At 38.2% G+C, this 70,045-nt stretch overlaps 2 protein-coding genes across 3 annotated transcripts; one reads left to right on the forward strand and one right to left on the reverse strand.

The window, feature by feature from the left end:
• Positions 1-7,901: 7,901 nt before the first annotated feature.
• On the reverse strand, positions 7,902-33,692 carry LOC100890880 (ras association domain-containing protein 10). 2 transcript variants are annotated; one of them, XM_030989652.1, is made up of 2 exons: positions 33,672-33,692; positions 7,902-9,820 (listed from the first exon to the last, which is right to left on the reverse strand). In XM_030989652.1, the coding sequence occupies exon 2, from the start codon at positions 9,764-9,766 to the stop codon at positions 8,123-8,125; it is 1,644 nt and encodes a 547-aa protein (XP_030845512.1). In that variant the 5' UTR covers positions 9,767-9,820; positions 33,672-33,692; the 3' UTR covers positions 7,902-8,122. The 2 variants fall into 2 exon arrangements, with proteins under 2 accessions (XP_030845512.1, XP_003724063.1); XM_003724015.3 differs by lacking the exon at positions 33,672-33,692 and adding an exon at positions 20,455-20,860.
• LOC588327 (calmodulin-alpha) lies at positions 10,336-16,104 on the forward strand. The gene is made up of 6 exons (XM_788017.5): positions 10,336-10,408; positions 11,348-11,378; positions 12,290-12,433; positions 13,030-13,156; positions 14,134-14,249; positions 14,541-16,104. The coding sequence occupies exons 1-6, from the start codon at positions 10,406-10,408 to the stop codon at positions 14,567-14,569; spliced, it is 450 nt and encodes a 149-aa protein (XP_793110.3). The 5' UTR covers positions 10,336-10,405; the 3' UTR covers positions 14,570-16,104.
• Positions 33,693-70,045: the final 36,353 nt, after the last annotated feature.

Raw genomic sequence — 70,045 nt, forward strand, 5'->3', positions numbered from 1 at the left:
CTATTGTCCTCTTTCATTATATGAGGGTGGCATCTTTAAGACGCAGTCTCGTGTAGATATCTTCTGCATCCATCACTAAAGTTGTAGCCTAGTTTTCAGAAAAAAATATAACCCAAGTCTGTTGAATGGAAAAATGAAATAAGATATAAAAAATCAACAATGACTAATAACATACACCCTGATACCTGCTCAGAAAAAGGAAGGACTGAAATTCACTTGGGGTTCTAGTGGGCAAACCTAAACTATTTTTTGTACAAGACTAGTTTAAATACTGACCGCATCTTAAATTATTACTGATGATCCCATTAAGACGATAGGCCTGCTGGAGCTCGGATCAGACAAGGTATGAAATAAGTAATACAATGTAATACAACTCGTGCTCATACCGGTAATTGAATAATACTCGGTTAAGTATGGGACATAAAATGACCAAACAACTTTGACCAGCGAATGTACTGGAAATAATGCTACTGAAACATACGTAATGTAGACTTATATTTCATCTATATTGACATTTAATTTTTAATCTAAATTACAATTGTGATATTAAGTCAATTATTCTTTTACAAGTCAACTGACAATGAAAAATATCTGTTTCAGATCTATAATTTTCTCCATGACATTTGTTCCACAACAATTTATTGGGGGTACCTTCATGTATATTAGCACACTTGCTCGTATGAAGTGTAGTAGGCCCGCATCTCTAGATATGATCCCGTCAACATCTGTTCTTTGTTCCTCTCCTGAGTTTGCAAACCAGAATGCCTTCATCATCCACTGTAGAGAGGCATCATCCTACATGAGAGAAAACAAAGTAGGTACATGTACTTCAATTAAAACTGATACTGATGGATACATATCAACCATAATACATCCTATAAACAGACTTTTATCAATCTTATTTTGTGTTCTTCTTCATCTTCATTGCTCAAGAAGTGAAAGTACCCCTTACAAAAAAAAAAAAAAAAAATGAGGGGTCCTGTGTATACCCTACATGTAGTGCTTACAATGTGCATTTGATATGGCTCTTCTAAACACAGGACCTCCTGTAAATAAGGACAAATTTTCCTTTGTAAACATAGAAAGAAAAGACATCAATATTTGTATACTAGGTGCAGAACTAGAATAAAATATACCCTCCACTATATATGCTTGCAATGTCAACTTAGTTCCATTTCCTTTTGAGTGAATTAATAGGTGGTCGTTTAATATGTGTGTGCTAAATAACCTGATAACTGTACATGCATGGGACTTTTTTTTACATAGGAAAGTGCCCCTTTTACTCTGACAAGTGCCCCTATTAAGTTTTTAAAGTGCCCCTTCCCCTTTTAATAACTACCCCTTTTAACTTGGATAAGCGCACCTTATATCTTCACATGTGCTCCCTTTCATTTTTAATAAGTGCCCCTTTTTCTTATAAGTGCCCCCATTTAAAAATAGGCCCTTTCCCTTCTCATAAATGCCCCTTTTCATCTATGAAAATAGTTCCTTTTCATTCTCTTAAGTGCCCCTTTTCATCTCTTGTAAATGACCCTATTCACTTCTGAGAGATACTTGTTTTACTTTGACAAGCACCCCTTCCCCTCCTAGTCAGTACTCTTTTCATCTCTTATAAATGCCCCTTTTATTTTGACACGTCCTCCTTTTCCCTCCTATATAATGCCTTTTTTCCTTATAAGCACCCTTACCCCTTATCATAATTACCGGTATTACTTTTCGTTTTTGATAAGTGCCCCGTTTATTTAAACATGTGCCACTTTTTCTTTTTAATAAGAGCCACTTCCCCTTCTCATTACCCTTTTAACAATGATATGTACCCTATTTCCTTTCTTATAAAGAACCTATCCCTTTTTCATAAATGCCCCTTTTCACTGCTTATAAATGCCCCCTATCAAAATCTGATGGGTGCCTCTTTTCCGTCGACAAATGCCCATGTTCTTATCATCCCTGGTGCATGCCTCTTTGTTTAGGTGTAAGAAGTGCCCCATTTTCACCTCTGATAATTAGCCTTTGTACTTTGACACATGCTTCTTTTCTTTTCTGATAAGTGTCTTAACCCTTTCGATAAGTGTCCCCTTTTCCTCTCATCATTAAACGTGTCCCTAATTTCAAGCGACTAAAAGCAATTTCCCACAAAGCTCGCTCGCTACGCTTGCCCATAGTTATAGACGTTATAATTATGTAACTTATCACAGATCTATTCAGTCTTCCGTTATGAGATTGTGCTTATATAACCCCATCAGGATTGATACTTAAGCAATATCTTAAATGCTGTATTAAGAGAAACAAATATTGAAATCATCCCTGATAATGTAATCACAAAATAGGGGTATATACCAATGTCAAAAAAATGGTATATTTTCCCTCTGAAGGTGCCCTTTTCTCAAGAAAGTGCCCTTTTTGTTGGGCCCCCCCAACTTTGGAAGTTGCTCCGCCCAAAGGCTCCGCCGCCTCTGCGTATAAGTAAACATAATTGTCGACTACCCTAGGGGTCTTCTCTTATACAACGTCCAACAAAAAATAGATGTATCAAATGAACTGCACACTTTGGAGAAGAAAAAAATCTTTAATATAGGTCTAGATCTAGAAAAGTTATGACAACTTGACAAGCACACTGGACACACACAACATCTGAACATTAAATAAATGAATCCTAGGTCTAATTTGTTTGTTTTTGAATATTTTTATTAATAAGTTCCAGGTTTACGTCTAAATGAAATATGGTTTGGAGCTGTTTGATTATCCATGGTCACAAACAATTTTGGTCTAAAAGTTGACACGCACCAATGATGCAACTGAGCGAACGGATAGCACTTAGTCTTAGTAATACTAGTATAGCCAACAGAGTCGACATCTACTAAAGATATAAACAAGAATTAACCCTCTTGGATTATTAAAGAAATCATACTTCATAGATTATTTTAAGGTGTAAGGTTAAATCTAGATTTAAATTCAATAGATGATTGGTGAATTAGATTCACGATGACGATCAAATTTGGAATAAAACCTGATCAGAAAGTTTTATCTTGATGCAGATGAGCACCGAAATTCCCCAACGTAGGCCTGCCGGAACCCCGGGGCTCTAAAGGGTGACATGAAGGCAAACCGCAGTCAAACTACTTCACGACGATGAAAATCAAAGTGCAATTTCAAGAGAAATATTTTCCTAGCCTTTTCCCCACAAATCTGTTGAGAACAGTCTCAAAATGTAAAGAAATTACAGTAGATCACGAATTACAGCTTTTTCAAATTAATTACTAAATTCTCTTAATCTACTGATATTTCAATCAATTACTCACCCATATGCATTCTCCGTGAACTAAATCTTCTCACTTTGTGCGAGTATAGCGCGCGTCGTGCATTCCCACCTCGATATGAATATTTAAGAGAATCGAGACTTTCCCCAACCCTGCCTAATGAATATTCATGATAAAACAGGAATCCGGCCTCGCCGTGGTACGAAAAAATAAGACGCAGCCTGGCGTCCTAATGTAATGGTCACGCCATCATCGGCTGGTAACAAGTAAGTAGGGAGAGGTATAGACTATAGCGTTGGTGTGGTGGTGGAGATCAAAATTAAATAGGCCAGAATCTGGACTATACGGTAGTCGGAGCTAAAGCCGGTGTAATGATATTCAATGTCCTTTGGAAGCGCATTGAGACGTTTTATTTTCATGTGATAATTGCTAAACAAGAACGGACAATAAGTATTCGTAGAGATTAATCAAACCTTGATTCGATGGTACGATGATGAACATTTACTCTAAAATATGATGTGAAATCGAATAGGAAAATTGCCAAGAGTATATTATCCTGGATAATCTTCATAATGTTTCCAATCATCTTCTTATTTTCTATTTCAAAATGGAGATATATTATAACCATTGATTTTAGGTCGGGTTTGTTTATATTGATTTAAGAATCGCATTTTACGAATATATATATATATATATATATATATATATATATATACACTGTTGGTCATAATGGTGGAATAATTATTTTTACCCCAGTTTAGGGAAGGATTTTAAAAAATTATTTATTTTTAATAGATCTAGATAATGGCATACATTCTCAGACTTTATTGAATATTAATTTGCGAGTGTTTGTTTTGCGTGACTGCTAAATCATAGGTGTGCTACTATGCTAATCAGCTAGGGAACCTACGTCTTTAAATCATAATTGACAGTAATGAGGATTAATGCCTCACAAAAGGGCACTAATATAGCTGATCGACACGATTTTTATCCTGGGGCCTCACAGTAACGAGGCCATTGCTTAGCCCCTGAATCATGACTGTATGCAGTGTTTGCTAGGGTACGCGACCCCTTCCACAAATCCCCCAAAACGAAGAAAATACAACAAATTGTCAAAAATTCATTGCATTTTCCCCCGGCCCCCAACAGAAAAAATTCCTCTGTGTGGCCATGCCTTGAACCATAATGTATGGCCCTACAGAGGAATTTTTCCTGTTGGGGGCCGGGGGGAAATGCAATGAATTTTTGACAATTTATTGCATTTTCTTCGTTTTGGGGGATTTGTGGAAGGGGCCGCGTACCCTAGCAAACACTGCATACAGTCATGATTCAGGGGCTAAGCAATGGCCTCGTCACTGTGAGGCCCCAGGATAAAAATCGTGTCGATCAGCTATATATTAGTGCCCTTTTGCGAGGCATTAATCCTCATTACTGTCAATTATGACTTAAGGACGTAGGTCCCTTAGCTGATTAGCATAGTAGCACACATATAATTAAGCAGTCACGCAAAACAAACACTCGCAAATTAATATTCAATAAAATCTGAGAATGTATGCCATTATCTAGATCTATTAGAAATAAATAATGTTTAAAAATCCTTCCCTAAACTGGGGTAAAAATAAATATTCCACCATTATGACCAACAGTGTATATATATATAATAAGGGTGTTAGTGTGCCTCTTTTTTAATTCGGAGACAATATTATTAATGTACTGGGCTTACACACCATGTGTATGTATACTTTAATTAGATTGTAATATTCATATGCCTGCAATGCAATATGATGAAAAATACATCTATTATGAATTCACAAGCTGTCGTCTTTGTGTGATGTTTAAGTGGGATGTGTATGCATCTAGTTCTCCATTCTCTACCATGCTTCTCCAGAAGCTGAGATGTTTGAAAGTTATGATTAATATATTTTAAAATCAGAATAATCCCTCCCCCACCCCTTAAAAATAAAAAATAATTATATTAATAATTAATTAATTAAATTGTAAATAATAATTAAATAATAAATATATATATATTTTTTTTAATAAAAAGGAAGCAACGATAATAAGGTCTCCCATGAAATTCCATTAAGAGGTTTTGGATTTAAAAGTAGTACGCTGCTATTTTGATAACAGGCATAGAATTTTGTATACAATTATGAAAATTATTAACCGAATCGTCATTCTGTGATGATTCTTATTATGCATTTTCGTTGCCATGATGCTGAAGGTTTATGCCTCTCTCTTTTTGTCTCTCTCTCTCTCTCTCTCTCTCTCTCTTTCATTTATTATGTCTGCCTCCCTCTATATACCCCCCCCCCCCTCTCTCAACTAGGCGTTGTGGCGTGCGCCTGTAATCCAGCTAAAAAGTGGAAGTTACAAACTGATTCAGCCGAGGACACAGGTTCGAAACTGAATCACGTCTTTCGGATGGTGACGTTTAAAGGTCGGTCCCAGACGTAAATAATCATATCTGATTGATACACGTCTGTAAAAACCCAATACACACACACACACACACACTCTCTCTCATTCATTTATTATGTCTGCCTCCCTCTATATCCCCTCTCTATTTCTCTACTTCATTATGCATCTCTCTCTCTCTCTCTCTCTATATATATATATATAATATTACTTTCTCCATATATACGCCTCCCGCGCTCTGATTCAATGTTCATGTATGTCTCCCTCTATTCTATACTCCTCTCCCTCCCCCTCTGTCTCTCTCTCTCTAACTCAGTATGTATATCTGCCTCCCCCTCTCTCTCTCTCTCTCTCTCTATATATATATATAAACATGTATATACATCCCCCTTTCATTCACTCTGTCTCTCTCTCTCTCTAATACATTTGTATGTCTGTCTCCCTCTGTTCTGGGCCGCCTCCCCCCCCCCCTCTCTCTCTCTTTCTCTTTCTCTATCTCCCCTCCCTTTCCCTCTTTTTGTACAAATGACATTTATCTGCCCATGCGCAGATAATCTGCGAGGCGGATATTTCTTTTCATTATAATCATGCTTTTCATAACTTTTAAGGACCGATTTTTTTTTTTTCAAGACGTAATATAAAAGGGATTACTTCACAGAGAGAACAATTCAGCTAGAAAATATCAACTTGTAAATATGATATTTGATAAACTTTATTGGTCTAAATCTATGTACACAAATAAAAAGGGCTATATAGTTGGCCTTTACATAATAAACAAGGAAAAGATTAAACTTTTCATGGAAATCGGGCAAGAAAAATTGATCACCTCATAATAACATTCAACACAACAAAACCTGAACAGTTATAAACAGACATGGATATATCATCTGAATAACTTATAAATACACATTATAAAATGAAACAAGCACGACATTTTAAATTCGCAAATGTATTCATAGTTTGCGTCAAACAGGTAACTAACATATTTCATTAGTATCTAACAGTAAGTGCTACCACTCTGAGTCTACTTATATATTCTAAATTTTCTGACTGATTTCATAATATTCTTGACACATTCGAGTAATTCAATCATCAATTAATTCTCACTAGACTTCAAATTTCTCCTCTAGGATTCTTTCTACTTGTATTTCTTGTTTTTCTTTAGAGGGTATAAAGAACGTCAAATCGAAAGCTAATGGATCTACAATGACAAAAAACTAAAAAATGGAAGAGCAGAGTAAAATCAGAAGAGATAAGCAAGGTTGAATCTATAACGATTAATTACACGTTTAAAGAGATCCACTCATGAATTCCCAACCTGGAAACCGGTCTATTACCAATCTGGACCCTGTTTCATAAAACTTGATATCAATAACATGTTACAAGCTACTGTTATAAGCTACTGACATCAACTCATCTAATTGGCTGAGAGCAAATTTGTCATAGAACTTTAGCATTTGTTATCGATAAAAAGTTGTATGAAACGGGCCCCTGAAATATCTCTCGTTTGCAATTAAAAAATAATAATTAGAATAAGAGATTTACGTGTATATCAGGTACTCTAACAATTCATTGACAACAACAAAATTGATTAGTCCTTTAACACAATATTCAATTATTGCCATCGTCGGAGTTTAACAATCAACCCAAGACTAACAATGCAAAGAAAAACTTGCCCTTTGCAAACGAAATCCGCGAGAGCAAATTTGTGACCCGCTGATATTTATTCACGCAGAATCATTAGCATCCTAACTCTTGTCCAAATACATTTCAAAACATGAACATAAATTTCAGGTGCATAGACATCCCTGAAGCAAGAGTGGTGGAACAGAAGTTTTTATTCTTACAGGGGGCCGGGGGGGGGGGGGATATATTTGAATTTTAATCTCCTGAGCAAATCGGAAATGGTGTTAAAATATCGAGAGTGGTAAGACAGAGTAGCTAATGTCCATTGCACATGACACGTCATCTCCATTGAGCTATTACTTACGCTATTCAAGCACTTGAAAGCAATTAATGAATTCGCCAGTAATTCAATTCCATTCCAAAGCACAGTTTACATTATTCAATAAGCAATCACATTGGCCCGAATTCACAAATGAGGTTTACATTTAACCCATGGTTTAAACCCTCATTTACATAACCCATGGTTTAAAACAAGCGCAAAATAAGCGCGACACAAGTCAGAGGTCCAATATCAGACGCGCGCAAGGCAAGGTACGCTTATTTTGAACTAATTTTAAACCATGGGTTATGTACATGAGGGTTTAAACCATGGGTTAAATTTAAAACTCCTTTGTGAATTTGGGTCAAAGTGTCCGTCATTACTCTCACATGGCGCTGTCAAACGCCGCGCCAGTCACTGACGCAAGCCTACGTCAGACAAATGACGCCTCATGTGCAACAGATTAAGCGTAGCACCTTGGGTGACATTTGAATATGTTATTTTACACTAAGGTCTCTGCAATGTTGTACACCATTTGCTCGGATTCGTCTTGACTGTGCAATGAGCTCAGCCCTGTATCCGAGCTAGAGTCTGTGTCACATGACCGCGATGGCGATTTCCTATTGGTCATGTCGATGGGTGAGAAGTCATGACCGATCCCCTGATCGAGACTCGATTCCATGGAGCTATTCTTACTCCGCACGTTGTCCGGGGTCGATTGACTCTGCTCGACGCATTCGCGGATTTCGTCATCTTCAGTAGATTTGTCATGGACATCCCTCTCCAACTGCGCTAGTTCATTGGTAAGTTCGTTCAATCGGTCATATTTATCTTTAAACATATTCTCAGTGTCATGTAGCTTATCCTGCAAACTGTCAATCTCCTTGCGTTGTGCCATGCTGGTATCGGCCGACCGCTCTAACTGCGTTCGTGCAAAACCGATGTCCTTCGCTGCGCGATTGTGCATCAACTTCGTGCTACAAGCACCTCGTTTCTTTTCGTACCTTCTCGGTCTTGCGTTCGGTTTCACTTCGCCAGAATCGTCCTCCTGCTGTGACCTTTGCTGGGAAATTTCCTGGGCCAAATCAGAAACAACATCCTGAGTTTGTCTTAGTTGTTCGTCCGCGTGGAAGAGCCTGTCGCACAAGGCCGTGTATTCCTCGAAATCATGAATGGCAGCTTCGTGAGGTGTTGGTGGAACCCGCATGTTGAAATCAGGATTATGATCCTCCATGTTCATATGTTGAAAAGGGTTATCACAGTGACCTGAGCTATTACTGCCGTCAGCAACCCCATCATCATTACCCGAACCTGATAGATAGGCCTCTTGGACATAGTTCCTACCATCAACCTGCATTCTCAGGTTGTGTAACATTGTTTCATAGTTCTCAATGTCTGTGTCCACTGTGGATATTGTCTCTAGAAGATTATGCAGTTGGTGACTCTGCTTAAGAATCATCTGAATTAGAACCTCAGAGTCTTGTTCGTTTGACGGGAGTTTCGTCTTCCCTTCGACCTCCTCTGCGAGTGTTGTCGGACCTTCTGCGGTTACCTTACCGCTTGAGCTGGACGTCGACGCGCTAGAATCACAATCCAACGGCGGCGGGCACAAAATGCGGACGTCAGAGAAGCCAACGTCACTCTCATCCGCCCAACTTCGTCTCCGCTTTTCTTTCTTCTTACTCTCGCGACTACCACCACCATCACCTGGTCCACTACTAGTTTTTTTCTTCAGGTCAAAGGCCACAATACCTTTCTTGAGGTTGTACTGTCCTTGGCTGCTCACCTGCTTGGTCTTATCTCTGAGCTTAATCCCACCGCTGTCACCATCAACCTCACTGTCCAAGCTGTTGCGACGTTTGGAAATCGCGACGCTCTTCCTCAGCGTGAACTTGACGTTGTCGCGCTCCGCTCCCCACGCCTTCCACAGTTTATACATCCGCGTGCGTGGGCTGAGCTGACGCTCGCATCCTCGCCACTTCTCGAAGAGGGCGTAGCACTCGAGGTTCGCAGGGGAAAGTTCGCACTTGGAGAGTTTGTAACGGTCTTGGAGGAGAATGCCGATGACATCTTCGCATCTGGTGTGGCGGTTGAGACCTCCAACGATCTTCTCCTTTCCACCCACCCACACCGGCAATTCGTTCATCTTTTTAGCACTCTGGAGAGGACGAGTCAATACCGGTCAATACCATGAGGATACCTACAGGTGAAGAAAAAAAAGGAAAGAAAAGGAAAATTAAACATCAATGTTCATGAGGTGATTTGGATTGGGTAGATTGTGTCGGTTTATCAGATTCAAATCCCAGTCACATGAATGAACTCGACACCAGACCGATCAAGAAATGACATAGCCTCGAATGGCCAACAATCAGTCTATTTGGGGTCGACTTCGGGTCGGTTTGGCGGTGTAATTGAGGTCTGGAGTTAACCAATCTCAATTAGAGACCTAATTTTCACAAAATGAAATTTGAAGAAACCTGAAAATGACATCGTAAGTAATTCATTTTGTCTTGAAGGAGGAAAATGACTATGGAATGAAAAGATGACAGGCAACACACTACAACGTCACAATATTACTGAATAAATGTGGTGTAGCTACCAGATCCTGCATAGGTACACACACTGACCTTTACCTCAAAATATTTCCGCTTAAAGTAGCTAAACGCCGGAAACATGAGAGGAAATTTCTACCCTGTTCTAAACACCAGACACATACTTGTCTCTTGACTTGACGTCGATACTTATTTCACTTAATTGATTGGGAGTTCCAGAACTATCACACGCAATGGTAAGATGTACCTCTGTCTTGCTTGTATCAGTATATATAATTAATGTTATTCTAGTGTATGTATGACCTTTGATACGTGATATAACTTTTTGCTAAATATTCTGATTTCTTCTACCGATAAAACTATATGATTACTGTTTTCTTTGGTATACAAAGTACGTTATTTCGTTGAATACACTTTGTTTTCATGTGCTACGAAATACATGTGTAAGATTAAATGCTGATTGCTGAATTCTCAGAGAAAGGCATATGCAGTGATTCAGATTAAGTAAAAAAAAAAAAAAAAAAAACTGAAAATGCAGAATTAAGGCTCGTTCAGATATGAAGGTTAAGCAACGGTGTAAACAGGTCCTACGCGTATTCAATGAACTCTGTGATGTAAGATACAGATTTACGTGAAGCGTGTTACACTTACATCATAATTATACAGTTTATGGGTGGTATTCTCGAAAGCGGACTAACTTTAGTCCATGGTTTAATCCTCCGACTAAGTATGGAATGCCAAGTGTCCATATGAATATATTTTTGAATAATTTGATATGTCCCTAACTTACCATGATAACATAATTATTTCATAGTTATATTGTCGGTCGTTAATTATGTTATTACATTTTATTTTAATTTAGTGACAGATTAAATTATTTAAAAACATATTCATATGGACACTTGGTATTCCATACTTAGTCGGTGGATTGAACCATGGACTTAAGTTAGTCCGCTTTCGTGAATACCACCATAATTATGATTACGGCAGTTTACTACGTCATATCTAAGGGATATCTAGGGATAAAGGCCTAACCACCCAATCAATCACGTAAGAACATTCAAATTAAATCAAAGATTCGTCACTGGCAATCTTGAATTAAGCGTGACATTGTCTGCGTGACAGAATTCAGAAACGAAACTTAACACTGAGCGTGTAATGTTTCTTGTAAACAGGTGGATCAATTGACTGAAGAACAAATTGAAGGTAGGATCTTGATATTTTACATTTTCCAATATTTTCTTTCGTCCTTTCTAGAATGCATAATACATTAATATGATGCTTAAAGATAAAGAACCCATGTTGCAGTTTTAAGGTTCTAAAACTTTCCTATTCAAACAGATGAAAATAAGACACTAGTATAGAATGATTAACATGATCTAATATTCAATGATCTAGTCGGATATATATATGGTACTTATGAATGTACATGTAGCTATCATCGTCTAAATGAATTTCTATCAATGTGTTTTGATAGATGTTTCTTTAATAATAAGACAATTCTCCTTACATTTTGTAGTCCACAATTTGTGCGGTATCTCCGATTACAGACCTCCTACTATTAATTATGAGTGACTTGCAATACGCATGATTGACAAATGGTGCAAGAACTTTTGCACCAAAGTGAAGTTGACGCTAGTATATGTAATCCTTCATAATTAGGAAATGTTGATTCGTAGTCATTGAATGTTTTGACATCACTGAATGATTCTCGGACAACTAAACCCTGGTCAAATAGAGATCTCTGGCAAGGGTTGTGTTAATTTTATAAAGTGGGCATAAGCTATCTTACATGTCTCATTGTAGATTTCTTTAACATTTCTAACCTATTGGGTTGATTGGAGGGAGGGGGGGGGGCAGAATGCCCGGGACTAAATGTCCACCGTGATAGCTGTCCAGTGGTGTTAGTTGTCCGAGGCGCCATATGGTGTACGGTGTGCCCAAAGGCGACCGGGTGTAATTGTCCTAATTGTCCAAGGGGAGACAGAGGTCTATAGTGGATAGCTGTCCGTGTAAAGTTGTCCAGTGCGGAAAGTTGTCCGACCGTGTTAGTCCGGGAGTAGGTGTCCTGATACTGATTACATTTGAGTATCGTCAATCATTTTTTCAACCCACAGAATACAAAGAGGCGTTTGCCATCTTTGACAAGAACGGAGACGGTATCATTACGACGAAAGAACTGGGTGAAGTGATGACGTCATTTGGGGAATCCCCCAATGAGGGGGAGCTCCGAGATATGGTGAACGAGATCGATGTTGACGGTACTAATAATTATTTTATTTCCATTTTTTTAAATTAATCTTTCTAAAATCCACTGTCGGGAAAATGTATGCTCATACAAATGTCCTTTATTTAAAAAAAAATCAACAATTTGAGCATGATGAAAAGATAGCGGCCATTTTAAAGCCTTTAAAGCCTTTAAAGCGGAACTACACTATTTGTAGCTACTTGCGCCCTCTATACAGCTAACAATGCCTAAACGGAACCCGTTGATCCCCATGGTCCCCTTTTTCTTACGTTAATTAAGAGCTGATTTGTTGAGATAACCACCTGCCAGTGACCACGCAGGGAGGTATAATCCCTCCTGGCCATGCTAGTGTAGATAGGCTTTAAACTCAAGTTTTCATCTCCTATTCAAATGAATACGAATTCAGGAGAAATTAATGTCGTTCTTGGTGTTATGAAAGGACGTAGGAGAGATGACAGCCATTATTTCTCTGGCTGATATACTCCACCTAACATTTTACTCGGATGGACATTGAGAGATGCTCTCATTTCCATTTCACATAAAATAAATTCGAAAGAATTCGTACAAACAGAAAAACGTCTTATATTCTATTTTTTAATTTTGTGTCAGGAAATGGTGAGATCGATTTTGCTGACTTCCTGTCACTCATGGCTCGACCAATCACCGATGCGAACACGGAACAAGAAATCAAAGAAGCGTTTAGAGAATTCGATAAAGACGGCGACGGATTCATAAGGTAAACTAATCCATAGTCATGAATGTTCTCTAACCCAATTCTAACCCTACTCTACAGCACAATTGAAACGTTTGCTTAATTTACATACTATTCGCTTTTCAGTTCCCTACGACCACTATATGAATGATCTAAAATGCACGAGTTCCCTTATTTGTGTTAATTTGACTTGTACGTTGATCTCATGAATCATATTGTCTGCTCACCAACCATGCCAACACGTTGTATGAGCAGTTCTCTTTGCATGTGTGGAATACAGGAATACTAAATCCTTGGGTTTGATTCAAGGTATAAGAAATGGACAATTTTGTGATGTTTATTGAGTCCATTTCCGAAATTCCACATGAAATTCCTGAAAACACTGTAAGTCTCCATTACCATTCGGTCTTCAATTCAAATAGGCTATATAAACCATGTTCCGCAAGATGCTACATAATCACCTGCAATTAAGGCCCTCCTACTTTTAGCTGAAAAAATTGTCCGAACAATGATGATAATAATCTGAGTTTTATATACTACTTATCGACGATGTATCTTAGCACTTTACATATATATTATTACCCCGTTCACCAAAATTCAGGCTTGCCCGCATAAAATGAATGCACATTCTCCATTCCCGGGGCAGCATTTTACAGACGATCACAGTGTCCTACCGGGTTCCTAACTAACACCTGGATGGACAGTGGCAAATGTCGATGAACGTGATTAGTGTTTTGCCAAACTTCAAAAATGACGTTAGGTTGGGATTCGACCCCTCAACCCTTGGAATGAACCACCATACCACGGCATCTCCGACAACTTGACTTTAAAATGTCTCAATTACTAGAGAGTGAAGATGGAAATTGGATGACATGTAGACCTGGAAACTCGGCTGGAGATCTCTACATATGTACAGTATACATCCGGTATTACAAGGTAGTAAGGTGACCTATTTTTAACAAAGCTCACATATTGTCTTTGAATTTTGGTCTACACGTCAGTGTAACAGAGTTCCGTTATGCGATGTCGACGATCGCGGATACCCTCACCGAGGAGGAGCTTGAGGAGATGATCGAGGAGGCCGACGCTCACGGCGACGGTCAAATCAACTACGAAGGTTAGACTTTCTTCATTTTATTTCTCTCTATATAAATTACTGTTGCCTATCATAGTCGCTTCAATACCACATCTATATTTCAGATCATCATCATCATCTCATTCCCCCTCCGCTGTTTCGGAGATCAGCGATCCCATGGGCCGCAAGACAGTTAAACTGGTCACAGGAGCACAAGAGTGAAGCTAAAGAGTAACATCAAGGCAATGGACTGATAGCAGTCGATCCCGATAAGTATATTTGATAAACATAGAGCACCATCACAATTTCCTCTTCTTTTTTTTTTATTATCAGATTTCGCCAAAACGATAGCAGAAATGTGAAGGGCTTACACCATGTACGCAAACCAGCTGTGACGTCGTCACGTGACTAATGGAAGTGCCCCAGTCAGGAGCGCTGGTCGGCTGCTACTACATGGTTACCACAAGATCAATTCCAAGCGTTACGGAATTATATTTCCAGAGAATAGTCCATGTTGAATAAGGTATTTGTAGACACTTTAATGAAAGTCTACAAAATAAGTAATATACTATTTTAACTAATATGTCTTTCTTTTGCACTATTTCAGTTTCCTTTCCACATTCATCAAATTTATGGATGATGGTATTTTACATATTTTTTTTACAGAATGGCACGTAGGGTACTGTTGTGGTCTTTCTGTTACTATGAAGCTACTTTAAATGTAATACTATATAAATTTGATTAATGGTTCATGGGAAACCCAATATTAGCTTACATCATTAATTTGTAGATATGGTGATTTACATTTAAAAGTGTATAAATATTCATTATTCAAATTTCAGAATTCTCTGGAAAATGTCATTCCGTAACGCTTGGAGTTGGCCAAGTTACAAACATGACATATAATCTCTATATCAACTTGAAAGTAGCTTATTATTTTCACTTATCAAACTATTTACAACTTGTTTTCACATCAAGAGGGTAAATAACATTTTGACATGATTAATCTCTATCAAACTAAGGCGTTAATTATTGTTCTGTAAATGCAATTTAATAAGGTGACCATTTTCATCGTATAGAGGTGAACCATTGGAAAGCGTGATGTGCTCAATACAGTAATGCATTGATCCATGCGTAATGCCAGCAAACCAGATGCATGCAAACCTTCCACAATGTTCAGCTCCCCTGAATACAGCTGTCAGGTTTGTTTACATTGATATCATGACAATGAGAGACTGCCTTCTGATTAGAATGAGCCATTATGGTAAATACTTGTTAAGGTTTATTTGACCGAAATAAAACACATCCTAGAGAATGCCGTCTCCGTTGTCACACGCTTGGTGAAATTCGTGGTTCGGTTAACAATTTCAAAACGAATTTCGCGCTCGAATGCAACGCCAAGGTGTCGCCAAACAAGGGTGCATCAGAGTACCTGGTTGATATAGCACCGATAAAGAATGTGCAAGTTAGGGGTTGGTCGTGGAGCCAACACGAAAATCATTAAGGCGGGACTAAGACGCGTGTTTGAAATACCAAGGAAGCTTCAGCAATCAATAGGTTTCTTTCATCTTTACAAGGATGCCGCTGTAGAAAAGCGCAAGGCCTCTTTTGCCTCTTTCTGTCATTTCTGTAAGTCATCTAAACAATGTAATTTATTGAATTTCCGCAGACCAAAGCAGACGAAATCGGAAAAGTTTTTTTCGGGGAAGGATGATGTGTAAAGGGAGTGGGATGCCAGTGCAATCTTTATGTCATTTCAAAGAGGAAAATTGTATATATATATATATATATATATAAAACATGTATATGACAGTGTACGTAGTACTATACTTTCGTCAGTTCTACACGATCTATACTTGGTTGTTTCACAATAAATGGAATAAATATGAAAACCACACACCGTTTCCGTAATGGCTTATGAATACGAAGTTCGGGTAATCTAGATTATTATGGTGTTAAGGTAGAAAGTAATTTCGTGAGTGTCATTAATATTCATTCTATGCCCCTTTGAAAGAAAGTCATAATTTAAACGTCCCCTCAAATTATCATTTTTCAAATGCTCTTATAATTATATATTATGATTTTATGACAAGAAATAGCTGAATGGAATTTGTCTTGACTCATGCCACATGACTGTATGTATAGTGTGTATCCTGTATGTGCTTGTCATGAAAAGTTTTCATGATTCCAAAACGTCACCACTCACCAGTCATCATGATCATGATCATAGAAAGCAGGAAATTCCTAAGGACCACTTCCCAAATTACTTCCAGACAATTTCGTGCGATGTTTTAGCATGCCCAGAACTGACCTTTATCATTAAAACCTCAAAGTGTGTGTGTGTGCGTGCGTGTGTATTAACTTCCCCCACCCCCCACCCCCCCCCAAAAAAAAAAAAATCATGAGAGGTTTGGAAGGCTTTATTATGTATATGAATGACAGAGTTGCATGTACATGATGATAACACCGAAATCCACCCCCCTCCCCTCTCATACATTTTGAGAAAGTTTCATGTCGGGGAAAATATCTGGATCTGCAGTTACAAGCTGTGGTCAGCTTATAATTGAAGTCACGCGAGTGAGTGAGTCGCATGCGGCTTACGACTTTGTTGACTCTTTAGTGGTCGATACTGATCTATACCTTGAAGAAACCGCAACAATGTCAGGCTTGATACACCTGAGCGGAAGTCTGGAACAGTCTTTGTGATCAAGGTAACTTTACTTAAAAGGTATAACAAAGTTTTGGTATGGGGTCATGAATTTGGTTCAATTAACATATTGGAAGCATATGCGTTCCTACAATATACATTGATCGTTGTCGCGGTTGAAATCGAGTCTAAAGTTATGAAATTATAATTAATAAACTCTATATGTTGTATAGCTCCCTCCCAAGGTCAAATATTAATTTAGCTATGAAACAATGTTTCTTGACTAAAATCGACCGATTGGCTATTCCCGTTTGGAAATTATATAACCCAATTACATATTCTGAGATTGTCATGGTCGCAGCTACCATTGTATATGGCCATAGGCGCTATTTGAAATTTATCAAAATTTACCGGGAGCTGACATGAGGAACAATGGAGCTATGTTTCGGGAATAATCTCGTCGCAAAGATTACATCACTGCTAGGATATAGTATGCAAGCACATACTCCAGAGAATGACAGACAAAGGTCCGGCTCAAGAATTTATGGAATTGTCTTTAATTTAATAATTATTACTTTCAATAGTATTATTGCCATTTACTATTATCATCATCGTCAATATTATTACCATCTTCATCGTCAGTTTTCTCAGTTTTCCCCTATTAAAAAAAATACTGTAAACACCACAAAATTAATGAGATTTCTTTCTTTCTTTTACTTCTTCTTTAATAGCTATCTTTTCTTTGTTATATATATTCTTCTGCGTCGTGTCAACAATACTTGTAATTGTTTCAGGATTGTATCGAGAAGATTAAATGAAGAAGGCCTATCAAAAGACAACGCAAGGACAAACCATAAGAGGAGGAAATAATTATATCGTCAACATCTACATGTAGATGTTTCTTAACGAGTCACTGAATTGGTGCTAAGTACCTATTCAAGACACATTTGATGACGTTAATAGACAGGGATTATCCTAATCCGTCCTGATCCAAAGCGGATATGATCTGCTTGGTCGATGTCGCGTGTTGGAGGAAGCCTTGGTGTTTGATCGGAGAAACATTAACAGAAAACGAATTCATGAATGAAAAAGAGGATGTGATAATAATTTGAAACTAGATCGATAGAGAGAAGAAGAACCCAAAAAGTGATATAAATTGAGTGAAGCGGTAGAGAGAGAGACAGAAGAGGGATAGAGATGCGAAAAGTCAATACAGATGGACAGGAAGGGGGTGGGGCGAAAAGTGACGAGACAACACGAGAGAGGCATGGTATACCAATATAGCCATATTATGTGACAAATTGTGTCCATGAAATACACGTGAAAGGAAAGAGATGACAAATGAGAGAAAAAAAGAAGGAGAAGAGAGGGAGAGAGAGAGAGAGAACAAGGGAGAAAGAGAAAGAGAGAGAGACAGAGAGAGGGGAAAGAAGAAAATAAAGGGAGAGATGAGGGAGAGAGCGAGAGAGAGAGAGGGGGGGTGAGAAGAGATAGAGGGGGAAGGAGAGGGGGGAAATAAGAGAGAGAAAGAGACAGAACGAAAGAGAGAGAGAAGAGAGGGAGAGAGAGGGAGAGAGAGGAGGCGGCAGTGGTATCCGCAACAAGTGACTAATCACAGCATTTTACGCGATGGGTGAGACCATAGACGTAATACACGTTCATGTATAGCCTAAATATCATGTTCTAAAATGGCCATTAACAATGATTCGTCATACACACGACAACATGGAGTAATGGCGGTAAACCTTGATAATTAATGCTTTCCCTACATAAGGGTTGGACAACCATGGACTTCATGAACAATATGGAACTCCCTGCATGCGTCAATCTGAGTGTCAGGAGTGGGATTCGATCATGATAGAGTCAATGGTGGTGTTTGCAACATGGGAATACATTCTATTATTATGTCGGTGGTGACTGATTTGCCAGGTGCTTAATCAGGAATGAGTGGGGGATTTCCTTCGCAAAGTACCAACATTGATTACCACAGGTGTGCGTGATCGGGGCACGTTTCACAAGACCGTCATGAGTACCTGTCCGCCGACATCCCATTTATAATGTACGCGTTTTATTGGGATGTCGGTGAACTTGTATTTATGACGGTGCCCAAGACACGAAGTTACGAATACAAACGTATTATTGATTATTAATGAAATCGACTAGAAAAAATATGTGTGACAAGGGAGCTATTGATCATGGTTTAACTTCGAATTGAATATCAGGAAGATATAGAAACGCATCTTTAAAAAGTCGCAATAAGCACTAGCGAATCAACCTGGTTTTTTTAACCAGGGACCTCGAGGTTTCTAAGCCATCGCGCATCCTCTCAAATTCGGTTGCAAGCGTAACGACTGAAGAAGGCCATCGGAAAAAGATAGACAGAACACAATAGAAATATTGATCACTTGGATTGACTTTATGAATGAGAGACATTGTGTTCTTTAAAAGGGTATGACGTCAATTGAAATGTATCATCTCAAAAGACCATGTTTTACTACCAGAGTAACAAGACATCCCTAAAAATCAATTAGTATTAACAATATAATTATTCAATAAAACTTTAAAACATTAGTGGCCTATAATAATAATAAGGTGGGTCAAAATAGCACTTACTAACTCGGCTATGTCTCTAAGCGCTTTAAATATAAGTATGTTATTCCGGTCATCGGATTCAGGCTTGCCCTCACACAAAGTGTGCACATTCTCCACTCCATTCTCCACAGTGTTCAGCAAACTACAATGAAGTTCGCATCCTACATAGTACCTATTTAACACCTGGAAGGCAAACGCGGATTGACGTCTTGCCAAAAGACGTCAATCCGCGCTGGGATTCGAACGTTCAACCTTACCCTTGGATTGACGGTCAAGTGAATGAACCGCTATGCGAGGCACCTCTTGACAACTTAACTCTAAAATGTCTGTTTTATAAGCAAATGAAGATGGAAACTGGATGAGATACACCTGGAAACTCAGGTACAGATTTGTGCATTCTTTTTCGGTACATCCGAATATGGAGCGACTACTTTTTAACAGAGTGCATCATACTGAGTCACAATACAGAAATATGGAATTTTGTTTTGACATTAAGAAGGGACAATGAATAATCCGTTTGCATATAGCGCTTGACAAATTATGATAAAACATCCCGTTGCGCTTCCAAAGAACTTTGGAAATTATTACCCTAGCTTTAGCTCCGGCACCTGTTATCACCGCATATTGCATTTCAAGGAATAACCCTACCAGGTACCCGTTAACCTCACCTGGGTTGAGTGTGGCAAAATTGTAGAATGACGATTTGCCAAAGGTTTTTTTTTCACTCTCGTTTTATTAATTCTTTAATCATGATTTCGAAATTTTACAACATATATACCAAACATAAGTTCATAAAACCATACATGTCTTTTGTTGTTTTAAGTATGTTATTATTATGGATGTGAGTATTGTTGCAGGGATGCGAACCTCGTACCTTGTGGTTCACAGTCCGCAGACTAATTATCCACAGGACCACACTTCTACATACATAATGATGGATACAATACAGAAGACAGAAGACTGAACGGAGACAGAAATTTGGTAACTCCTAGATATAATAATACTCACTTTGAACCTCTCTTATCTTGTTATATCAAATATAAACAGTCTGACCCAAAGTCGAACATCCTTGATAAACTATTCATTTATTTTTCGTCTGAATCAAACCGAAAAACTAGTGCCAGTCCAGGTGAAATTTCTTTCTCTAAGCTATATTTCGCAGGTGCTAATATATCCGCGTAAAATAAATCCTCGGGAAGCACAAAACCAATGTAGTTCTTGAGGGCGAATGTACAACTTTTGCAGAATAGGTGGAGAGTGCTTGGAAATCGTAGTATGTCAATATCAGCGAAGTGGATTCTAAATTCTGAATCACTCCAACCAAGGACCTACGTAGAATGTATGCAATGTCACTACGCGACAAACCGGCTAGATTTCAGACTGTGGATTTACCGCGCTAGGCTTCTCCCAGGTCCTCCGAGCACGAAGTCATACAACACTAACACTTTATTATCAGCGGCGTGCGATATGTTAAAATGATACGACTGGGTGATTAAGGCTACGAAGTGTGACCTGTCAGAAGGTATGTAAGTCCCCCTTGTCACTGGTTGACTGGCTTTACGAACAATAGAAGGCAAATCGCCTAATCGATGAACGTCTATTCGGCAAGTGTGAACGTTCAAAAGGCTAGCTTCCAAGTTATGCCCCCTCGCTCGCTGGAAAGCTTTTGACGCCTTTTGCGAAATATAGCAAGAACCAGTTTACCCTATTGAGCTATAATCTTACGCAAAGAATAACCAACATCAGCTTCAGGTACGCCATTCTCGTTTAGGGGGTATTCTGTTTTTTGTTTAGTTCCACCTCCCACGAAATTGTACCTAATTGAGTAAGGAAAACAGGGATTGGCTTGAGTAGGGTGATGATTACATCTTTGAAGATCATTCACTCCTATCAGATATTGATTAATGATTTCTATCCGTGTAATCGGTACTTTTACAATGGGGAGCGGGAATGAAAGGAAGATATTCCAATAATATTATCAGCCATCATTTTAATAACCTAATTTCGCCTAAACTATAACGATCGTTTGCGAAAAAAAAGGTGTTCATATTATTTCAGTGTCATTAGCCAGGGTCCAGGGATTGCAAACACAGGGTCGGATATACCTAGGATTAGTATTGGCCTTCGAAGAATGTAGGCATACAACATGAATCAAATAAAAGAGACCTAAAGTCAACTGCAGTGACGTATCCAGCAAAAAGGGAAACCAAACAGAGGTTGAATATACCAGTTCGGCCAGAGGGGGTTTGAAATATACCTTGTACAATGTGTAAAAGGGAGCACACGCTAATAGAACGACGTAATGCTGGCTGGATCCACCAATCAAATATGATTCGGGTTACGATTAATTTAAAGTGTCTTAAACTGCGGTATTTCTGAATTCAATAATAAATTTACTTAATTATCATAATAACCATCCACCACTTCATCCCACAACACACACGCACACACGCCACGCACTGAAAGACCATCAGTGGATAAGACCATTACCACGGCATCAGTGAGCTCGGTAGACATTATATATCATCCAGGAAGATAAGCTCATCCCGTTTATAAAGCATCATCTAAAACAAACAATGATAGTAACAAACTAACTCATAAAAGCGCTTCAAACAAGTGAAAATAGCCCCCCCCCCCCACCCATGACCTAAACAGACAACAATTAAGAGCCCCGTATACTCCGCAAAAAGTACTTCAAACAAGTGAAAATATCCCCCCCCCCCCCTGACCAAAACAGACCACGATTAAGAGCCCCGTATACTTCCTAAAAAGTACTTCAAACAGGGGGAATAGCCACTTGACCATTGCCTATAAGCAATAAGCCTTCTTAAAGACTTGATACTTGAGTGGTCCATTGAGATTCAAAGACAAGTTACTGTAATCCTTGGTGTAGCGTGCGTCCATCCATTGAGAGGGCCTTTGTACGATGGAGGGGGCGGTCTTAATTACTCGGAAAATGGATTTCGACTTTACAAATGTATTTACAAGGCTGATTAAGGGGATGGTGCAAGGGGCGCTCCAGGGCCCTTTTTCAGAAAACTCGTTATCAAACACAAACGCTAAATGTCAAATTTGCTCTCAACCAATCAAATTCTACAATTTCAGTAACTTATAACAGTTACTATAACTTCTTATTGATACCAAGTTTCATGAAACAAGGCGAAGGTGTTTTCATTTTCAAGTCTCTTTTCCCGCATTTTCTTTCTTGTTTCCCTTTTTTGTGTATTTTGTATTTTCCCTTCTCATTACTCTATGAACTTATTTTAATTCTATCCCCTTGTGCCTCAGAATAGTTTACTCCACTCCCTGTAATACTTGTTTGGTTTGAAGATGGTGTATCCTTCTAAGGATTTCAAGAGTGGATTAGAAAGGGGGTTACATCACACCCTTGAGGTTCCTATCTAGGCTTAAATGAAGCCATTGTCTGGATGGTAGTACACTTGAACTTCATCTGAATCCAAATTGACGAAAGCTCCTCTGAACAATCGTTTTCTTCTAAAAAGCCAAAGAGCAAATTTGGATTCACTCGACTGCGTTCATATGTACTTGAAACTGATGTCTTAATTGCGATGTAAACACTGGTAAATAGAACACAAACTTGACATCGGAAGTGTAGACACGACTCAAGTGTAAATGCTCATCAAATACCCAACCAAAAGTTAAAGTAAGGGATTTTAAAAGATTGTAAAGGCCTTGCTATTTATCTTTGTAAGAGCAAGTTTATCTATCATTTTCTGCGGTCCTCTTTTTGTATATTTTATATTATATTTATTAATTCATCAGTATTATTATATTATTAATTTATTTTTCTTGGGAGGGGGATCTCGGGCATCTGATACATACAGTGTTTCTCACTATAACATTTCCATTGTGTCTGACCTAGTATGTTGTAGATACTGTTCAGTTGGCACTCGACGAATACAGTCTAAAGCACGTTTTAAAAACACAAAACATTTGATTTGTTATCTTCTTTTACAATATTCATCAGATTTTAACATTCGAATGAAAATAGATTTTGAAGAGGAGCGGAAATTCACTCAGATAACCAACCAAATGTTAAAGTAAAAGTAAAATGAATGAATCAGACTCTGATTTTGATATGTCAATCAACTTTCAACTCGTTGTCCTTTTTTCACAAAGTGACGCTTTCGCTTACTATACCTAAACTCGTGCATTTATTTATGAATGGACCTTAATTGAATCATGTCACCGTACAAAACAGGATGCCCGGTATAAGGAGCTGTATTCTTTCATTTTAATGCGTGCGATGGATGATGAGGAAAGAATACTTTACCATTCAACAGCTTTCAAGTTATACAATGGTTCTATTTTAGTCACTTAATCCTAATAGACACTGTTGACATGATTAAAGTTCTGTTTTTAAGAAACTCAAATCAGTTTGACAGATTTCCTTGAATAGTATCGAATATAGAGCAATTTACTTCAGTCATACATCAGTAAATTGCCCCGACTCCATTTTTCTCTCTCTCTCTCTCTCGACTTTGGATTAAGAAAGAAATGGAAGATGGGAAAATATGACGGGGAGAAACTGAGTTCTGTGATATTGATGGTTTACATGGACCAGACACTATTACAAAATATGTACTAATTGCAGGCTTGCATCTAACACGGATACAAATCATCTTTAGTCCCCCTTTCCTTTAATCAGTTAATTTAATTTATTTTGAAAGGTTAATGCGACCCTGCTCTCACGTCTAGGTCCATGGTTGATGTGAATATACCGGTTTACTAACATATTCAAATTGTATGCGCAATTTTTAAACAAAGGTTGTTTTTGACATCCTGAAGGCTTGCCCGACATAGCAACACATAACGTATGCAGACTGAATTCCAAATTGTAGTCCGTTCATCAATACAATTTATTGGAAAAACTCGATCGTCACTAGGGCCCTAGGAAATAAACGTTAATGAATTTGAATATGTAAACCGGTCTATTCGCAAAAAATAAAACCGGGGCTCAAGTTGTGTTTGGTTGGGGCCATTTTGGTTTCCCCTCTCAATACTAACATGATCAATAACACACTTAACCCGTTGACTACTGAATTCTCTAATTCCCATAGACTTAACACAGGGACCACCAGGTTCCAGTAAACAATGGGTTAATTGCCAAGTTAGGCAAAATTCTGACAAATCGAACAATGAGTATGAAGACCAGAATAAGAGTATTGAATTGTTACATCTACCCAGTACTTATGTGTGGTAGTGAAACATGGACTTTAGCCTCTGATAACTATAAAAAGCGTTTGGAAAGTTGCGAAATGTGGTTTTTAAGAAGAATGATGAAAATCCCCTGGACTGACAAAGTTAGTAATGGGGAAGTTCTTACACGAGCTGGAGTGTAAAGGAAAATGATACGTGAGATGTTGATTAGGCAGTTGAAGTTCATGGGTCACATTACACATAAAGAAGGCCTAGAGAATCTTGCTTTGACAGGGAAAATTGTGGGAAGAAGGAGTAGGGGAAGATGGAGGATACTTTGGATGGACAGTCTGCAGAAATTGTTGGAAGAGAGAGGAGTGAAAGAACTAGGAGTGGCACTAATACAGAAGGCTAGGAGCCGAGGGTTGTTGAACAGCATGATCGCCAAAGTCAAACGATGTGGCACTTAGAGAAAGAAAAGAATTGCCCCTGTGCCTGTTTTGTCAATGCTTTATATTACATTTCAGGACTCTAACAGTTTTCGTTTGCTCTCGCCAAAACACACTATAATAGAGCTTAAGAAGCCATCGCCTCGAAGGCTAAACAGGGGGTTTAAAACTCCTTGAATGGCTGAAGATAATAATAGGTTAATTAGACTGGTTTTCGAGGGTCGAGCATAAACACGCCATTTAAGAAGGAAAAGATGCTTCCGATTTAACAAATCCGTTCACTCAAAAGGCCGAGTTTTTGTCAGTCAAGATTATGTTAAGCCTCAATATAATTGTCTGATCTAAAAATGAAGAACAGACAATGAGGATGGAGATCGTGAAGGGCGCTTTCAAGATTTTGCAAGTAGCCCTTTTTAAGTTTTTATAAAATCAAGCCCCGAATTCGTAATTAATCTGACAGGGAATTTTGGAACATTGTTTCCATGTCGTAACGATGTATACCCATTAGATACTTCACAATACTGATAGAAAGATGTGTAACCTTTTTACGACATAAAGACATAACGATATAAGGAGTCCATGAAGAAAACTGGGGGTAGAGAGAGAGAGAGAGAAAGAGATAGAGAGAGGGAAAGAGGGGAATAGGTAGAGCTGGTATGAAAAGGCACTACAAATTATTCAATTCCACAATAATGATTAGGCAATTGTTATTTTTAAATGTTTTTTCCTTTTTTCTTTTTTTCTTAACAAAATTAAATTCATGAAAATGGATTTGCAACCAAATTACTTTCCACCAGCACACATTGCAGAGAATGTGCAGCGTGTGCATATCTGAACATAGTACATTTTGGGGGGGGGGGGGTGTTTCACAGGGACTAAGTTGGACTTAACTATGGCAGGCCGCAGTGGCGGATCCAGGGGGAGGCCCGAGGGACCCGCCCCCCCCCCAAAAGTATATTTTTACATTTTTAAACTTTAATTTTACCCTTTTTTTGGGAGATGCCCCCCCCCCCCCAAAGCGAATTTTCGGCCGGCGCGATTTCCAAATTTTTGGGATTAAAAAAAAAATCACAAGTGTAAATTCTGTCGATTTGTGACCACGATTTATTTGTCCCTTGAGAAACCAATGTCAGTAATGGTTAGAGGAACTAGTGGCATGTACGGCCGGCCATAGTTAAGTCCAACGTAAAGTCGATCTTAGTCTTTGTGAAACACCCCAGGTGTCTATTTCAATGTTTATCTAATATTAGTATGGATGTTCGTATTAACATGGGGATCATAATGTGTGTTGTCACTTCGATTTCACGTTGATGCAATGCATGCGTTAGAATCATTCTTGTTACGCATCAATCAATATCTATTTATCAGCATCTATACTTAGATCTCATACGGCCAAATACAATAGATAGAGATCTTTTAAGAACATCTATAAGGAATGTTGATCGATTTTTGTGTCTCGGAAGTGAATACAGGCACCTGTTTGTTATTCTTAACACTTTAGCTCGGAAGCGGGGGGGGGGGCAGAAAGAGAAAGTGAATTGAAGGGGAAAGAGCAGTCGAAACCGAGTTGAATTATTCTAGAATAGCGATGGCATCGGAGAGTAAAACTTGTCAGAACAACAACTAAAATTTAATTCAACAAATTAAATTGCATTAGCCTTTATTAAGCAGCCGTTGTTTATTTTGGGACACGTCATTATACTAGAAATAAGACTTAAAATAGATAGGGTGTGTGTTATGTGAATGCACATTGTATACGTCTAAACATCCGTAGGACATAGAACAAATGACACTACGAATTTAGGCAGAAATTAGCCTACACAGTTGTATATTGTATATAGCAGCGTTAGGAGTACACACATTAACAAATACTATAATTGACAAATATTGGTAATAACAGATGTTAAGATGTTTGGAAATAGAATCCCCAACCCTTAATCATTATTTATGATTCCGAATGAATCATTTTAATCCTACATAAAAATCTTCCTCCTCTCCCCATTTTAACCGCACAAACCAACATTTACGTGTATCTGTAAATGCATCCACATCACACCAGGAGGAGGGAGAAGGGGGAGGGCAGAAGGGTATGTGGGTGTGGATGTGGGGGTGGTCATGGTCTGGGAGACAGGTAACTGCCAATAAACTAATAAGGTTACCTACAAAGCGAGCATAGATTTTTGTATCGTTAATTACACAGAATAATTAATAGGACTGTTTCGATTTCTTCTGATACGCAGTTTAGTCGAATCGATAAAAGTTTCGCTTCACCTAATTATGTTCGTTTGGTCTTTAAGAATGCAACGGCGACTTTTCACATGTGTAGTTTTACACCCGATCTCATGATCTGTCTGACATTACAGAACAATCCTATTACATATCATTGATTCGAAGTTTTAAAGCCTTCTCTAAAAGCTTCTTGACTCTTGACTACCCCTTGGATGAATACGTGCTCAATATGAATACAATAATCCTGCATTGTTATTATTATTAAACCGGTTGACACTTTCCTGAAACAATTTTACTCACCAACATTCTCTGTAACGGTACATGTTCCAAAATGTAGACACAATAAAAGGGAATAGATGTCATGTTTGGATCTTCGTCAGGAAGAAACAGCAAATATTGTAGGTTTATTGAAAAAGCTAGCTTCCTATTTCATTCTGCCTTGTTTATGAAAGAGATAATATAAACTAGAAAGTCATACAGGATTTGACCCTCATTTCGCTCGAGACGTTGTTTGACTGAATTTTGGTTTCTGTGGGACTTAATTCTCAACTGTAATTTCGAAGCTTTGCATTTATATCAATGCAATGCCTGTTTCATCTGTGACATCACTGTGACAAGAGCTAGCAGAGTGCACTATGACATGACTGACAAAGAAAGCGGACAAAATATACAGTTCCTCAATTAGACAAAGGAACATCCCTTGTATAGAACAGGTGTCATATGCATATTCACCTGGTCTACATATTTTTACATAATAGCAGTGAAGGGATGTTCCTTTGTCTACCTGAGGAACTGTATATTTTGTCCGCTTTCTTTGTCAGTCATATTCATAGTGGTGCGATCGAGCTTAGTCTAACGACCCACCACGCCCCATTGCTCGCTTTTAATAAACCCTATTTAACACATCTTTTGCAGACACGCTCAATCCCAGTGGGATATCACATCGATATCATCACCAATACAAGCTTATACTGTTTCTATTTTAGAACCAGCTTATTCATTCAACAAAGATTTATCGAAGAAAGGGAGGGGTATAACCGTCTGGTCAACACTCTCCATCCACTCTGAACACTGACCGGAAAATATTGGTGTGAATTCGGTCATTGGTGATGGCAATATTTGCGTTTGTTCCTACTTATATCAAATGAAAATTATTCACGAGGAAAATTATTACACAGAAAATTGGTACGCCTCAGATAAAACCATCACCCCGAAATCATCATCAAAATGCTAGAGTGAATTTGAATCTATGATTTGTGAAATAATCCCAGGAATTTCAGGAAACCATTTCTAAATTCTTCTCATTCCTAATTACTATGAACTCTACTGGTCCCAGTTTATTCCATTTTAGAAAGAGATTCTGGTGCCCTTGACTAAAATTGATAAATATCAGGATAAATATTAACCCTTTGCTTACGGGAATCTGGTGGTACCTGTGTTAAGCTTATTGGACCTATACAAGTCAGTGGTCAACGGGTTAAACGTGCCCACATTCAAATGTTTTTCCACGATAAGAATATCATCCTTTTCACGATAAAGATCTGACTGCTTTCCGTAGGAATCAGAAGTGACGGCTAAGCAGTTAACTGGGAATCATAAATCCAGTATGTCATGTGTGGGAGGGCTTCTCATTCCAGAGGCGAATCGTAGGCCCATTCTTTGAGGGGGTAACGGAATGATGATAGGGTAGGGGCGGTCTTACTCGGAAAAGCAAATCGACAAGGCGTCTGATTAGAGAGTAGGGTAGATGATCCAGGAGTATTCTTTCTTTGTTTGGTCATTTTCCTAATTTCCCCTTTTCCCCTCCATTTCCTCGTTTTGTCATTCTTTTTTATTATAGTTTCCACCACTCGATTGCAGGGAGGGGGGGGGGGTATATAATGCACGATTTATTAAACGCTTAAACATAATACCATAAAGTTTTAATCCTGTCAGTCTCTGGTTGTTTTCGGTAGTTCCTAGATCAGAGTCAGACCCTCTGTCATGCAAATACGCCTGACAAATGTGTGTGCCTGCATACTAAGGGGAGGGGGGGGGGGCATCCCCTTGTGCCCCTGTGTCTACGCCACTGCATGAATCTGTCCGGTGGTGGGAAAGCTTTTCCAAAAAAGGCGGATTCCAAAAAATAAACAGTTACTGACACGCTGCGAATGGGAGACATATGTATTGCATTCCGGAGGGATCTCCTGCAGCCGCAGATGACAGAGATATGTGAAATATTACTGATAGACCTAGACAAGGGTACAATTTTGATCAAATCATGAAATACTGTTTCATGTCCATAGAATCGTATTCAATATGTGGAGGTGTCGTGGTATTACCACTGGTATAGTGTTTTGTTCACTTGACTCTCAATCCAAGGGTTGAGGGTTCGAATCCCAGCCTGGCACTAACGCCCTTTGGCAAGACATTAATCCACATTAGCCACTCTCCACCCAGGTGTAAATGGGTACCTGACAATTGCTCGGGTAATATTGCAAGGCCCTCAAGAAGAACAGCATCAATGCTGATTAGGCTTCCATGTGTATACAAAATTATTATTACTATCATTACCATTATTATCATTATTGTTGATATATCATATTATTATTCAAGAGAGGTCTAACAACAAAGTAACTGGTCTTCGAAATTTACTTTTATTCGTTTATTAACTTTTCCATTATGACTTGGTGTGACCGAGAGGCATGGGTGTCGATCCTTACGTAATACCTATTGTTCAGGGGGGGGGGGGGATGAATGAATAGATCATCCCCCCTGAACAATAGGTATCTATTACAGATCGACACCCATGCCGAGAGGCGAAGACAGTACAAGTGCGAACGGTCGTTTTTTCGGAGAATACAAAGTTAGATCAAACTTAGATCAAAGTTAGATCACATTTACCGATTTCTCATTGAACTTTATCAAGAGTTTGTCAACAACCACTTATCCCATCCCTCTGTACATATTCCTCTTCTATATGGTTCGGACGCCAAGTCCGTTACTATGGTAACGGTAATCCAAGAGTTGCAATTGATCACGGACGCCTAACAAGGGATCTAGTGTGGAAGGGCTTGGGTATCAATCGTCGTTGAATCAAAAAGGTGATATTTAATCCCAAAGGAATTAATCACGGTTGGTGCTTGAGAAGATAAAGTACACAAGTTGTGTTTACGTTGTCTTGTACTTATCAGCTTTGCACAGTTATAGTTGATTTTTTCTCTTCGGTGACTATAGCTTTGCATTAATTGAGGTCATCGACTACCATTGGCCACCATGTTCATCGCGTACATTTATTAATATAATTCATATTATAGATTATATGAATAATTACGTTATACTAAAGTCTAACTTCATAAGAAAGACATATCATTCATCGACCTTTTATTGATTACCGTCATCCCAAATTCCAAATTGACTACAAGCAGACAAGTCAACAGGGTAATCTGAAAGAGTTCCCATTTACAATGCTTGCACCATTCTCATTCATTAGCATACGTGTTTTTTTTTTGTATTTTAATATAAATTTTCGGGGCCTGGCCATTCATCAAGAGGGCTGGGAGTTGGCTGAAGAAGATTCGAGCACTGATTAAGAATTAAAAGAGAGGCCTACATACTAGTACCTGTTGCTAGATTCTTAAATGAAACTTTATTGAGGAAAGAAGAAAAAAGGCTACACATGGAAAAGAAAGTAAGAATACGTGTATGCCTATAATATGCCTATTTATTGTATTCAAGAACATTCGAACAATAAAGGTATGGAATCAAAGACTATCGGGCCTTCATTCTATAAAGTGTGTCAAGCAGACGATCCAAACTGCAAATTGGCGGGAAAAACATTAATGGTTAAATTGATCAAAACTGACAGAAGTGTGAAAAGAGGGGAGGATTATGGGACGGGTCAAATGAGGTATCGTGACATCTGAGAGAGAGAGAGACAGAGAGAGACAGAGGGAGAGAGAGAGAAGAAAAAACAGGAAAAAGAGAGACCGAGAGAGAGAGAGACAGAGAGACAAACAGACAGAGTGGGAGAGATTTGGTGGGGGTGAAGATTAGGAAGATGGGGAGAAGGAGGAGGGAGAGCAATATATATAGAGAGAAAGAGGAAGACATAGCCAGAGAGAAAGAGAGAGCTAGTAATTTACTTCGACCATAATTCCGAATGATGGATGATAAATCAGGCTGGCACGAAGTACGAACATTAGAAGCATTTTTATCATAAGTTGTTTAATGTTTGGAAGCAGAGAGGTACAACGGCTGCCATCTGATGATAGACATGCAACTCCTTCGAGACGAGAATTCGAGTTTTGTTGTTTCTAGATATGTTTATGTTCTCTATCACACGTCGCATAAACACATGCATCACATTCATATCAAGGAAGTTATAAATCTACAGACCTACCATATTCCAGTGAAACAAACCCTGAAAGAAAGCGCCCTCCCCCCCCCCCCAAAAAAAAAAAAAATCACAAACACACACACGAATCGAAACTCTACTGAATTATTTACAACATTGAAGTTTAAACGTGTGAGGTGTTTGTATTTGCGTGTATTTTGGTTGAGGTGGTGGTGGGGGGGGATTTAGATATTTACACTGTTCATTTTACTTTCTTTTTCTTTTCTTTTTTGTCACAGGTGAATTATTAGTCCATAAGGACGGTTGTCGCGAACACCATTTGCTCATATACATCAAACACCTGCTATATAAGAGCGCAAATAAAAATGACATAACATCAGGAGGGGGGGGGGGGGGGCTAGCAAAAGCAAGAGAGAGCAAAGAAAGAACCATAACGAATCTTCTTGTTAAATGGGTGTTTAACTTGTATGTTTGAATTGACATCGTTTTTGTGAATATTTACGCTGTGGATTTGCTTTCCAGTGATCTTCAAAGGAGAAGGAAAAACAAGGAGAAGAAAAGATCCTTTTAATATATTACTTTGTTTTGGAATAGTTGTTGAAGTTTGATATTTGAAAAGTCCTTGGCCTCGCACATGTAGCAGTTTCCGACAAATCATAGTTTGATATCCAATCCAACCCAATCCAAAATGAATTTGAATTTTGATACAGCGCATTTCCTAGCGGTTATAAATCACTACAATAATTGTTCCACATTTTTGGATTATTTAAACAATAACATATCACTACAAGAACAAGAAAGAACCGGGCCCTGTTCATAAAACATGTTATCAACAACAGGTTATACGAACTGTTATAAACTACTGAAATCCTTGCCTTTGATTGGCTTAGAGTAAATTTGCCATGTAATTTTAGCGCTTGTTTTTTATAACAAGTTTAACGAAACAGGACCCAGGTGAGTCAGTTCAATCAATTCTCCTCTAACAGAATAACCGGGACTTCAGTAGTGTCTTTTATTTGTCGATAGGTGAAGCGGTCATTGAATTACAGTAATGTGGAAAATAAGCACAATTTTTGAAACTTATTAGAACGGTCTTGAATATCAACACATTTGATTCTTGAAGTTTTACATTACATAAAATGAAAAAGAAAATGTTCAATCACTGATGTACAGTCAATATGGCAAAGTAGATTTTCGTAAAAACATATTGGAAGTGTCTTGAATTTCAACATTTGATTCTTGTATTGCAATAATGTTAGGCAAATAATGAGTTATGCCTTCTGCGCCTGGAGCAAAGTATATTCCACGACACCCAAGACGTTGAATGAAAGGCATCTGGTAACCATAGCAACAGGAGAATGTTGATACAGATATTTGTCATGGATGTTAACAGTCGCAAGGATTATCAATCAGAAAGGTCATGACCTTGAACGGCCTCCAACCGCGTCCGTCGAATTGAAATGTTTATCAAATATCACACAGGTCTCCATCGAAAGTGTCAAACTTTAATGGGAAAGCAAATGATTTCCAATTGTAGATAAGCATTTCATTCAGATGGCGTCATATATTTCAGAAACGTATCTCAGTTTTATGTCATTTGATATAAACAGCAAAACAAATAGGTGACAGTCTATATTATGTTACACACGTACAATTCAAGTTTTATGTATAATACAAATTTAAAAAATGTTTGGTTTTATGAACTTATGTTTGTGATATATGTTTGTGATATATGCTGTAAAAGTTTGAAATCATGAAGCAATAATTAATCAAACGAGAGTTGAAAAAACAGCACCACATGTCCCCCTTTTCTAGAGTAGGACTAGCCTATTTGGGGTTTTAATTTTATTATAAAGACGTTTGATACATATATGCATCAACGATTCAATTTCAGGTACCAGTTTCATTCTTAACGACCCTACCCCCTTATCATATCCCACCCGAAAGTTCAAACACACACACACACACACACACATAAAAACATACAAGATAAAGCAAAACAACAATTTTAAAACAATGGAAAATTTCAAGAATGGCGTGGATCTTCTTACCTTCGTGGAAAGATGATCTCTGTAACGATTTTCTTCAATCTGTAGCTCATAAGATGATCAGACGATATGCTACGAGAACAAAATAAGATAAAATCGAAAACCCTTTACAAAAAATACTTATATATTTACTGATAACCACTATACACATACTTCATAGTATGCAAGTAAACACAGGAGAGTAAATGCTATCGACCTACAGCTACAGGAAAGCTTTTGAGGGTATTCAGCGAAGGGGGATAACAGGGCCTTATGTATTCAATGTTTACTATTTTGACGGTGAATTGGAGGGTCGGTGACTTGTGACTCATTTCGGAGAATTGAAAGACTTCATCAGATCACAACACGAATGATCATTGTGATGTGTAGTTATGTGTGATGATTAAGTGTTAGTATCATTGTTCAGAGCAAATTACAACTTCCTTCAAAAGCAAAAAGGTATAAGGGAGAGGAAAGAAACGTAACGTACGGAGTAATCGAGAGAGAGAGAGAGAGAGAGAGAGGGGGGGGGGGGTAGTAAACTGGTATTAAGAATGATTTAGTTACGATGTCATAACGCTGCAGCTGCAAGTACTGGAATTAGTTGTAGTTTTTGTTATTGCTGTTTTTGCTGTTGTTGTTGTTGGTGGTGGTGGTAGCAATTTTAATGTATTTGTTTTTATCGGTATTATTTATATGTCTTTCGAGTTTATGAATAAGTTAAGAAGCTTGTCATATACTTGGCATAAAGTCAATGGCCCCTCGAATAAATTCTGCGTAAATATCGAAAATTGAACGAAAAACATGGTGAAAACAAAGTTTTCAAGAGCAATAAAAACAACAAAATCACTTTGGGACTTTCGTAAACAACACACAAGTACTTCTCTGTGTTTGTAGGCAAGATCTTGACAAGTATTGTGCATTGTCTACACAGATTTGAAGAGATGCCCTGCGAGAACGCATTATTTACACACACAAAAAGGGAAATAGAGCAAACAAAATTGACTTTCTTTGTACTAGTTTCACTTCTAAGGTAGGGATTTGTGACAAGAAATAGTCTAGACTCTGAATGATGGGGAAATATTGTAATTCTAGATCCTTTTTGATGCGATTTTTTAATAGAAATTCGATGTATTATCATTGACGCCAGTTTGAAAGAAATTCAGGAAAAGTACCATGATCATGATATTTTTTTTGTTGCATTCTTTATTGCATTCAATCAGTACCAATGAAGAAAAAAAATCATACATCTTCATTGATATACCTAACATATTAAAATGTAAAGAAAACTTTACAGCCCTCAGAAATACATAATATAGTTAAATACACAGTATATAATGTCTTTAAATTAATTGTATTGAATGAATATTGAGAAGGATCAATGACCGGATCAATAACAAATGTATCAACAAGAAAGGGGGCATGTTTACAGGTACAGATCTTAACAGATTAGTGTCATTTACTCTGTAAAGACATTATGCAACGGTCTGTTTATAATGAGACCCCGGTTCAAAGAAAAACGAGAAATAGCCGAGATGAAAAGGGACGACATAACAAATATAATACGTAGTATTGTTGCAATATTATTGTGGGGAGATGCAAAAAAAATCTCACAGATGAACATTTTCTAGTGTATACAAACATAGCTTTAAAGGGTCGATATCCGCAGAACAGAGATAGAGCCGAAAAGGTGTTCAATTGTTCAGGATCCTGGGTGGGTGACATTTGAAAGTTAACGACCCCTCTTCGTGGAAGCAAATGCGAGTCAATCATATGAAATGAATCTCGATATAAAATCATGTCCTTTTAATGATTCCCTCTTAAGTCGATGCACATGACGGAAGCCTCTCTCTCTCTCTTTCTCTCTCTGCTGTTTCAAAGATTTTTAATCGAGAAAGAAAAGAAAACCAACATCACTATTCACACTCTGTAAATTAGTAGACCAGTGGTAGTCAGACTATGCTTTGCCTGCTTGTAAAATTTGCAGAGTCAATTTCACTTTCAAAATTAAATATCTCTTCATCTCAAACGAATTAGTATATGATTAGGAGCCGTGTGCTGTATCTATTTTATTCTTGATGCGAAACACGTTATAGAAAATTATTCATCTTTCATTTGGGTCTTATTTTTCAAAATATCAGTGATCTCTATAACGTGTAGTGGTTTGTGTTACGATTTTTTTCAATTCGTTTATGAACAAACTGTTGCTTATGTTTGATGATCGAATTCACGGCAAACTCCTTCGACAAATAATAGATTCCCAGGAAATTACAGTAGGGTTCACATCAGTTATTGAGGAGACTTTTATCAAATCCTCAAAATACTTCAAATTTTGGACGATATCTAGGCCTTTATTAATCTTCCCGGTGAATCGGAGCGCGTAATATTACTCATTAAGAGGGTAATGATCCAAGCAGTGACCAACACTTGAACTCTTTGTCATGGTAGGCTACTCGTGGAAAGCTTTGAAAACGTTTCACGGTATTTAGGTAACATGCAAGAATATAATATATCAATGTTAGCTTTTCAGGGTTTTTCAATGAAAATAATTCCCTGGGTAGCCTCTGAATTACTTCTGATCTTCCTGAAAGCCCTCCAGGTATTATTATCCCAGCATGCGTTGCAAGGTACATATTGAATGCACCTTTTTATTACGAGAGAGACAAACATAACGAATGGGGGCCAAACATAATGGTCCAAGGGTTCAAGCATAGCCAAACAAAGATTGCACCCTGGACATCTCACATGTACTGCACTGCAAATAGCTACTTGCGCCCTCTATATAGCAAACAGTACCTAAGCGGTGCGCGTTGGTCCCCCATGATGCCCTTTTCCTGATGTTAATTGAGAGCTGAGTTGATGAGATAACCACCTGTCAGTGACCATGCTGGGAGGCCTTATCCCTCCGTACCACACTAGTGCAGACAGGCTTTAAAATTTGTTTGCAAATCATTTTTCATATTGATTTAGGCTAGGGGAACGTGATGAAATAATTCATAAATCTTTGCGATGGAATTCGAGCTCCATCCTGCACCACTTCCAAAGGCCATGTCTCCTTGTATCCAGGGGTGTTTCACAGTGATTCTTAGTCGAACTTAACTCTAAGTTGGACTTAACAATTATGGAAAGCCATTAGCATCTTCCAAAATATTTTGCAAAAGTTATTTTAAAAGGGATAAAACGTTGATTCAAATCATTCATATTTTCTATTATCAAGGAGATTTCATGTTCTTGATGTGGAATTTATGAAAAGTCAAAAATACTTGAATTTTTGCTTTTGAAAATATTTTATTTTACGGCTACAAATGGCTCTCCATAATTTCGAAGTCTAACTTTGAGTTAAGTTCGAATTAGGTTCTTTGTGAAACAACCCCAGGTATCCAGGTATACACATCTGACGTCAACCCCCACTTCCTTCGCAGAACTAGACACCTGCCATTCGACTTCCTGACTGGTTGATATCCAACGGTTGATGGGCTTGAATATAAATCATACTTCTACCCCAGAATAGTATCAGTTATCACCTGCCACTACGACGATATGCCGAACCAATCGATCATACTACTATGAGCTTTTTCTTTCAAATCCATTTTTTGTCAGACTGAGAATCAATAGATCGATTTGTGTACAACCTCTGCAGGTAAGGTTTCTGAATCGGGCTCAGGCGCGCTCACCAACTGTCATTCGTTTCTTACAAATGCCTCGCGAGTCGCGATTCCCCCTTTTTGTAGGGGGAGGGGGGGGGGGGGGCTTGAAGAAATTGGGGAAGGGACTCGAGCCCCAACCCCCTAAAAATTGAAGAAGAAAAACTTCTATAACCGCTACTGATCTGAACTCTTTCAAAATGAATGAATAAAGTTCTCCTCAAACTCCAAGACATATTGGCTTACTAAGAACTTATAATTGGTTATAATGACTATTCGAATCGCAAAACTTTGTAGCAAGTAGAGTTTGGTGTTATAGTCATGTTTTATGAATGAATTTTGTCTGTGCGCATACCTAGACCATAGATCACTAATTAAACGAGTCAGAAGTAAATGGACTGGCATTGTATGGGCAATTGTTATTCTATTTTTCATTGTTTTAGGAGCGTCATGCATTACGTATAGTGAAACATAGCATTGAAACAAATTATGTACTGTATGTATCTAAAATCTATTAAAAGAAGTTTAACTCATCAAATCATAAATGCTTCTCAACAAGTAGATGGTCAAATCGGGGACTTGTCCTGGTCAAACACGAGATTCATGTGGTCTCTCACTGTAAAGTGATGAGACTCAACGCCAAAATGAACTAAACTCATTAAACACTCTCTCTCTCTCTCTCTCTCGCTCTCTCTTGTAAAATTGTCTCTGCTCGAACGCTAACGTTCTTGTTGGTTAAAAATATCCCACTCCGAGAATCAGGACCAGGAATAGACCAGGGCCCTGTTGCATAAAACTTGTCCTCAGTAACTTTATATGATAACAATAATTGTTATAAGCTACAGAAATCCTGACATTTGATTGGCTATTAACAGAGTTTGTTTTAGATATAACATTTATATTGATGACAAGTTTTATGAAACCGAGCCCAGATTCATATTCAGATTCAGATGGTCAAACAGCCATTCTTATTGTATTGACCTGGACATGGCTAAAGGTCATTGACACCACGTTCTGCAGTGATGGGACGCCCTCTAGGGAGCTGTTGGCAATCATTTCATTCCTTGAAACTTGTCAAATCTCTGAGTACTTTCGCTTTGATGGGGGATCTCCACGTGAAAGATATTGAATATCTCTCCCTTTTCCAATGAAATTGTGATGACTATCAGCAAGAGAGCAATTAGGACGGAGAAAGACAAATACAGGCCGATTGAGAATAAAGGGAAAAGTATTAGTAAACGGTGATTTTGGAAAGTATGCCTTCGAGGACTAGGTTTGGAATTTCAAGCAATTATTCAGAATATGTCATCTAAAAAGGGTGATGAAAGATTAAAGGACACCGACATCAAGATTTAGTTAAAAATAACAAATCAAGAAATAATCATTACAAAAAAAAACATAGTTAGGAGCATATCACAAACTTAACTGCTCGAATGATAAAGGCCTATTTTTTCTCCATTATATCGTTTTGTTTTATTTTGTTAATTCTATCATTCTTTCATATCTAATTTATTGAAACGAACTAGCCAATGAAGATGGGCAGGGAAGAGAGAAACGAAAAAAATTACACCAGGGGGTGTTTCACAAAGACTAAGATCGGCTTTAAGTTGGAGTTAACTATGGCAGGCCGTTCATGCCACTGTTTGCTCTCACCATCTACTGGCATTGGTCTCTCAAGGTACGTACAAATCATGGACGGTCACAAATCTACAAAATTCACATTTTTTATGATTCATTATCGAAGGAAAAAATAGTATCTGAAGATCATAATGGTGAGAGCAACAGTGGCATGAGTGGCCTGTCATAGTTAGTTCAACTTTAAAGTCGATCTTAATCTTTGTGAAACAACCCCCCCCCCCCCCCTGAAAATGTAGTTGACAACAACAGTCCATTCTTTTTTAAGGACCCGGTCAAGCAATGAAACGTTTTTTAATATTGGGGGAGATACTCCAGTTTGTTGCCAATATTTTGAAAGAATATGCCTTTTTTCACTTAACTATATTCTAGGAAAAAGGCTTTGAGAATCGTGACAGGTAAAGCACTCAGAGTCTTTTCACGGACCATGGTCTTTTCTACTCCACTCCAACTAACAACTACACACAGACCATGTAGGGTTATACACCTGGAGGAGTATGGTACAGTAGCTTTGGCTGAAAAGAGTTTGGGGGTAACATGAGAAAGCACTTGTAATTCTTGTTAAATCAGCAGCAGAACAAATCGGCCTCCGTTGAAACGAACGCTCTCAAATTTCATCTGAAATATGTTTTCATAAGACCACTGCGGGGGGAAAGAAACACAGGAATATGATTCCAAACCTTACAAAAACGTAAGAGAGGTTTTTTCTTCTTCCAAGACCCAGTGTTACTACCCCCCCCCCCCCCCCTCATTTAAGATCACTTACACAGAGATGGTCGGTAAAGTATTGGGGACTGAGTACGCAACAGCCAACAATGAGCGTTGAAATCAATATTTTGAGGGGGGGGGGGCAGGGATTGTCTTTTCAGGAGTTCGTATACAAATTATTTGGCAAGTTTTATAGCAAGCATAATGCATTACAACGTTACCAATTTTTTTTGTGTGTTTCACAAATTACAATCGTATCACTTTACAATGACCCTGAAGTTCCTCCAATATTCTTGACCTTTGTTGTTCTGCTTCTCTCATCGATAAATTCAAGACTAAATGATATTAGTGTAATATCCCCCTTTAAAACAAAAACTGCGATGTCATGACTGTGATATATGCAACACTTACTTCCCTAAGTTATGACAAACAAACTATGATGTTGACTCAAAAGGCAACTGTTCAATTGTTTGCGGGAACATGTTCTAACAAATTTTCAATGACTGTAACATCATAACTAGTCATACCGGTATATTGAGCTTATATATTACGGAAATATGAAGCCACAATGTAGACAAATAATGAACGATGAAACGATTGGAGAGGGTGGACAAAACTGGAAGAACTAACATAACAAAATAAAAAACAATAATATTAAACAAATACAAACGAATAAGCAAACAAACACCAATAAAAAAGAAGACAACCACATCTTATAAAGGTCTATCAAAAAGAAATGATAACTTATCGTTTTTGTAATCAGAAGAAGGAGCTCCAGAGCAAACTATCTTTACTGATTCATTTCCTTGGCAGGCAGCTCACCTACTGTGTTAACCTAAATATAAACTCGACAGCCAATAGAGTCTAACTCTCTGCAACCCCTCCCGCCCCGCTTGTCCTTTATAATAGTATACATTTTAATATCCCAAACTTGTCCTAGCATGTTTCCATGGAAACGAAGGATTAATCAGCACTCAACTAGGTCTTCAAGGTTATTCATGAATTTGTGAGGAAGTCTAACCAATCAAGCAATTCACATCTTGGCCAAATTCCCAACATCGAATTTTCGAAATATGGAGTACAGTATATGCATCCTAAAACAGAATGGCTCAGTATAAATGTCACCATTCATTTTGACGAGAGACGTTGACAGGATCTACTACATTGCTATATGACAAGTAAAACTAAATTTATATGAAAATGTACGTAGAGTTAACAACTAAATTATTCATACCACTTGAATGTGTTTTTTCGTAACTCAAGAATGAAAGGTGGATTGGTTAAATTATAGAGCCTTTGTCGAAAACTTCTAGATGTAAGCAGGGACTTGGAAGACAAGTCCCTGATGTAAGTTTTAACCGGCAGACTCCGTGATTATCTCATTCCTATAGGCTTTACACAGGGGCACCCGCTTCCAGTAGTCAATGGGATCATATGCCACATTCTCAAAAAACATAAATGAGGACAAATACATTTTCCACATAATTAAAGAAATGGCAAAAACTTTGAAAGTTTTGTAATTTTGTAATTTAGTTATTAATTGATTATTGTAGAGTGTCATGAACATATCTACTTGAAGGGAATGCATCTATTCGGAATGCAACGAGTTTTCAGTTGAAATGATATACAATTATTACTGACTGAACTTTGAAGAATTAGTAGGCCTATTTATTTGTTCCAGGATCAACGTGATTAACTCAGATCGATAGTCCTGTAGTTGCTTGTTATTGTGAATTATTGTACCAAGCTTGACCTGATAGATCACTTCGTGACGTTTGTTAAACAAAGGTCATTCGTGATCACAATTATGTCCGTTGGTCAAGTAGAATACTTGATAAATTAAAACATAATTCAGGCTGGTTTTCAATTAGAAAAGTTAGTAAGATTAACCCCCCCAAAAAAAAAAAAAAAAAAAGTTAGTGAAAAACACCAAAAGATCGGCACCCTGGTAAGCATGTCTGAATCCGAATTTAACTTCAATATCCTAAACTATAAGATTGTTCTCGCTGATATTTAAAAATGCAATCGCAACTATTTTCGTGAAAAAAGTGCAATTTTGATGCTCTATAGTACATCCCAGAGAAACCCTGTTCGGAGTGCGTAATTCCTTATTGCTTGTTCGCACATTTCAATAATTGATGCACGATTATTGAAATTCCTTAGGTTGATTTTTTTTTCGAAAGTAGTTGCGATCGTATTTTTAACAATTATTGTTAAAAGGGACACGCATACCACGGTGCATTACCCCAATTATTGTTCCTCATATAATCTCTCCACGCATGATGATGCATAATTAGATGCCCGCCTCCATAAGAGGCCTGTCCTCATCAGCTCGAGATTGCCAAATAGTCTGCTATTTATGATTTAGGGAATAATCCCGAAGTTACAAATCGCGTTTTCATCAGATCGAGACTTGACCTCGAAAATTGAAACTCGAATTCGAGAAATTAGCTCGAGATATTTTGCTCAGCGTCCGCGCATAGTGCGAGTCTTCGGGCTGGTGAAAACGCACCGGATAAATGCGATATATTTTGCAAACTAGCCCAAAATATCTTGGGATGATTGTCTCAAAGCAAATATCCGCTAATTGCAACTTCGGGCTGATAAAGACGCAAATTAACTGGATAAATTGCGATCGGGATAGTTCAAATAGCGGGATATTTGCTGATGACGACAGGCCTGATGTGTCAATCGAGTATTAAAAAAAAGGTGGACATAACCCGATGCTTATTAAAAGAATCCCCATTAATTGCATGAGTCACTCTCCATAGTGAGCAATATGCGAGACGCATCAATCCTATTTCCATTCAAGCTTTTCTATTTTTGCGTCCTCGTTTCCATTTTTAATCAAGCTTTTCTTTTTTGATTCCTCGTTACCCATCAGCTTTCGTTTCCCCAATTGTTGTAATCATCCCAAAGTATTCATTTATTTTCTATTATTGTTTTCCCTTTTTTTTGCGGTCAGGTATGGCAATCACCCTACGCTATTAGCCGTGTACAGTCGATTTTGTATTATGCGTTTGTAGACCGTATCGCATTTTTTTCTTTCTCCCTTTTCCCTTTTTTATTATGGATTTAACGGCAAGGTATTTTGGAGATGTTGTAGATTGATAAATTATTATTTTAGATATTGGAGACACAAGCATTTACTTTACTAGCTAAAATCATTCCGATTTCTTTAAATCAGATCAAAATAAAAATAGCTTTATAACAAAAAGTTGATAAACTTATTTGATCACAATTTGGCTTCACAATTCATAGAAATAACGTCACTCGTTTTCCTATCTAAACTGTTTATTTGTGTGGTCCTCAAATTGTGTGGTCTGGCAAAAATAAAAAGTCAATCACTTTGCAATGGTGTTGTCCATTATTTCTCAATCTCCTGCGAAATTGAGAGCAACGACCTCTCAGTAATAACTGAGTAGACGCCTCGTTAGAGAGGTGTGATGGGGGTGCAGATAATATGAGGATAGGCCTATAGGGGGGGGGGGCATAGGGATATCTGTCTATCTGTTTATCCATCTATCTCATGCGTATACTGCATGGGATAGATGGATAGACAGATATAGAGATAGAGAAAGATAGATGGATAGACAGAGAGAGAGAGAGATGGATAGAGACAGAGGGAGAGATAGATAGATAGACACAGAGGGAGAGAGACAGAGAGGCATATACTATAGGACATAGATAGTCACAGAGCTAGAGAGAGAGAGAGAAATAGAGAGATACAGAGACAGAATCGGACACAGATAGAGAGACATATAGCGAGAGAGGGGACAGAGATAGTCACAGAGGTAGAGAGAAATACAGACAAACAGACAAGACAGATAGAGAGAGAGAGAGAGAGAGATGTGGTTAGAGAGGTGAGAGGAGCACATGCTTTTTTCTGAAAAAACTAGTGATTTGGTTTAGTAGAAGTAAAAAAAAAAACAAGAGAAAAGGCTTGATTATGAACAGATAAAAGAAGGCATATCTTGGCATAGCACCAATGCGAAAACAAAAGGGGGAAGAGCAGGTGAGTGGCGCAAATAAAGCTAGGGAGAGAGTTTGCGTTAGGTCCATAGAGAGAGAGAGAGAGAGAGAGGAGGAGGGGGGGGGGGTGCCCAAACAAAAGTTGTGATGACAGTGTCACATCTAGTTTATCTAATGGGGCATGGAGAATAGAGTATCTCCTCTCCGGCTCATTATCCCGCCGCCCAGCCGTGACTGTCGGGTGCCGAGCTCGCAGCAGGGACCTCCAAGTGACACCGGGTGCAGGTGCAATTTGAAATTAAACCGACGGAAAACAATTACAGCTCCTAAACAAATACAAACCGGTTTCGCACTTTTTTCGTCCTCATCTATCGAAATTGAGGAAATGATTGGGAGAGGATTTTTAGCACATGCACCAGGGAATGCACAAGAAAATGAGAATAAGCTGTTTCTATACTGACGCCTTTATAAGTTTATGTCGAATTTGACGTTGAATGTTGAGAACATTGTCGATGTACATGCAAAAAAGTCCAATATCATAGAAGAGTTATATAGAAATATTTCTTTACTTAAAACATAGAATAATGAAGGTTTAATGTGTATATAAGTAAATGTAACATAAACTGTAATTTGCAAAAAAGGTTTCAAGTAGGTGGTATCCCTCTGCTTGCTTTGTTCATGCAAATGCTACACCATACCACGGATAAATATCCATGATTATATTGAACTGCATCAATTCAGCACGAACATGTTCTATATCAGCGAGCACTCGTTTGATTTACGGACTTATCAATCCCACTTCTGCAGCACTATTTGGCATCCAAATTCATCCTTGAATTGTTTAAATTAATCTGCAGAACCGAGGACGGAGGTATTCATTTTAGAAATAGACAAAAATTACGTAATTAACAAAGTAAACCTTTCATGCATTTATTCAATTCTTGTGCATCGGTAGAGCAAAACGTTATTGACTAGTAGCTAGGTCCAAAGATTGTGACGAATATCATTATACATAATCATTCATAGCTATTTGCTCATACAACATAGGATAAGGAATGAAATAAACTATTATGAATTCAGCCTAATTCTTAGTAAAAAAAAACAGAGGTCTACTAATAACATGTTTCTATGTCCGTGTTCATGTTTATTTATTTATTCATGATTCATGCATTGTTACGAGGTCAAATCTCCGATTGGTGCGACATTCTACTAAAAATACACAACTCATCAAAGCAAACGAATGCATTGACACGATTAAATGACATCAACCTTGATCAAGTGTTGATTGTGCTTGTAGGGGCATAGAAATAGTAAGGTTATATCGATCATGATTCCCGTGTTAATTAAGACATTGAAATTTAAATTGAATACACGGTTTTCCTGCACTAGCAGTTTTAGGTATCAAAGAGCGTGGGAGCTAACCCCCCCCCCCCCCCCGAACAAAAACCATTTTGATAATGTATAGGAAATAAATGCAAGACAGGGGGAGGGGAGGCAGAGAAAGAGAGAGGGGAGGGGCGGAGACACAGGGAGAGTGAAGATAGTGGTAACATGTGTGTGTTATAGGTCCAAGCATGGTGGTAGAGAGAGAGAGAGAGAGAGATGGGGAGGGGAGAGGAATATAGGACGGATGGGGTTCAAAATGTTCAAACTGAGTCACGGTATTGTGTGGTTCAGCCACCTGCACAATAATGATCCCTATCCTGATGGACTTCACACATACCCGAATGGCTCTTGCTATGAAACAATTTTTGTCTTTGACACTTTCGAAGACAATGAAAAATGACTTCGATGAGTAAAAGGTGATTCAACTACAGAGGACTAGCTAGGCTGATTCATCCTCTTAAAGCGCAAATTCAAGATCGTTTTTTTTTTAGAAAGCCATTGTTTTGTTTGTTGTCGTAAATAGGGGGAAATATTAGGTTCCAAAATCATCTCTGTGCGTTTACATCAAAGAACCATTTATAGAACTAAATGCACGAAATGAAACGCCTTTCGTGTTACTAACAGCTTTTCTTGGAATTCAGATTTCATTCAATAAATCTTTTGCCAAATCTATTTGCGAACAGAGCGTTCAAACAATGAAACTGTCATCTAAACTAATTTTTGAGAAAGATAGATTTGAGCAGTTACGCTGCTTTCAAGAATAACTAAAACAAGATTTATTATTTGAGGGTTATTTCTTTTAACCACATTTTATCTTTCTTTTCTTTTGTTCGTGGCCTTGGTCGGTACGTAAGACATTTATGTGGTAAGAATATCATACTTTCATGTTAACTTTTGCATAATGGGATGATCATTTTTTCAGATTTTTTGTTTTGGCTTTTGCTTTTGCTTCTTTCTTTTTGGGGGAGGGGGGGGGTGATTAGTGGTGGATGGGGTGGGATCTCAAGAACTCACAACTTCATGCAATCAATTAGGTTGAGTAGGGTAAGTACAACATTATTTGCTTTTAATACTTAAAACGAAATCGCTTTATATATTCATAATTTTTCCGAATGCACAATATTACCTCTCTGGTGACAACTTCGTTTATTTTATCATATTTTTACAACGACAAGGTTGTCCTGTCAGAAGGCTTCCTCCAGGCATATCTTAGTCTCACAGTTGGACAATTATTTTCACACTTTCTTGAATTACACCATGCCCGTTGAGAACTATTCCTCTGATCCCTCCGCACCCTAAATACTGACCATATAAGATTTCCTTGGCAAATATGAAAATCATAGGAAGAATTATATTTCTTGACAACCGACAAAAGTGTGGAATAAATCGATAAAAGGATGACCAGAGCCAATTTATGATGTTCATCAATGGAAACAGTCGAATGAATACATTTCTAAGGTATTTGAAAAGTTACTAAACTTTCGCAGAAAATTGAGTTTGGATTTTGTTAGAGTACCTTGTGCGCGCATACCATAAGGCACCCATGAGGTTTATGTGATTGGTGATATAACATTGAGAATCGGTTTGATTTCACAATCAGGTAGACAAAATCTAAAACAAAAACAAATCACTTTGGGAACTTGGGTAGTGGTAAAAGTACTGTAAGTTCATGGTATAGCTATGCAATTGCAATGGTCTTTTTCACAATCAGTATTATTCCAAATTAAACAGTTTATTGACTGTGAAGAAAAAGAACTGTAGTTTACCTTAAGCTGTACAATGATGAGATATAAGTCTTTCACTTGAGAGCATGTGTGAGACATGGTGCAAACATATAACTTTGTGATATGAGATTGAGAGGGTAAAAAGTTCTCTAAATGGACGCACTCTTGATGGAGAGACCCATGAGCACTTGACCTCTTCTCTTTCTTCTAGGTCAAGTGAGGTCAGAGGTCATGAGAATTTGGTTTCAGTTTCACCTGAGGAATAACATGTCATTCGATTGGCAATAAATTATCCCTTCCACTTGAGAGTTGTTTGATACTCTAGAAATAAAAACGAGGACAAACCAACCATTTCCTTCTGGATTTTACCACAAAATGAAAAAAGGGGGGATATCATAACACTCGACCTTTCATAAGTCTTCAAGGGACTTGTACATGCATACACCATGTACATACGTACATGCTGTTTCAAATATGCCTTTCAAAGAATACCCTTTTCATGTTTGGTGGTAAACTGTGATAACTTGGGGCACGATATTTTGAAAGGTTTTTCGTTTCGAGGTTGGCATTTCACTCGTTCATGTTGCAGTACTTAGTCGATATAATCAATTCTATCATATTTTGAAGTACGAGAGAAAAACCATGCAGTTTCCTTTATTTATTTTTTCTCAATTTCTCCTTCTTACTCCCACATAAATCTCCACTTTTTCATCCGATACATCTCTCCATATGTTATCATAAATCTTCGAGACAGCCAATGACGTGAAGATACTAGTCTGAAGACACAGACTCTAATTTGACACTTCCCCCACAATTCTTATAGCCCCACTCATAGCTACTTGCTCCCTCCTATAAAAAACTTCCCCAATCGGTGCCTGTTGGTCCCCCATGATCCTCTTTTTCTTATGTTAGTTGAGAGCTGAGTTAATGAGATAACCACCTGTCCAGTGACCTTGCAGGGCGGTCTAATCCATCCTGTAAACTAGTACTGATAAGTTTTAAAGTATAATAATAATACTATATAATGATATTTTGTTTTTGTTGTTCTGAAATTGAATGAATAGGAATCTAAGGATACAGATTATATTTAGACAATGGGGTTAACAAAATGATTCATATATTCCAATTTCATCTCATTTTTAGTCTCTGTGGTAGATGTGAGAATGAAATTCGGATTAACAAAATCTGTGTTGTTATTTACCCAATATAGCAACTCTTTGAACAGAAACAAATATTATTATAAAGATGAAGCATCTTCCTCTTAATTTACAAAATATGCGAACGAGAATCTAGACCAAGATTGTTTCTTTGCCTTACAAGTCCTCCCAGTGCGAAACATGCTTTAACACCCCTTTCCCAGAGGTAAATGCCCCCTCCCCCCTCCCCCTACACACACTTAAAATCATTTCTGGATACTCCATTCTCTCCCTACTTTATTCACCCCACCCCTCCCCTTCTTAACCTCTGTCTCCTGAACATGCTTAACTTCTGAAAGAATAAGGACTTTTAGATTTGCGTGGACTGACACGTGTGACGTCCATTCACGGCAGTGAATTAACAGGACGTCGATCGTAGCATAGACCTATTGTCTTCGTGCGAATCTAAAAGTCCCTAGTGTTGTAATCCAAACTACAAACACAACAAGACTTTTCACTTTGTATTTCACACCTTTTCCTACCAGGCTCTATTGTGACGTACACCCCTCGCCTCGTGAAAGGTTAAAGTTGTTTAACATGAGGAATAAAAATAACGTTTCTTCTGCTGTCCGTACACCCTTGAATAGAAAATGGGGTCCCTATGGTCAGTATGGTGGTGTTGGTCATTGATTTCTAGTTTCTATGTCAGTGTGATTTTTTTTTTAAACATATAGAATCTTCACGTCTTAAACCATCTCTTTTCGCACCCTTTTTTCAGATTATTGCACAAATTGTCGTCACGAGAGAGAGCAAAATTAGCCTCGCGGAACCGCAGGTGGAATTTCGCCAATGATCTCTTTGACAAACATAATGAGGGACGAGCTGTATAGTCTGACCTAAGTGGATATATGCATCCACACAGGACTGAAACAGAAGCAATGATGAGACCTAGGTGTGAAAAAGCTCGTTGACTCGAAATTGAAAGTGATCTCGTCTGAAGTCAACTCGTCATGTTTTCTCATTCATTACCTCCTCCTAGTCCTACCAACTCATCATGGGGCACGCCCATCGCATCATGCGGCCACGCCCATCTCATCTGCCGGGGTAATGGAGGGTGAATCACGCATCGTTCTCTGAATGCTATAGCATCATAATAAAACGTACTACACTCTGAAACGAGCTGGGTAAAAACTTCCCAGGTGTTTGGTATTAATAAGAAAGTAACATTCATGTTTGTTCCCTAAAAATCATTACGTGATAAATTATCATGTAATGTGTACCCAAAGTTGGGTAATATTACCCCAGTATTTGGTAATCCTAACCAAACAAACATGCATGTTTCCTTTTGCACACTAGAAAATGTTTGAATGAAGACAATATTTATTTTGTTGGCAGACCCTATACGTAAACGATTCATGTGAAATATTATGTAGACCATGTATAATTATTTGGACATTTGCATTATTTGCACATCCGTTTCTCCCGTTATGGTTTGCTGTTTCAATATCATAAAGCCCTCCACTTTCTGTACATTATTGCATTTACTTTTCTATATCATAATTTGCAAACCCCTATAATTCCAGAGCATCGTCTGCGTCTGACTTGTCTAAAAGACCTGGAACCTTTCTTGTCTAGTTTTAAGTTTTAAGTAGAAATATTGTCTTACAATAAACCAATGTTTCATTATCAATGTGGTTTCTTCTATTTGTGTGCGATGATCTACTTAATAATTAACGTAACTCTTCCATGCTCCTCGTCTTAATATACTGGTCTACTTTAATTTTTTTGTACTTCTTGCTGATATCCATCGAAGGACGTATCTATCCCACTCGAACTAATCATCTCGCTCCTTCAATGCACTCCTCGTTACACTCGACAGAGCTGTAAATACCCCTCAAATTAGCCCCCCCCCCCCCCCCCCCCTCTTTCTTCCCTATACGCCCCCTGCAGTGAGATAAGATTTCAGTAATCCCTTTTGAATTCGAGATCACTTACCTGTAACCGATAGGGGATAATCCCCGAACAGTTTAGACTAATCTCCTTTCTTTAATATCTTGAGATGGTTTCGTAACGTTCGTTAAAGGTACTTTGTCCCATTTGCACGCCAAAATTTAAAGGTTTAATTCCAACGGCATTTGGAAGATGATACTAAATTAGAACTAACCTTACAACGAAAGGGCTTACAATGTCCTTTTTGTGGAAAAATAACGACCGGTAGTTGTTGAATCGAATTGTGTGCGGGCAAGCACTGAACCCAATGACCGGGGTGATAGTATATTTGCAAAGCGGTAAGAGACATTTATAAAAATTAAATATTATTATTTATTAGGGGTTGCAGTCGTTTAAATAAATAATAGATTTTCAGACCCTCGTACCGGATTGTCGTACGTTTTGTGCTGCGCAAAGATTCAACCAGTTCAAGTTTGGCAATTACCAGAAGTGTGTTATTGATGTAGACAGATGCCCATGTACCCTTTACAACTCATTTTATGTATATTATTAAACAGAAGTCAGTCAGTCACTCAAATGTGTCTGACAGTAAAGTCTAGAAGGTAAACGGATTTCCTTGCATAATTTAAATACCAGGACACTGCTAATGTTTACATTTCTTAGGATAGGACATACGTCACATATTCATAATCCCTGCTAAGTTCTACAGAATTTGATGTTGGCTGCAAAAGGGATCACTACCTTTAAGGAGAAAGGCAGTCCCAATGATACACTTTCCGACTTGGTAGAGGGTAGGTGATTTGGAGATTACCAAAAGTGTTTGCTACAATTTTAAGAAGAGTTTGCTGTAATTAAGGTTTCTCTAGATGGCCTTAACATAGACCCATTCCTTCTAATGGGACTACGGACTTGAATTAGGGTTATACTTAAGAGATACTTAATGAGCATTGTGTAGGCCTGTATGAGCGAATCTCTATCAATTCTCCGTTTTGGCAAAATGTTGACAATTTCGAGCTCACGGAATGTGGGAATATTTGGAGAGCGATGCTTTTCAGGGAACATTACTACTACTACTATATGTATGATCGCATATTTCTCTAAACGGGTGAATAAGAAAACTCGCAGATTATATATTTTATCTTTACCAGAATTGAATTTTATCTTTAATGCAAATGAGAGCAATCGATCAAGACCATGCATTACTCTACCCTTCGTCTTGTTTCATGCGTCAAACGACTGGTTTTTACGACTTGACTGCTAAAAGAGAGTTAAAGACCCGTAATTTCACGATTATGATGGATTACTGGAAGCCTTTATAGCGCTAAATAGCTGCGATTAGTTGGCTTTACGGTAAAGCCAACTAATTACCATCCATTTCTGCTAGTTTTCTATTCACATATACATCAAAATAACAAATAAACAGACTAACGCCGACAAGGGGTCTCCTGACGAAAGAGCTTGGAACTTGGAAAGCGAGTATTTGCTTTTTGATAAGTCACGAAAGTTACATCTTCTGCGATCCAATTTACCATAGTGATATCTGTTTTATTTTGCATCGAGTACCTCTTTTCTGCATATTGGAATTATTGGGGGGGGGGTGATCTGTACATTTGAATTTGTTAATCTGTTATGGTAGCCTTGGTTAACATATTATAGGGCCTAATACATCTAGGAAGAACGATATATTAAACTTGAGCGTTTCAATGTGTCCCTTTTTTTCCATTATTACATTTAACCCAGCCCCCCCCCCCCCCCGAATTTTTTAAAATCTCATTATGACCAATAGAATATTGGCGTTACAAGACAGAAAAATTAACAGTCAATTATCATATTAAGAGATTTTCATTTTAGAATGAAATAAATGGACAAACGTCGAATTTCGCATAATGAGGAACACGTTGCACGAAATCGCCCACTTGTTTTTATCCCTATGAAATATAAGTAATCCTACCCACGAGAACGATATTGCAAATATATTTATTTTATTTGAATTGTTAGATAAATAATAAAGTGACAAACCTTTCGAAATGTAAACATTCCTCAGGACTTGAAATGCGCAGAGGTCACTGACTAAAGGTCAAGTTTCAAATATTGAAAAATAAACAATTCATGTCATAAATGCTGCAAACAGGAATGACAAACTGATAAGGAATTCTGATGGAGAAAATCAAATCGAGGTTTAGAGGGAGTTGCTCTTAAATTACATAAGTGTAAAATCTAGATCAGTTCCCCATGGAATCTTGCTATCCTGGCAAATTCTTCATGTTTATAATGACGAAACGCACAGAGGCCTAGGTCCGACTTTAATTTTAAGATTGGGATAGGCCAAATATTTTAATCGTAGGTTCACGCTTCCATATCTTACACAGTAAATGATATGCAAACAATGACGCCCCTCTAAATCGAATTTCGGGGGGGGGGGAATGGATCATTATGTGAAAGATGCAACTGGAAAATGTTGGTCTCGTGGGACTTCGGACAATATTTTGAGGGTTACAACAAAACAAACGGACTGTCCTTTAGAATGAGAGCCTAAGAGAACAATATTTTTTTCTAAATTTAAATGAATGTCTCTGTTTTGTCGGTTTGTCGATATGTCTGTCTAGAGGGCTGTCGGTCCTTGGATCTTTTGGAACGTCCTTAAAACACAATCGCAAATGTTTTCAAAAACAAATATTTTTCAATTTTCAATACCCTATTGTTTATCCTACAGACACCATGCTCGGATAACTAAAATTCATGGACAAGGCGAAAGACATCGCCTAAAGCTGATTATTCGAAAGGAGTTGCGATCGTGTTTTCCCTATTCCTTATTAATTTATATTCACTCAACAGTTTTTGAGCGTCAAGTAACGCCTGGGTGGAATGCTTCCCAGGGAGTGGAGATTGTGCACACAGTGTGTGCGGGAAAGCACCGAATCCAATGACCCGGGTCATAGTATATTTGTAAAGCGCTTAGAGACATTTGTATAAAAGCGCTATATAAAAGCTAAATATTATTATTATTATTATTATTATTATTATTATTATTATTATTATTTTAACAGTCTACTGAGATGATCCTTACCTTACATTCCCATTTTCTAAAAACTGTCTTCTTAAATGTTGTGATGGCTTGCTTCAGGAAAGCATTCATAGTTCTAGAAAACCACGCTATCATATTCATATGAACTACACAAACATGAATTTCATGTGATATGCACTATGTAAATGTTTGAATTATATCTCCATAACTAATAATTGCGTGAACATTTGTTTGGAGATTGTTCGTCGAGGCATTGTTTTCCCCCAAAGCTAGTGAAAATCACGACCGAGCGAGAGAAAATATGATTGACGGGTTCCATCTTTGTATATATAGATTTCATCTCAAATATACGTTTGTCTTTCACACGTAAATGAAAGGAAAGAAAGCAGTAGTCATAACTCATGTTTATTTAACGAGGCATCTTGGTGTTTTATGTTTAGTTATACATCCCTCAGCTCTCCTAAACGGCATACGGTATACTCTACAAATTCAAAATGCTACTAAAATCAACATAACAGTTTTATAGGTCCCATGAGTGTTAAAGGCACACTGTCCTACTTGTTGCTACTTGCTCCCTCTATATAGAAAACTTCCCCAATCGGTGCCTGTTGGTCCCCCATGATCCTCTTTTTCTTATGTTAAATGAGAGCTGAGTTAACGAGATAGCCACCTGTCACAGTGACCTCGCTGGCTCGTTTGGTGGTCTAATCCCTTCTGGCTGAAGTAGTAAAGCCTGCCTTTAAGGAGTGAAAATGGTAGCGTTACATTTGTTTTACCCCGCTGGCTTCAACCAAGGAGATCTTTGCTTCAACACTATGAAGATTGAATCCAGCGTGGTATACATTTAAACATACCAATACAATGTCACTCATCGGCCTATTCAAAACTTACAATAAATATTGCATCAGCATTTTAGCTTTTAGAGTAAGACAAGACAAGAGTATACGTGCGCTATATAAGAATCTAATTATTATTGTTATTATTATAAAATTCCATCCACAGATGTGAAACAACCCTGAATTTTACTTGGCGCATCCTCACTTCATGTAAAACTAAGGCCAATATATTTCCATATAATATATATATTATCCAAGTCTGTGTCAGTTGTTTATATATACTCTGTATCTAATTTTATCTCAATCCTTCTCTTCGTCTATATCTCTTATTCTCGAATAGATCAAATCCAATCCTGATCGAACTCAAGAACGTCAAGTTCTCTTTCGGTACCCTTCGCTACGTGTTCAAGCTGGTTAAACCAAGCCACGAAATATAGGCTAAAGTCTTCACGCAAAATCAACACTCGATCTTGACAACATAATTAACTGATATCGCAGTCAATAAAACGAACACGGAACAATAAAATAACTTATATCATACGCGATAACCTAAAAAGGCAATAACGATGATAAGGATCACTGAGTTGATCCCCCGTTGAGGAAAACTCAAGATAAAAATCAAAGTATTTATATTTTATTCATCAGACACAAACGTGATGACAGGATACTTGTTCAGCTTGGCGCGGAAACGCACCCATGACGTCGCCATAGCAACCGGCATCTAGCCTCCATTCCAAACCAGAGTATTTTATAAACTATCATATTCAAGGATAGAGGCTACTTTTTCTTTTCTCCCTCTCTCTCTCGTTCGTAAAGATTTGTGTCACGTTTGTTAGTAAGGTTGTGGACACTTAAAAACTGGTGATTTCAGCGTTGGTCTTGTTGAACGAGGACACATCAGGGTAACTTCAACCAGTGGTAGGCGAAAAGGGGGGGGGTGACCCCTCACCCGTGTCAAGCCAAGGGGCAGCTGTTATTATTTTACAATCGCCCCCCCCCCCCCGGCGCTTGACAAAATCCGGAATCCGCACCTGGTTTGAATGACAACATGTAATAACTTTCATCGCATTTCAGTTTTTAGAATATTTAAAAAAATCGAAAGACTTAATTGTTTTTTTTTTGTTTTTTTTAAATTTTACATGTTATACCTCCTTAGATCATAATACCTTATTGACACGTTCGTTCACTTGAGTTGTTTGATAATGTATTTTGCATTCATGTTTCTTTACCTACCCGCTGTTTGCCAGCCTTTTCATTTCCTTACTACAAGTAGCTATGAACACAAATTAATGGCCTTATCTATGGATGGAAGCCACTTTACCTACATTAGTTGTTGGTATGTCGGGTATTCCTCTTGCAAGCTGTGTGTTGTCAATTGAAACCCTTGTTCAAACAGTATACATAAAAGTAGTAAAGGACGTTTACAATAACCGTGGTTTTATCTGTTTTTGCCTGAATCGAAAGACTAACTGCAAAAAGGGACAATATATGATTGATGAGGTAGCCCCATCGTCTGTAATGACAATAACTAAACGGGTCTAAATTGTTGACTTCTACAAAACTCGTGACATACAATAATAGCGAAAAGGGGGCAAGCTTTAATAGTGTGCGAATCAATTATGGATTGATAGTAGACTCCGTGCCAAGCATATTGAATGGGTATTGGACTATTTTAAATGGTTTCCAATGTATGGATTCTTGCGCTGAGCTGAGTCAAGGATATTCATTTTGATGGTTCCGTATTGTTATATCTTCTTGAATAGTAAGCAGGATTGCCGGTTTCACGACATAAGTGTGAAGCGCTCCAGAATATGGCCACAATGGGAATACTTTTAAGACGGTCCCGCATTAGGCACATTAGAAGTAAAACCTTTATTTGTTTATAGAGCAAAATATAGTATTTTTGCTTGGAAATGTATTTATTTATTTATTAAGTTCTGTTTCAGTAGAATGGTTCCATTCGAGCCCCCCAAAAACACATTTAATGGCCTGAAACAAAATTATGGAAGAATGATCTTACATTGACTCTGTGTTCCCTTTTGTCAAAGATAATTGTACTCTTACAAATTCGGAAGAAGTTTTTAAAGAGTTCATACAATTGAGGAATACATTTTACAAGTAATAATATACGGGATAAATAAACATTAAGTGGGGACTTTGGGAGATGCAGTGACGGGAGAGAGATGGAAGATATTGAGACACAGTAAGATATAGAATTAATAGGGTTTAGGCTGAGACTTGAGAGCACTGGTAATGGTGATCAATAACTATTTATCATTATTATCCACATTGTAAATATCGAAACCCATCGGGGTATTTAAGCGACCCCAGTATCGACAAAGAACCTGTAAAAGATCTATCACTAATAATGGCTTAACATAATGTGATTCTCGAATCGGCAAAATATTATAATACTTACTGCTATCTATCAAGATTATTATAATTAATCGTTGTAAACAATATCAGCACCAATACTTTGTTTAAATTCTAACGTAAGCATAATTGATTTGCTCCCTAGCCATCAACATTAGTATCAATACGAAATAGCCTTAAAGCATATATTTATCATTATTATTATCTTTATAAAGCATTCCTTTTATCATCGTTGTATTGAACCGTAAATATAATTGATAAATTTCCAATAGTAAATCATCCTGTATTACTAATAATAGGAGAAAATACCCTTAAACCAACAATCGATCAATATCAACATTATCTCTCGTAAACATCATTTGATTATTGTGCATTCCATCGTGAACAATTATTATAATAAATCATTTCCGTAGAATTTAACATATCGAAACGCCTCCAGCAAAATACATCATAAGCGACGATGAGAACAGGAGACGAGATGGTTTGTGTATTTAGGCAAAAACTGGGTTAAATTTGACAGCTCCAATCCTGGATCATTTCTGAGACTCTCCTCAGATAATAATTTCAACCGGTCTTGGCGGGTTTTTGGAAACGAAATATGAGGGAGATTGAGAGGGCAGGCTGGGAGCTTTTGAAGGAAACACTTCAGACCCATGTTGGATTTAGGGGTCTACATTCCGTCCAAAGCCAGATTGATCGTAATGCTGCTATTGCGACTCTGCTATTTGCTTTAGCAGGCTTTCTAATTGTAATGTGCCTTGTATTGTGGTTGAGCTATTGATACGAGACCAAGACAAAGGGTAGAATTCAGGGGGCATCGCTCGATGTTTTTATTGTGGGAGGGGGAGGGGAGGGTGGAAATTCCCCGACAAGTTATCATAACTTTTCCTTTTCAACTAGCGATAACGAAGGGGATAATGTGGTCCGGCAAGTTATACGATTTGCGCTTGGACTTGAAATTCAAAATTTGCTAGGGGTATATTAGAGGAGGGGGCGCACCCCCACACAACCCCTATCCTCGGGCGCCCCCCATGGAAGAACTTGGGAAGTACAGAAAGAATTGAGACAAGAGTGATAATAGAAAGAGAGAAAGGAGAAGATTTGAGTGAGAAGGGATAGCTACCAAGAAAATATGGGAATGAGATAAACAGATGTCATGAGATAGAGAGAGAGAGAGAGAGGGAAGGAGAGAGGGAGAGAGAGAAAGAGAGGAGGAGAGAGAGGGGAGAGAGGGGAGAGGGTTGGGAAAGAGAGAGAGAGGGTGAGACGGGAGGGGGGGGGGGGTCTAGGTAAAACAAAAAACGTTATTCTAAAGAGAACTCGTGATAGTTCATAATAGTTGACAGTTGGAAAAAAGGAGACGCTCCGAATTAATCAATAATTTATAAGATTTAGTGTAAAAACTGCATGAAGATATAATCCTGTTCAATCAAAACCAAGCGATCAAAACATCAACACAAAATAATTAGAACATTCTAGAGAGAGAGAGAGAGACAAACAGACACAGCTATAAAAAAAAAATATATATATATTGCCTAAGTATTGGTATCTGGATGACTTAGAGTTAGCTATTAAACATAGATATAAAATTAAAAATATATTTAACTTTGAAAGTGCATGTACCTTACCTTTTCTATATAGACTGTAGCAGCTAGGGATTCACGATTAAATTTCAGGACAAATTCATTCCTTTCGTTTGTAGCACTATATATCTCAGAATATTCCGTAACATCAGTAAATAGAATCACACAGGTAAAATCCACAGCAAAGAACACCACACCGAGATATAACATTCACAAATTTGGTAACATCCAATGGGCGAATGTCGTCCGCTTTGCACAGGTTTTTGCGCGATGGAGGAACATCACAAGGTACGGCCTTTCCCGAGCAGAACTCTAGCTCAAATGCAGCCAATTCAAATGAGCGCGTACCGCACACCAAATAATATGAATTGTGAATGTGTACTCCACTGAGTTTGAGTGCGCACGCCGGGCCCGTTTCTGGCGCGGGAGCTATCGTAATTACCACACTCCAATGCTGGAATTCGGGGGCTGTATTTGTATATGAACTATTATTAATTGGGATAACACCAGACATGCATGGTGTATTCATTGAAAAAAATATATGACATGACGTTCGATCCGCACAGCAGAATAAGGTGAAAAGAAGTCACAGACCATGTGATAGATAATAATCAGTCTTTAAAATTACAACCGTTAAACAGCAAAATGATAAGTGAGCAAACAAAATCATTATTTCGATTCTGCCTCGGCGTATGGAGTCATTCGTTGTTGAATAATACACTTAATAGTCTAGGTTTACATCGACATTGTCTCTAAGCGCTTTGCAGACACATGCCTACCCGGGTAATCGAATTCAGGCTTGCCCGCCGACATATATGCACATTCTCCACCCCCTGGGGAGCATTCCAGCCAGGCGCCATTTCACAGATGCTCACATACACACACACAATGATGGGCAAACTCCAACGACTCTCGCATCCCACCGGGTACTTATTAAACACATGGGTGGAGAGTGGCAAAAGTAGATTCATGTCTTGCCAAATGACGTTAGTACTGGACTTCGATCCGAACTCTCAACCCTTGTATTATTGGCCTATTGATTGCTTGAACCAGTAAAATAAAAACACCATCACAAAAACCTGCTGGAAATCATCTTCATTAAACACCACAACTCTCAGTTGAACATAGTGATCTGTGTAATTTAAGCACATGCCCTACTTACCTTGATTTCCTTATCTTTCTTTAAGCTCATTACTTAGCCCCATACAGTTTCTACCAACGTCGTTTGGCACATGTCATTTATTTGAAAAATCAGGCCTCTACCCGTGGAAATTTGGGAAAGACCTGTTCATTTAGCAAGTTTATAAGATATCCTTCAACCAACAGAGCCTTTGGTGAAGAAGAAAAAAATATGCTGACTACTATTTTATTGACAAGACGCAACTTATTTAATTGACCGTATAGATCATAATATTATATGACACGTGACTGAGGTCAAAGGAGAATCTCTTTTCGTGACCCTTGATTAATTGACGCGTACAATATAGATTTATATACAATAGTAATATTATAGCGAGATTATGATTTTGAAATGTAGATTGACAGTCGATGAATTAATGGGAGTTATTTGACAGCCTTCATTATCGTTGTTGTTGTTGTTTGTTGTTGTTTTGTTATAAATCGTAGGCGTATTGTAGCTACACTGGCCAAGGTTTATGGCCTGATCTCAATTACTCCCCAATGCCATGAATGTCATACATGTAATTCAGTCAACTGTTCAAGCATAACTTGGGCAAACAATAGTATGGGCAATGTTTGCTAAATTTCCTGAATAAAATACGCTTATGATATCGAGTTATTTATATATTATAGCAGTCTAGTATATCCCGCGCAAAAATACACTTATCTGTTATGTTGTCCTTAGCATTTTGTGTCAATTTTTAGAATCCTCCCCACCTCCTATTTTTAAACCCATGGTCATTCAAGACCCAAGATTCAAGTTTCATTACCGAATGTATTACACAGAAATTGGAAATAAAAAATGAAAATAAGGTATCGTGTGCTGACATATGTAGGAGGAAGGGCGATGAAACTGTGTGAGCAAACAGTACCCTGAAAAAGAGTTTAAGTGTTCCGATGTGTTTCTTCTTCTATACCCTTTTAATCTTTTTTCGGCAAATAACACACTAGTTAGTGGTCAGATGTTCTCTATTTCTTTACTTTTCACGAAAAGGCGAGATAATTTCCACCTTTCTTTCATCGCTTATTGAAAGCAAAGTCCGGCTTTTTGTTGACTTGTGGACAGACGTGTGAGAATGCTTTTAGCGTGTAAGATCGTGTCTCTGGAGTCGACAAATAGAACGGCGAGACGGTTTACAAGATGAGCAAGGGGTAGGATAGACACCCCTCCCACCCCCAAATTTAACAAAAGGAACAATGTAAAGCATTAAATGAATTAGAATATAAGCAAACATTGCCAATAATATTGTTTGCACTTTATATGCTTGAAAAGTTGACTGAATTACATGTATGACATTCATGGCATTGGGGACTAATTGAGATCAGGCCAGAAACCTTGGCCAGTGTAGCTACAGTATACGCCTACGATTTATTTTTGGCAACATTAAAAACGATAACTGTGTTGAAAATGCCATAAGCGTGTTAAAAGTGAAGTGACTGTGGAGAAGGCAATTAGGACGCCGAGATGGTTCCTAAAATGAGTAATGGTCATTAACACACTATTCCTCTTCCCTCTAAGAAATAGAAAATATCTCCTGACTGATATTGAAGAAGAAAACAATTCAGATTAAAACAAATATATGGGTGAGCACGTTTTAGAAAGCAGAGATAAGAAGAGACCGAGGGAGGGGCGCAAAATGGAGCATGGATCTACGAGGGGGGGGGGGGTAACTGGGACATCTGCCGTATTCTTCAAAGTGGGTATGACACCAAATAGCTATCCTCCACCTCACTCTAGAGATGCTCTGGTAATAAAACGCCTTCACAATCATAAAAACCATCATCTCTAATCATTCTCACAACCACACATAAACCCTCAGGTTGACACTTTAAAGAGAGAATTTAGCTCTTCCTCTACAATGCAACCGCGTGACCAGGGCACGTCTTAGTTTCGAATAATCCAAATCAATCGCAAGTCCTCCAATTGATCGCAAGTTTGCAGTCTCCTATCTCTTATGAACATAGTTGCGATTCATATCAATCGCAATTAAGTTGCGATAGATACGAACTCTTTATAAGAAGGGACCCGCCATAACTCAACTCTACCTTTAACTATGAATCATGATTATATCACCTCCCTCACGCACAGTGGTCGTAATGAGAAACTGCTCACCATATCTCATCGATTCGGATGAAATACTTAGTTTTGACAAGGTTGTCTGGAAAACGATAGATAATCTTATCCTAAATGTACATGTACATCTAGATTAACATGATGAATGGATCATATAACGTGATTTTATTATGACTGGAGAAACAACATGTCAGTAGATTATCGAATCCAGGCCTAAATAGTCAGCGTAGAAATATGTGGGTGATATTCAGATGAAATATCTGTAAATCAAAGATTATAGAACTTTCTGGTATCCTTGCAACTTGTGGTATAGTTATTATTATAATTATTACTTATACCGCACTTATGGATGCACTGTGGCACACCCCTTCCCCCCCCCCCCCCCCACGAGAGAGAGAGAGAGAGAGAGAGAAGAGAGATGGAGAACAAGAGAGAGAGAAAGAGGGAGATTGAGCGAGAAAAACAGAGAGTGAGAGAGAGAGAGAGAGAGAGAGAGAGAAAGAGAGATGAACACTGAATATTGAGAATATAAATTTTATCAAACGGAAACTTTGCTGCGATTTCCCCCCATGCTGGTGTAGCCAGTAATGACTTTATTCATTGCTTTATAATCACCATAATTCATACCATTAATAACAATAAATGACGACCTACAGGCCAACATGATATAACATTCTCACGGTAATGATTAATTGAATAACAAATTGAGCGTGAGAAACTTTTCAATTTTTTCTTCAGAAAACAATGGAGCAATGATTGATACACATAATACACACACAAAAATAATTAATTGGGAAAATTTTCCTATTATTACAATTCGATTCATAATTTTCAGCATAATTGGCTTTACTTCAGCAGCTCATATAATCATATATTTTTGTTCTTTATAATAAGCGTGCGAGGGATGGGGGGGTGGGGGAATTGGGCGCAGAAGGGGCCCTAAAACAGGCGCGGATCCAGGATTTTCCAATAGGGAGGGCCGGAAAATTGCGCAGACCGTTTTTTCAACTCAACATACCAATACTGACAAGGTCATATTAGAAGCACCATACCGGTATTTTTTTTTGGACATTTTCATCGGGGGGGGGGGGGCTGAAGCCTCTTGCCCGAAAAAGTAATTCTCTGGTTTCACAATTCGGCTAGTGACCGAAGCGAGCGAGCAAAAATTTGAGGATAATATGTATTTTGTGAAAGTGTTATTTATCACCAAAATATACGAGAAAAGATATAACAAATTCATATTCGGGCAATTATTTTGGCAAATTATTAGAGAAAGAAGAGGATTCGTTGTACCATTCTCGACTCCTAATCCTTGTCTGAATTTAGTTCCTCTCCCCCCCCCCCCCCCATCCCATCCCGCGCGAAGCGCGGAAGTTTTGACCTTTCATTAAATGATATTAGAGAAAGAAGACGATTTGTTGTACCATTCTCGACTCTTATTCCTTGTCTGAATTCAGTTTCCCCCCTCCCGCGCGAAGCGCTGAAGCATTGACCTTTCATAGTTTAATGAAATTATTAGAGAAAGAATATAATTCGTTGTACCGTTCTCGATTCTTGATCATTGTCTGAATTCATTTTCCATACTTCCTCCCGCGCGAAGCGCGGAAGCTTTGACGTTTCATTATATCATTAGAGAAAGAGTACCGTTCTCGACTTTTAATCCTTGTCTGAATTGAGTCCCCCCCCCCCCCCCCCCACCACCTCTCCCGCGCGAAGCGCGGAAGCTTTGAGGTTTCATTAAATTATTAGAGAAAAAAGACGATTCGTTGTACCGTTCTCGATTCTTAATCATTGTCTAAATTCAGTTTCCATACCCCATCCCGCGCGAAGCGCGGAAGCTTTGACGTTTCATTAAATCATTAGAGAAAGAGTACCGTTCTCGACTCTTAATCCTTGTCTGAATTGAGTTCCCCCCCCCCCCCCTTTCTCGCGCGAAGCGCAGAAGCTTTGACGTTTTATTGAATTATTAGAGAAAGAAGATGATTTGTTGTACCATTCTCGGTTTTTCATCATTGTCTGAATTCAGTTTCCCCCCTCCCGCGCGAAGCGCTGAAGCATTGACCTTTCATAGTTTAATGAAATTATTAGAGAAAGAATATAATTCGTTGTACCGTTCTCGATTCTTGATCATTGTCTGAATTCATTTTCCAATCCCCCTCCCGCGCGAAGCGCGGAAGCTTTGACGTTTCATTAAATCATTAGAGAAAGAGTACCGTTCTCGACTTTTAATCCTTGTCTGAATTGAGTCATCCCCCACCTCTCCCGCGCGAAGCGCGGAAGCTTTGAGGTTTCATTAAATTATTAGAGAAAAAAGACGATTCGTTGTACCGTTCTCGATTCTTAAAGGTAAAGACCAGTTATGGTCATGCGATTGCATTGTGAAAGAAACGTTGTGGAATCGATCATAAAAGGTTGATCATCTAGCATCTAGCATCTTCAAGGTTCTGGAATCATCAAAATGATAAGAAATTTGGCCGATTCTTCTTAAAGTTACAAGCACTATACACAGAAAGATGTATATGGGACTACCCTATATCTCTCACAGACCATGAGAAAAACAAATTTACCAAATATATGAATTAGTAGGCGGTTTCCCGGCAAATTTTTTATCATCATGTATTAGTCAAAACATATTCTTTCACATGATTGGTAATGAGAGCTTCCATTTCATTTTTTGAAATTGGGGCGTTTCCAATACTGGTCTTTACCTTTAATCATTGTCTGAATTCAGTTTCCATATCCCCTCCCGCGCGATTAAATCATTAGAGAAAGAGTACCGTTCTCGACTCTTAATCCTTGTCTAAATTGAGTCCCCCCCCCCCCCCCCACCTCTCCCGCGCGAAGCGCGGAAGCTTTGACGTTTCATTAAATTATTAGAGAAAGAAGACGATTCGTTGTACCGTTCTCGATTCTTAATCATTGTCTGAATTCAGTTTCCATACCCCCCTCCCGCGCGAAGCGCGGAAGCTTTGACGTTTCATTAAATTATTAGAGAAAAAAGACGATTCGTTGTACCGTTCTCGATTCTTAATCATTGTCTGAATTGAGTTCCCCCCCCCCTCTCTCGCGCGAAGCGCAGAAGCTTTGACGTTTCATTAAATTATTAGAAAAAAAAGACGATTCGTTGTACCGTTCTCGATTCTTAATCATTGTCTGAATTGAGTTCCCCCCCCCCCTCTCTCGCGCGAAGCGCAGAAGCTTTGACGTTTCATTGAATTATTAGAGAAAGAAGACGATTCGTTGTATCGTTCTCGGTTGTTAATCATTATCTGAATTCAGTTTCCATACCCCCTGCCGCGCGAAGCGCGGAAGCTTTGACGTTTCATTAAATCATTAAATAAAAAGTACCGTTCTCGACTCTTAATCTTTGTCTGAATTGAGTTCCCCCCCCCCCCCATCTCCCGCGTGAAGCGCAAAAGCTTAACGTTTCATTAAATTATTAGAGAAAGAAGACGATTCGTTGTACCGTTCTCGATTCTTAATCATTGTCTGAATTCAGTTTCCATACCCCCTCCCGCGCGAAGCGCGGAAGCTTTGACGTTTCATTGAATTATTAGAGAAAGAAGATGATTCGTTGTTCCATTCTCGACTCTAAATCCTTGTCTGAATTCAGTTTTCCTCCTCCCGCGCGCAGCGCGTAAGCTTCTGACGCTTCATTAAATTATGAGAGAAACAAGATGACTCGTTGTCCCATTCTCGATTCTTAATCCTTGTCTGAATTCATTTTCCCCCTTCCGCGCGAGGCGCGGAAGCTTTGACCTTTCATAGTTTAATGAAATTATTAGAGAAAGAAGATAGTTCGTTGTTCCATTCCCGACTCTTAATCCTTCTCTGAATTTAGTTTCCCCCTCCAGCGCGAAGCGCAGAAGCTTAACGTTTCATTAAATTATTAGAGAAAGAAGATGATTTGTTGTACCCTTTTAGACTTGTCAAAAATGTTTCTTTGTCTGCTCCTTTTTTCGTCCTATGTCCTCTTACTGCCCCTACCGCCCCTAGCTACGCATGCTTTAAAGGGAAAATGAAACAATCATGATTGTGATAGCATACAATTAGGTCAGTAGAAATGAAAGGGGAAAAAAAGATCTATTTATACACTAACCATGAAATAATCGCGACCGGGAACGTCATATCTTAGTTTTGTGTTATCGGCCGATGGCCGGGGCGTAGCGACCAAGCGAGATTTTGCAATGTAGAATGCTGAAATTATGCATTCTAGAAAATCCTTTAGTCCAATATGTACGTTCTTTCCGCTACATGTATATTTCTTTCTAGCTATATATCTAAATTTCCGGGGGGATGTGTCCCTCTATCGGGCCCAGGATCGCCACCGCTGTCCATTATCACTACCAACATGAGTTCAAATATAAGCACAAGCGAGTTGGTATGAGCTGAATCCAAATGAAGGGCAAAATGAGAGTTGTGAAGCGGCCCCTTTACCGTTAATTTAAAATTTGACTGTTTAGTTTATAGCTTCTATTTGAAAGGCATCCAAAATATTGTGCCCTTTTTAATTTTTTTCAAAAAGCAGGGGCTGTTTGTAACGTTTAACTTTGAATCCGTGGCTCGAGATTTTATGCGGCCGGCCCGGCCCCCTCTATTCAATTAAACGTTTCCCAAGCCTTCTGGAATGACCCCAAATCTCCCGATTACAGTTTCTCCCTTATTCGTCGTAACTGTCACTTAGCGCCATTTCCTTGTCTTTCCCCTTTCTCACCCGACTTTTCTCTTCCCCTTCCCACCCCCCCCCCCCCCCCACCCACTCAGTGTTATCTAGGGTACGCGCATGTATGTTCCCTCTCTTAGTTTGAAAGCACCCCTTTATCTTCGGTGTGTAAAGTCAGTGCGGGCCGGATTTGTGTGTATTACGGGCCGGACTTTGTTGCGTGAAAAGTAACCCTTTATCGGAAATTTTGGGAACACAAAATCGGAGTGGGAGTGAGGTGGGGGGGGGGGGTGTATCTTCTTCTTTTTTTCTTTCTCTCTCTCTCTCTCTCTCTTCTTTCTTTTCTCTTCTCTTTTCTTTTCTCTTCTCCTTTCTTTTCTCTTCTCCTTTTTTTCTTCTCCTCTCCTTTTTTTTTTTCTCTTTTTTTTGCGCCGCCAATAGGGGGGGCCGCGGCCGTTTCGGCCCCCCCCCCTGGATCCGCCACTGCTAAAATGTAATTTCGTAAGTCTCTTCATCGAGTATATTCGTCTTCGTTCTTTCTTTTTTTTGTACGAAATAACATTTTTACCGTCCAAAATAATGCGTAATTTTAGAGGGGATAGAGGGGGACAGGTAAATAGAGAGACACAAAAAGAGGGGGAAAGAGAGAGAGAGAGAGAGAGAGAGAGAGAGGGAGAAGCAGAGATAGAGATATAAAGAGAGGTTGAGGAATTGGTTACAGAATGGGAGAGAATATAGAATCAGAGAGTATAAAGAAGAAGAAGAAGAAGAAGAAGAAGAAGAAGAAGAAAAGAAAGAAAAAAAGGAGAAAACGACACAAATAAATTGAAAATATATGAATTAATTATGTGGCTGACAAGCAGGAATATAAAAGAACAACATGAAAATTACTGGAATAAACGGAAAAGAAAGTGAAGGGAAAGTTCTAGTTTCATATCTATCATCGTCCGATCTCCCTGATAATTATTGTTGTCAATCCTTTGCATACTTCTCAAATCCACTGGTCAAGATTCCTAGTACTGATAATTCAATATCAATAACAATGTGGTTTCCGACAAAAATCTACGCCATTCGAACAAAGCCAAGTACAAGAACCCCCTTCCCCTCCCTAAACAAAAAATGCCCCATACGTGGAGCTAAATTCCATATATGTATGAACAATTAACTGTCAAATTAAGCCCCTCGCCACCAGAACAACAAAGTTCCCATGAATGGACATTTGGCATTTTTACGACATGGGATCCACAAGGTTAATTCATTTTTGTACTGCGACCGCGGAGAGGAACTTTTACATGTGTATGAATGCGGTGAAAGTGATTTCTTTCGGGCTAGGCTCAATGTTGTAAAAACATTTTTGTAAGTGACTCACGACCTTCGAACAAACAAATAAGGGTGCAAGTTAGGAGTCATGTCAACACACCCGGGGGCTAGTTTTCAGGTAGTTTGGAAAGGGGCAAGGGTAAGTGAAAAATCTCGACGAAAGGCCATTTTCGGAAAAACCACGACAATGACGTCATTTAAATGAAATCAGAAAGCGCTTTATCTTCAGATTTCTTTCCTATCTTGTAATTATATTCAAATTACCAAGAACTGAAAGCCTGATTTTTGTTTTACCTGACGTTTAAATTTGACATAGATTTTCCTAACTTCGTTCATTAATTCATCCGATCATTAACTCATATCGAAATACATAAGTGCATCTATTTTGAGCAGGTATTTTATATGATTACTTTGTTTTCAATTTTCAATTCAATTCATTTTATTCATTTCCATTATCAATAAAAACAATACAAAGGTATATACAATGATAAGCATTTGCAATGTATAAGAAAATGAAAATAGGGAGCTAAAAAATAAGGCCGAATGGCCCTGTAGAGGCATAGTTCCCCGAACAGTAGTTAAGATATTTACATATACAAACAAAACTAAAAAAGAAACATACATGACAAAACATGAAAGGGACATCGTTCATGGCAGGTAATACAAATGGAAATAATCATTACAAAATCATAGGTTCGAAAACAGTTATATGTATTATATGTTTTGTAATTCGGACATGTTTTATGTATCATATATAACAATCAAATACAATCGCGAAACAATCTTGGGGTTAATGAGTTCGTTATACATGTATGAGATCGAACCGCATCACATACATGAAACTTGTAAACTGTGATTATGACCTTTCTTGTCAAGGGGTGGAGGGGTGAAGGTGTTTGAGGCATTTAAGCTTGAAGGAAGGAGGGGAGGTAAGCATAAATCAACAAATTGGGATATATCATATTTGTAGTTGTATGATGACCACGCGTTAGTCATGATCAGGATGAAGGGTTACCGACGGTCACACGGGCAGTGACTCGACGGGTATGAACAGGGCGTAGCACGTGGCTAGTCATGGATTAGGGGGAGGGGTAGTGGTCCTCCTCGATTCGTCTGGTGGAGGTTAAGATTTCTGAAAGAGTAGTTGTGCCATGATGTTCCTCGTCACTTCACTATCTCCATGTGTCTTTCGACCCCCCCCCCCCCTCATATAAAAAAAGCCCACAAATTATTTTCATTTTTTCCCCAGACCCTTTCTTCTCTGTACAGTGTACATGGTGCATGGTATTTTTCAGTCAGATAAATATTACACTTAAACCTTTTCCATTTCTGTAAAAATAAATAAATGTTATTCTAACTTGATATATCAACTGAGATATCAACATCATTTAAAGAAAAATAGGAAAACAGAAATTAATGATACATTTATATACGACAGACGGGAGAGTTGTCAATGACTACGTCACAATCCACCTAACAAATTGGATATTTGAGATTCGCATTTCAAACATTCACAGCCTTCTAGTTATTGATGGGATTTATTTCAAACTTTTGCCAATCTGTTTCTTTTATTATCTACTCTCATACTGATTATCTTATTACAAAGGTTTGATTTCCCTTTAACTTTAAAAGACGATAATATAAACACGCCCATCTTGAATAGATGGATGACATCCACCTATCAAACATCGTCCCTAATCCTATCCAATATTCGATTTTTGAAATGTCATTAGCAAGATGAATAACGTCATTATATTAATACTAGCCAGGAGCCATACACTGTCGTATATCCCATCCACAAAGACTGGAAAATAACCCGCAGGTTGGTGGGCAGAAGCATAGACTTTTGCCCTAGGTCCATGGCAGAAGTAAGATAATTACTTTTGTATCGAATCAGAAAGAAATTAGCTGTGAGTACTTTCAACTCTTCTTGAAACCCGAAATTCCACAGCACTCAGAAATTCTTTTCTTCAAGATCATGTGAATGGGAAATACGTAAATTAATGTTTGTAAAGATAAAGTTGAGTGCTGTTCATGCAATTGCATTGTGAAAGTAACGATGTGAAAGAAACGATGTGAAAGAAACGATGTAGAAGCGATTTGAGAAGGCTAATCATGAAGCACGTGAGTATTGGTGTATACTGTGAGGTTTCAGGAATCATCAAATTGATAAGAAATTGACTCAGTCTTGCGAAAAGTCACATGTACTGTACACAGTAATGTGTTTATGGGTCCAGGGAGGTGGGAAACATGGGAGTACACAAACATGTGACATGAACATGCGGTCCACAATCTAAAGCTGTTACTTGTCACGTTTTGAATGTGAGGGTATTTCCTATGATACTCTTACACACGAACCTATTTTTTTTAATTTTATTAAAAGCTCACAAAATTATTGTCACCCTTTCCCCCTGTCTTTCCCAGAACCATCATCTCCTTGATCAGGTAATTAGCCGGCTGATCGGGAAGATGCAGATAAATGTCTTTCTTCATGATGGGGAGGGGGGACAGGAGGAGTGGAGGCAAGCGAAAGTGCTAACAACTTGATAATTGTACAAATGTCAATAATAAAAAAAACTAATTTCACATATAAATTTTTCACTGCATGCAAGCTTTATTCAATAAGGATGTTCAAAAAAGTTTTAAAGTGGTACTCAATATTCATTTAAAGCCCCACTGCACTACTTATAGCTTCTTGCGCCCTCTATATAGCAAACAATACCTAATCGGTGACCGTTGTTCCCCATGGTCCCCTTTTTCTTATGCAGGGAGGTAAAATCCTTCCTGGCCAAACTAGTGCAGATAGGCTTTAAAGCTGAATAATCATGATAATAATATTTGTTAAATGAATAGAGTTTAATCATGGTTAATATATCTACGATATCTCTAAACGCTTTACTGCTATATTCCGGTCATCGGATTCAGGTTTACCCACAAACAGTGTGTGTACATTCTCCACTCCCTGGGGAGTATTTCAGCCAGGCGCCATTTTACGGACGCTCACAATGCTGAGCAATCTACAACGACATTCGCATGCTTACTGGGTGGATGTGGCAATTGTGGATTAATGTCAAGTTTATTGAATTGAAGTGGTGGTTATTTTACCTGACTGCTAAGAAAGCATAAATGCTTGTAAGCAACCAGACGGCCGACGGCTTTAGGTCATCTCCGAGGGACCTGGTAATAATAC

The sequence above is a fragment of the Strongylocentrotus purpuratus genome, unplaced genomic scaffold, assembly GCF_000002235.5.
Source record: "Strongylocentrotus purpuratus isolate Spur 01 unplaced genomic scaffold, Spur_5.0 spur5_scaffold_18, whole genome shotgun sequence".
Taxonomy (NCBI): Eukaryota; Metazoa; Echinodermata; class Echinoidea; order Camarodonta; family Strongylocentrotidae; genus Strongylocentrotus; species Strongylocentrotus purpuratus.

What these genes read in the sequence shown, in the direction of transcription:
- LOC100890880 (XM_030989652.1), bottom strand. Translation starts at nt 9,766, where the DNA reads ATGAACGAATTGCCGGTGTGGGTGGGTGGAAAGGAGAAGATCGTTGGA.
- LOC588327 (XM_788017.5), top strand. An exon ending in GACTGAAGAACAAATTGAAG is followed by an intron (nt 11,379 to 12,289) that starts GTAGGATCTTGA and finishes TTCAACCCACAG; the next exon opens with AATACAAAGAGGCGTTTGCC. An exon ending in GAACGAGATCGATGTTGACG is followed by an intron (nt 12,434 to 13,029) that starts GTACTAATAATT and finishes ATTTTGTGTCAG; the next exon opens with GAAATGGTGAGATCGATTTT.